Below are 69,433 nucleotides of genomic sequence, written 5' to 3'. Positions count from 1 at the left end.
CATCCGTATTTCTTTCCTGACTCTGGTCTTCTGACCCTTTCCTGCCCTGTGCCAGACCTTGTCCATTCCCTTCAGTCCCAAATGCCACAAAGAGAATTCCACATGGTAAGGTAAACTTCAGAAAGTCTTGGGCTACATCCCAAACTACAGAGCTAACAGCATACAAGTGTTACTTTACATCTTTGTTATGAAAGTTCAGCTGTTCAGTCACCTGGCCACCCGAAATTTCTCTCTGGTATATCTCCAACCTCCTACCCTGCCCTGTGTATCCAACGCCCATCCTGGGGTTGTCACAACAGCTATGGTCCTGTTCTGCTACAAGAAGACAGCATTCTCTCTGAAAACTTCCACATGCAGCTTTTAAACCTATCTTGTCTCCACCCCCGCTCCCACATATAGATATACTCTACTATTAAGCTCTCTCCTGGCTGTGTTTGCTATAAAACAGAGCAAAATAGCTCAGATCCAAACCTGCAACACCCACTTATCTAGGCTTTGAACCCAATGGAGCCTCAGTGCCATCAATCCACCGCACGTCTGTGATTATTCTTGCTAACATCTATTCCTTGGGTACCAATCATCATCACAAGTGACTTCTTTGTTTCACTCAAAAATATATATTTATTAAGTACCTACTGTGTGCTAGGTACAAAACGCTGGGTCAAAATATTACATCCTTAACTCTCCCCAGGGGGAGTCTATTGTCTCCGAATCCTCTCCCTGGCACTCATATGCATGGGGTCACCTGCAGGCCAGTTTTGAAGACAGGAGTCTGGCTATACAGCTTTTATTGCAGTCATCTGGTGCTGGTAACAAACTGCCACAGCTTTTAATAATAGTGTTTTTAATAATAGCGCATTTTACTCACCCCTTTCAGTTTCTCTCACCTCTTAGACAGTAGGGCTGCAAACACCTGGAGGATCACTCATTGACAAACTTCCAAAGTCTCATGGGATGAATGTGGTGGTGGTGGTGGTGGTGGTGGTGTCTGCTAGCTGGGACCTCAGGTGGGCTAGGCTGCAGCTACACCTAGGAGGCATTTTTCCCATAGAAATTGCTTGCTTTCTCACTATGTAGTTGCAGAGAAAGGGTAGAGAGAGGGGAAGACGGAGAGGGAGCAAGAGGGAGAGGAAAGAAAAGGAGAGGGAGAGGGTTAGGGAGGGGGAGAGGAAGGGAAGGGCAGAGGAAGGGGGAGGGGAGAGGAAGTGGAGAGGGAGAGGAAGGAGGAGACAGGCAGGGTTGAGGACCCAGCCATGGACGTTAAGGCACTTGGAGATCACAGGGCACAAAACCTTCACTTTTCTTGGGCCTGATGGGTGTGTGTTACCCAATTAGTTGGTTACCCAATTAGCTGAGCCCGAGGATGATCTACAGCAGTGGAGGAAACCAAATCCACGAGGAGGGGGAAAATTAAAGGTATTGGTTAAAGATACCATTAAGGTATTGTTGGCTTCTCCTTGTCTATCCTCCTCTTACCCCTCTCTGATTCTTCCCATTGTTCATCCTCAAGCAAAATCCAGAGGCTTGGGGGAGCCTGCTTAGTGAGAGGCCCTGGAGAGCTAGCCTGCAACCCAGAGCTCATTGAGAAGGCAGAGAATTCATGGAGGGAGGGCTGTAGGTGGAGAACGAGCGATTCCTGTTACAAACATGAGTAAGAGCATTTTGATGGCAACTCTCAAACTATACGTATATCGGGAGTGTGGGAAGGGGGTACGGGGAACAAGTGTCCAAACAGTTAAGGAAAATAGACAGTGCTGACAATTGGCATGGCAGTCATTTAATTACACAAGCTAACAAAGTAGAATTTCTGGCATGCCTTACCCCAGAGTCATTTAGATTTGGCTTAGAAAGCAGAATGGTTTTTATAACAGATTTTTTTTCTAATTATGTTTTGCTTATGTTAATATGAAGATTTCATTCCTCAAGTAAATACCACCTGATCACAAAGCAGCAAGGCCCAGGAGTACATGGAGCACCCCGTGGAAGCCAGGCTGGGGGTTCACAGTTTGTGCAAAGGTTTGTGTTCCTCCTGTGGGGGCAGCTCTCTCCAGCTCATCTGTAGAGCATGGGGGGGTGCAAACTGTGCACATCTTCTGGGCTTCCTCTGAATTCCTCAGAATAATGGCATTCAGCTGAGTATGGTCATACATGTCAAGAATCCCAGCTGCTGGAAGGCTGAGGCAGGAGGATGCACACTCAAAGTCTGCCCAGGCTATAGAGGCAGTTCAAAGAGAACTGGATAATTCAGCGAGACCCGACCTCAAAAGTAAAAGGTGTTTAAAGGGGGTTAGGGGTGTGGCTAAGTGGTGGAGCTTGTGCCTGTACGTGAGGCTCTGAGTTCAACCCCAGGACCAAGAAAAGACCAGTCTGACTTGACTTTACCGATCATCACCTGAAGAACCTATATAAATGCAGGTTCCTAGGCCCTGCCAGGATGATTGACAGGTAGTTGATTAAAAAAAATCAGAGTCCTAGAGAGTGGCTCTCAACCTGTCCAGAGTTTCTAGTGTTTCTGTGATTCCTGCCTTCGTAGGGTCAGCCCCTGGGAGCACTAGCCTTATTTCCATATGTCCTGTGATTCTGTGTTTCAGAGTTCAGAATGTGTATCAGACTGTGTGTGTGTGTGTTCATGTGCAAAATTGTGCATATGTGTGTGTGTGTGTGTGAGTGTATGTACACAATCACATAGTGTCCACCTGGGGAAGTGAGAGACCAACTTTAAATATCTTCTTTCTCTAATCTCAAGCCACCAACTATGTTGAGACAAGGTCTCTGGCTGCGTCTGAGCCTCACTGTTGCTGTTAGATTCAGCGGTCATCGAGTGCATGCATGGGATCTCCCCCCTCAATCCCAGCACTGGTGTTGCCAGCACACGTGGTCACCCACAGCTCTTATATGAGTTCCACAGATCCTAACTCAGGTTCTCACGCTTGTGTTACAAGGACTTTTTGCACCGAACCATCTCCCTAGCCCAGCGCTCAGACCTGTTAGGCTCCTCAGTCTCCTGTTTGCACTCATACCATTAGCATTCATCCCGCAGCATACGGACAGCAGGTTTTGTGCCTGCTCCCCCTTGCTGTTGGCGCTGTACCATTCAACAATATGGTGTTAACAAAAAATATTAAAACTAGCTGTCTTACATTCTTGGTTCTTGTTCATAATGTTGCATAATGAAATGGAAAATCTTTCCCACAGTCCCAGTGGCGCAGAAACATTTAGAGATGACTCTAAATATAGCCTCCCAGATGACAGAGAGGTTGTTTTATGTCATTCTGTGATTTCTTTTTCACAGCATGTTCTATGTGCCGGAATAAAAAAAATTAGCAAAATCAGAATGCTAAATTTAAAGGCACCTTTGCTCTTTGCTGGTTGCAAAACACATCTTGTTGCCATTTAATTTGCTGTGCATCTTGGCATCAGACTCTAAGCAACAATAAAACAAAAACCCAGAAAGCAGTGCCCCCTGAGTACGCCAGATCCCATCCTATGTCGTGTCTCCGCTAACCTGTTAGCTATTGACTTCCAGCAATAGAAAGCACAGTAGGAAGAGTCACAACCATTCCCTCTATCAGACTTAGGTACGTGGCAAGAGAAGATGGAAGGAATCCAGTATTTTATATAATGTAATTACTAATCCCAGATGACATACAATAAGCTCCCAAATATCGTCAGAATACTGATTCAGTTAAATACTGATTCAGAGTAAATTGTAGCTGCAAGATGTTGCAGATAGGCTACTTAAAATACTTCTAACCTGGGTACAAAATCTGTAGTAACATATTAGTGGCTATAAAACTTCAGCCCTGTGTCAGAGACAGTTATAACACACTCAGAGCTTCTGCGTATGGATCAGGAAGGGACAGAACCCAATCCATAGGAAGTAACTTTGGTTATTTCTCAGGAAAGCAGCTTTGGTGAGATGTAAATAGATAGTTTTCCTTAACTGAAAAGAGAAAGTTCTGTCTGAGAAAAAGAATTCATTTCCAACCTCTTTCTCATTTGTGGTGAAGTAGGTGGTTCATCTGGAATCTGACACGTCCCTTAGCTAGAGAAATTCAGGCGATGCTCTGGCTGCTGAATTGTGTGGTTTCCATAGTGATTCAGGCCCAAATGTATGCTAAGAGTGAATGGCTATGAGTGCTTCCTGTATGGGGTTTCTTGTGGAAGTGTGTTTAAGACACCAAGGCTTCCCTGATGTTTTTAGGACACAGTAGGCAAGTTTGGCCTTGGGGCTGAACGTTTGGTCCTTGAGGTTTCTTTATTAATTAGAATTTTTAATTGTATGTACATTTGTGTTTTGCCTGCATATATGTCTAGGAGGATGTTGTGTCCCCTGGAAATGGAGCTACAGACAGTTGTGAGCTGCCATGCAGGTGCTGGGAATTGAACCTGGGTCTTCTGAAAGAACAGCTGGAGCTCTTAACTGCTGACCCATCTCTCCAGCCCCAGTCCTGAATTGTTAATATTGTCAGCTTGGCAGACTCTAAAACCACCCAAGGGGACAAGCCTCTGGGCAGGCCTGTGAAGAATTATCTAGATAGCTTAGCCTCTGAGCCTCCCTGGGAGGCATTGTTCTGATTCAGTTAACTGAGGTGGGAAGACCCACCCTAAGTGTAGCTGATCCATTCCCTGGGCTGGGATCCTGGATAAGCCCAGAAAGGAGAAAGCTAGCTGAGCACCAGAATTTATAACACCCTTTGTATTGATTATGGATGCAACACAACCAGTCACCACAATGTACTGTCACTACTACTCCACTCCATAATGGACTTGAACTGTGACCCAAAAGATACTTCTTTCCCTGAGTCACTTTGACTGGAATATTTTATCAAAACAATTAATGCAGTCTCCAGTATGAGTTGATGTGAGAGAGATCATCCTGGGGCTGGCTGGGTGTTAGACAGCTCTTCACTCCACAGAATCACACATAGGGCCCAAGAAAGGGTTCATGGAGGTCAAAGTCTTTGTTCTAAAACTCCATTCTCCTCTCCACCTTGTACTAGAACAATAAATGTGGACACCAATTTCTATAGATGTTGGCAAGGAAGATGACCAGGCAAGGCCTTTTGCATGCCAGACAAGTGCTCTGCCACTGAAATATAGTCCAAGCAATCAGTCTGCATTTTCTTTAAACAGAGGTCTTATGTAGCCCCAGGCTGGCCATGAACTCGCTGAGTAGCCAAGAATTACATTGAAGCTGATCCTCCAGCTTCAAGCTTATCAGTGTTAGGATTATAGACTCTGCCACCATGCTTGGTTTAGGGAGTCAAACCCAGGACCTTGTGCATGCTATGCAAGCAGTTTACCAACTGAGCTAGATCCACAGTTCCAGGATTTTCCTTTGGTCTTTAAAATTACATTTATTTTTTTTGTCTATTTGTGTGCACACATACACATTCTTGCATGTGCACACAAGTGCTTCAACATGCATGTGGAGATCAGAGGACAGATGTGGGAGTCCTCCTTCCACATCTCTCCTTCCAATTCCTTCCACTGTGTGGGTCCTAGGGATCACAGTCAGGTCTCAGGCTTAGTGGTGAATGCATTTAGCCACTGAGCAATCCTACCAGTAACTTGAAAGACACAGCATCTTCACCTCAGTCATCTCTCAGAATGAGTAGGTTCATCCCTATGCTGGAAACTCTCTCTCTCTCTCTCTCTCTCTCTCTCTAAAAAAAATTATGGAGTTTTTTTTTTATATAACTAAATGACCATTGCCCTGACCTGTATTCAGACAGTCATACACTGTGGGGATTGGATGAATTCTCCCAAAAGCACACAAAGAACTCAGTTGGAACTCAGTTGGTAGCCCACACAGTGGCTGTCTCCTGCTTCTTCCTATCTCAGAGAACCTCAATTTTGTTTGGCTATCACACAAACCACAGTTTATCCTTCTCACACTTCAGCAGCTGGCTTGGCTCAGGTGGATGCTCTTATCCGGAGGGGCACGTTGGGCTCTCCTTGTGTGAGTGCGGAAGAGAGAGTACCACAGTAGGTTCCCCTTCATCTTTAGAGGACCAGCCTACCTACCAGGTGGACGCTGGGGATGGAACTCAGGTGGTCAAGCTTGGCAGGCACCTTTATCTACTAAGCCTGCTCCACAGTCCAGAAGTATATTCTTATAACTTAAGGCCTGGAAAGCCAAAGAGATGATTGGCTTTCTGGTAATTCCCTAACACCCACTTCTTATCCAGACCATGAAGACCACTTCTCATTTCTAAAACACAATCTCTTAACTGAGGAAGTATCTAGAATGGAGAATGGCGGGCAGCCTTAATCTTCACAGACTGGGATCATGTCAGATTAAGAAGATGAGACCCTGGGAAAATAAGAAATGGGAGGATGGAGAGAAAAAGGAGAGGGAGATGGGATAAGAGAGCGGCTGGGTAGTTGAGAGGGTGTGGTTACTCCACCCAGCAGAGTGGGAGCTAGTGCTTAACCTCCAAGGGCTAGGGCAGAGTAAAGCCTCGATAGAGCTCAAAGGTAGATTAAACGGACCAGAGAAGCCACTCCTTAATTTCTACCTTGAAGTGGACTTTGTGAAGGTGGGGCTGGATCACTAGAGCCTGAAGGAACAGATAGGTAAACATTTTCCATGATCCTTCTGTGCTCCAGTGATATGGCCTGGAAGTGTTCCCAGAGTTTGACTGTTGGGAACTTTATCCCCAGTGTAACAGTGGGAAGAGGAACCTGCCTTCATAAATGGGTTGATGCTGTCATTAAGGGAGTGGGAATATAATAAAAGATGAATCTGCCCTCCCCTCCCTCCGACTGCTCTCTCTCCACATGGTTTGACACTGTCCCTCCATCTTGGATAGCTTAGCCTATTATAAGCACAATAAATTTCTCTTCATTATCTGTTTCCTCACCTAAAATCTTCTGTTATTGAGCTAATATGCTGAAGACAACATACTAGGCCCTTCTACCTTGGGCAGTACTGCCCACATTTTCAAGAGAACAAGGTCTGTACTTCCCTTTAGTTACTGAAGAAGCTACTTGTTCTTGAATATACTTTGATAAAGTTAAGAAAGGCATAAAGAAAGTTCCATGGGCTCTTTAGTGATGGGGAAGCTTGATAAGAGACTAAGGCACACACTGGGATAGAAAACTTCTCTTAGAAGTTTGGGACAAAAGGTTGATAAGATATTGCCATAGAGCAACGCATTACTCAACCTTCATTACAGAAGCTTCTCCTGACTGTGGATGGTACAAAGAGACCTACAACTGCACAATGTACAGAGAGTTACAGAAAATCCTAAAAGGGATGTCTCCATCAAACTCATTACCTCAAGCTCTGGAATCTCTGTAGAAGGAGAAAGATGACAAAAGCCAGAGGTGGTGAGTGACTTACCAGGAAGCAGCAGCATCCAGACAGCAGGGCTGATACACACATGACCTAACGGAGTCTGTGACAACACAACTGCACCTCTGTACAAGACAAACTGGGCAAAAATCCCAGAATGGAGAAGTGGAAGTAGATGCAGAGTCTCCTAACAAGAAGCTGTTTGCGATGGATACTTGCTGGGAAAGGAAAAAGCAGCTTTCTTCTGTGGAGCACCAAAGAATGTCAATCACACCTCAGGCCAGGCCCACGCTCCACAGTAGCTGGGCAGCACAAAACAGACTCCATGCTTCTTTGTGTGTTTTTTATTTTGTTTTGATATTGTTTATCCTATTTGATCTTCTTTATTTGTTGTTTGTTCTGATTTTTTGAGAACATGTTCTTTTGAGAAAGAACATGAAGTGGGTGGATAAAGAGGTGGGGAGGCTCTGGGAAGAGTTGGGGGAGGGAAAGAATATGATCAAAATATATTGTATAAAAAGATTGCTTTAATTAAATTAATTTCTCAACATAATATTTTTGTTGATTCTTTGGGAAATTTTTACATTGTGGTGGTTTGAATATGCTTGGCCCAGAGAATGGCAGTTTTAGGAGGTGTGGCCTTGTTGGAGGAAGTGTGGGGGTGGGCTTTGTAAGACCTTCCTCTTAGCTACCTAGAAGTCAGTCTTCTCCTTCAGATGAAGATGTAGAACTGTCAGTTCCTCCTGCATCATGATTGCCTGGACACTACCATGTTCCTGCCTTGATGATAATGAGCTGAACCTCTGAACCTGTAAGCCAGCCTCAATTAAATGTTGTCCTTATAAGAGTTACCTTGGTGCCGGGTGGTGGTGGCACATGCCTGTAATCCCAGCACTCTGGGAGGCAGAGGCAGGCAGATTTCTGAGTTTGAGGCCAGCCTGATCTACAGAGTGAGTTCCAGGACAGCCAGGGCTATACAGAGAAACCCTGTCTCGAAAAAACCAAAAGCCAAAAAAGAGTTCTCTTAGATGTCTTCCTGTTTAGGCTGCTACTGCTTTGTGGGTGGGTCTAGGGGTTGTCATAGAAGCCTTCTATGTCCTTCTTTATCAACTATGCAGGGAATAATCAATATCACTACAAAAATAGCTTTCTTGCTCTTTATAGCTAGTGAGAGCATGTACTGTGGGCTCCCAAATAGTTTCTGGCAACAGCACAGACTGTATGCCCACTTGCTGCAGCAGGGCTATGAACCATGATCCACAATGGCCTCAGGTGGCAGCACAGGCCACCCACATCACCCTGGTCCTAACTGATGCCAAGTCTCCAATTCCCCCTCTCTCCACAGTGCATGGACTGCTCTGTTTTTCTGTCTTTCCTATCTCTCCATCAAGTATTTTTTTTTTCATTGTAGTGGTGCCCAGGCATTACCCTTAGCACAAGGTGGGGGAGGCATTTAATTGTTTTTTTTTAAAGTTTTTTTGACATCAGGTTTCTCTGTATAGCCCAGGCTGTCCTGGAACTTGCTGTGAGGACTAGGCTGGTCTCAAACTCAGAGATTCACCTGTCTCTGCCTCCCAAGTGCTGGGATTAAACGTGTGTGCCACCATGCCCCAGCTAAACTAATTTTTTTTTAAATGGTCAGGACATAAAGTCTGCCTGATGGAAGAGTAACCATTGTTGCCCTCATCCCTGCAGGAAGCTGTGTACCTGGACTTCTTATAGTTGAGTATCATCAGAGTTCATCCATGTGATGACATCTGAAACCATTTAAGGAGGGCAAGCTTTATTGTTGGGTTGAGATTTCAGCCAGCAATGTCACAGAGGTTGTGACAGACCTGTGACACTCACACCATAGGAACAGGAATCTGAGTGTATATTTGTGTTATCTTGCTTCCTCCTCCTGAAAAATCCTGCTTACTCTATCTAGGCCTCAAACTCATTGGATAGCGCCACCCACATTCCAGGCAGGTCTTTATCCATTAGTTAGTTTTCCCTGGAAAGCCCTCATGGACACATTCAGAATTGTTCTTTGCTAATCTAGGTGTCTCTCAATCCAATCAAGCTGACAATCAAGTCTGGGGACATGGGGTAGAGAGGGGATGCCACTAGTATCTGTGCACATGTGGTACAAGGTGCACATATGTATGTGGGCATAAGAAGACCTTCGTCAACCTTGGGTGTCTTTTATCATCCTGTACCTTATGTTTTGAGGCAGGGGCTCTCAGTGAGCCTGGAGGTCACCTTATGGCAATACTAGTTGGCCAGTGAGCTTTGGGATCCATGTGTCCTTCTGCCCCGCCCCCCTTTAACTCTAGCTCTTGGGTTTTACACATACACAGTATATCCAGCTTTTTTTACATAGTCTAGGGTTCCAAACTCTGATACCTCAGGCTTAAGTGTCAGCACTTTACTGAATTATCTCTGCTGCCCAACAATCAAGAGTGACTGCCACATTGTGCATTCTGATTTGCAAAGCATCTCAACGAATCGCTGTCTTAACTCTGAGTCTTATTAAAGACAAATGTCAACTTGACCGCTAAGCAAAAAACCATCTCTCATAGCATATGATATTTCAATATTCGTTTGTTGAATCTTTTCCTGCTGCTGTACTTTCTGGTTCTGCCACACGAGAGTGCAGTGTTGGTGAGACACCCTGTGGAGCTATAAATATCTCATGACTCATTTGAACAGCCCGTTTTGAAATGGTGTCCCTTCAATTTCTGTTTAGGAAGAAAAGAAAAAAAATAGCTTCAACATATGGCAACAGCAGTATTTTCTAATATTCTAGGTTATTCTAATCTTTCTAATTATAACTTTCAGTTTACAATTTTTAAAAAAAAAAAGCAGTATCTTACCAGCAAATACTATCATTTAAAACAGAATCTGACTTACTCAAAATACATGTGATCTCAGCTCCAGAAACTCCCGAGCTTTAGACAGGCATGACTGCTTAAGCAGAGTCCTAGAGAACAGAGTAGCAAGTCAACCTTGGTCATTACTTGCAAGTGGAAAGAACTGGCTTGGTGATTGCCATGTCATCTACCTAGCCCTGGGCTTGCCTGATGTAATAGTGACAGGTAAGAGGAAAACTCCCAACATAATCCAGACCACCCACGTAGCCAGAAAGGAAGAGGATGCTGCCAAAAGGGTAGCAGAAGCAGCCCCAGCAGAAGGGATGCTCTGCGAGTCCCTCTGGGAAGAACCCCCTCCAAAGGAGCCCTCAAGGAAGACTGGCCCACCTTCTTGCCACACTGGGTTGTTAGGCAGGGTCACCAGGTGCTCCATCAAAGTCCTTTCCTGTGAATTAAGGCTGGAGCCAGAAGATCAGACTCTCTTAAGGGAGACATTGATCCACTGTGTGGGTGAAAGGATGAGTGACAAAACTAGTAGGATACCGGGAAAGGGAAGGGAGGCAGCAAGCTGTTGCAGGAAAAAGGTGCCAAAGGCTAACCATTCTGACGGATCTGCATCCAGGTGGGAGGGAGTCCTGGGATCCCATCTCTTCCCTGGTTCACAGCACCCCAAATCTGGACCATTGTCTCTTGTTAACACTTAAGTAGCCATATTTTACACCTAACACTGGCAATGCAAAGTATTCCAGCACTTTATACTACCTCAACCCAGAGCAAACAACAGCAAAGAACTTGTTACACCGTTAAACTGGTGTGTTTGACATCAGTCTTCCTGGCTCTCTGAGCTCTGACACCTGCCAAGCACCTCTCATGTCTGTCCCCACATCTACAGAAATGACATTAATAGCACAATGTGGACCACAAAGTTGTGGCTAAAGAAACTGAGAGGCCCCCTTCCCTGCCAAGGATTTCTCTTCCAATTTGTTTGAAGTACCATGTGGAGGGGACTAGAAAGACAGTTCACCGGTTAAAAGCATTTGCAGTTCTTGCAAAGGACCTGTCAGTTTCTAGCACCTGCATAGTGACTCATACTATCTAAACTCCAGCTCCAGGGGATCCAGTGCTGTCCTGACCTCCAAAGGCACCAGGCATGCACATAGTGCACATATATCCATGCAGGCAAACCACTCACACACATCAAATGAGTAAATGTAAAAAATTAAAGTAGCAGCCAACATATAGAGGAGATAACAAGACCCCTCTATGAGGGCTGCCTGTCACCAGCTGCTGATGATGTCATCTTGGCTTGTTTTTAGATATGGAATCTGCAAGTCAAAGTCCCAGTATACACTTGTCATCTCAGCACTTTTAGTTGGACACATGAGGAATACAAGTCCTAGGCCAGCCTGAACTACAGATTGTGACTCTGTCTCATCAGCAACAACAAACAAGTATGCAGTCTGTTAACAGAAATTTGGACTTGAGTTCCAGGACATGCATTCTATGTGTAAGTGTTCTTCACGATGAAAATGTCTTGCTTTTTTCAGGCATCTGTGAAATCAGTGGTCCTAGAGACAACAGAGAACAGAGGGAGTGGAAAGCCAAGTGGCGAATGCGTGTAAGGAAGCCCCATAACTGACATGGGGGCGTGTCTTGGTGTGTCTAAAACTCTGTGTAAGTTGGTTTCTTGGCAGATATGAGGTTTCCCTAACAGCTCCTAGGAGTCAGAAGTACACAATTACTACAGTAACACAGTTCCCTTTGTTAGTTTCCATTTAGGGTGATGTATTTTGAAGAGTTGAAAAGAAATGAAAATAAAGATGAAGAACTAAAAATACAGAGACTGCCAGGCACGGAGGTACAGACATTTAATCCTGGCACTCCAGAGGCAGTGGCAAGATTTCCTGGTTCAAGTTTAGACTAGTCCAGATAGTGAGTTCCAGCCCAGCCAAGGCTATGTAGTGAGATCTTGCATCAAAACAAACACAAGAACTGTTTTTTTAAAAGAAAGAATAAAGTTGGGCGGTGGTGTCCCACGCCTTTAATCCCAGCACTTGGGAGGCAGAGGCAGGTGGATTTCTGAGTTCGAGGCCAGCCTGGTCTACAGGGTGAGTTCCAGGACAGCCCGGGCTACACAGAGAAACCCTGTCTCAAAAAAAAAACCCAAAAAAACAAAACAAAACACTAAAAAGAAAGAATAAAAGCAAGAGGAATGAAAGGGAACAGAAGGGAGTGGAAGCTGCGGGAACTTATTGCCGCCATATGCAACCTTCCATGAAGAATACAATCAGGTCTCCTCTAGACAGAGTTCCTGGGGCGCCTGCGGTGTCTTTATCACCTCGCAGCTGCTCATCCCTCAGTTTGAGCCACACTGGGATTGAACTATTTTCATTTGCTGCTGAAAAGACAAAGGGAATTAAGACAACAGAAAGAATGAGGAAAACAGCAGCTAAGACTGAAGGCTGATCTGGACCTCTTCCGGGTCGGAGAGTAGGTGGCAGACTCCACAGATATAATGAGGCATCGGGGCCATCACACTCCTAGCATGCCAGTCATTGCCCTCTTTGTCAGAAGCAGCTATGGTTACTTGTGAGCATCCTTCAAGATGGCATTTTGGCATTCCCTGATAGAATGAGGGGGAGTGTAAAGTCCCCAGACCCTCCACAGAGCTCTCAGGCACTCCCTGTTGTAATTTTCTGCCAGCTACATTCAGTTATACCTCAGATGCACATGGAGTACATACACATAGTACATATACACAGAGTATATTCAGTTTGGAAGGGTAACTGGAGGGGATCTTATCTATGTAGCTCTGGGGAAGTCATCCTTATGGGGACTTCCCAAAAGTCATTGTTTCTGGTAATATAGCTGTTTTAGGGTCATCTATACTCCTATAACTCTTCACCCATGCTCTGTAAGCAAGTCCAGTAAACTCACTGGTTCACCAAGTTAGATTTTGGTGGAATCATTACTATGGACGACCATTGGTACCCTATCTGGGGGAGTAGCCGCTTCTTGGTCTGCCTAGGGAAAGCCATATAACATACACTTAGGATGAGGGTCCTGCACGTTCTCAGCAGTGGAAATGACATCACTGAAAACCCATGATGCAAAATCAGGCAGTGAAGGCAGACTTTCCGCAAAGTGCTTTAGTACATGACGTTCCTTCTACTCCTGTGAGCAACTCTGAGCTGATTATCATGTTGCTACAAGCTTCGGGATATTTCCTTTCCAGCTTATACCCATTATGGGCAGTCAGAATCCATTTTACACATGCTACTTCCCAGAAAAGCGTGCTGAATCCTGTAGACACTCGGTATTTACCAGAACAGAGAGAAATCTCTTTCGATCTGTTATGAGCGACTAGAGGGTTCTGACAACCTCACTTCCTTTTGCTTTCTGTTATTTATCTCTGATCCATTTGTTTCCCTTAAAGTCCGCAAATGGCCAAGGCCTCCCATCTCTGCCTGCTGCCTGACTGTCAGGATGCCCTCTCTACTGGCTACATTTGTAGATGAATTACAAATTACTGAAATTTGGTTTTTAGCCCGTTCCCCCAGTCTCACCACTCAGGAGGCTGAGACAGTCTGGTCTCTGTAAATTCGGGACCAGCTTGGTTAACATAGCATTCTAGGACAGCCAAAGCTACATAGTGTAACCTTGTCTGTAAAAACAAAAAAATAAAATAACATTTATTGGTTCCAGTCAAGCTGAGTTGCAATGCCAGCTGGACAAGAGACCATGTGGGTGAGTGGTTATGGACACAGTGCTGGCATCCAGCTGCATATATTTAAACCCAGATCTAACCAGGGTTCTTCAGTCATGTACTTAACACATAAGATCTTTGGCATATGATGCTTTTTCTATGAGAAACTGACAGTGAATCTATAATAATTTAGCCAATCTCTTCAAGTTGGAAAAAGCATCTCTAACTGTACACTATTATTAGCAATGCTATGACAAACATATTTGCATATGGTTGTGCATCAAATATTATCTGACATAACTTCAAGTGGATGCTGGCTGGGCAAATTAGCAAATGTGCCCATTACATCTTAATTATATTCCTATCAGAAAATTATCATGATTAGTTGTCAAGATTTGCTGCCATGTACTGTATTTTGGAGTTGATGCCACTGTCACAGTTGAAGACATTTCTTGTAACTTTCAGGACCTGCTTCTTCACTTACTTCTGTAGGAGGAAATAATTTACATGTGATTCCCGGGGCCCTTTTAATGCCTCCAGAGCAACTATTGGGGTGTCCCTACTACAGGTCTAGAACCTGACTGTTCTCCTCCTCTGTTCCATATTTTATCTGTGCCAAGGATTTCTTAACTGCCTATGAAGGATCTTCTTTTTTATTATTCTTTAATCCTTTTTTACGGTCCAGTCTTCATCCCCCTCCTGGTCTGCCCTCTGACTATTCCTCACCCTGTTCTTTCTCCCTCCTCCCCCCTCTCCATCCCACCCCCATCTCCAAGAGAATGTCCCCCCCCCCCACCAGACCTCCCCACTCCCTGGGGCCTCAAAGTCTCTCAAGGGTTAGGTGCATATGAAGGATCTCTGACATTCCGTTCCCCTTCTGTAATCTCCTACTTTGTGTGGCTCCATAACAGTTTTTGTTTTGTTTTGTTTTTTGGATTTGGTTTTGTTCGAGACAGGGTTTATCTGTGTAGCCCTGGCTGACCTGGAACTCACTCTTCAGACCAGGCTGGCCTCAAACTCAGAAATCTCCCTGCTTCTGACTCCCAGAGTGCTAGGATTACAGGCCTGCGACACCACAGCACAGGGTAACTTTTTAATCAAATTTTATTGCATGCACTCATATATCTGTGTTATGTATATGTGTGTACATTAGTGCCCCAGTGTGTATGTATGTATGAAGGAAAACTGGCAGGAATCAATTATTGTACGTGGCCTGGGTCTTGAACTCAGGTCATGAGGCTTGGTAACAATTGCCCTTACCTGCTGAGCCCTTGTTACAATCTTACTTAAAAACAGCGTACTCACTAGTGTGTTAAAGGCAATGATGTTCAGACAATTCTAACCCAAATTTTCTGTTTGAGTGAACTTATCAGTCAAAGTCATCTGTCCTAGGGTTTCTATTCCTGCACAAAATATCATAACCAAAAATCAAGTTGGGGAGAAAAGGGTTTATTGAGTATACTTCCACATTGCGTTCATCACCAAAGGAAGTCAGGACAGGAACTCACACAAGGCAGAGACTCAGAGGCAGGAATGGATGCAGAAGCCATGGAGGAATGTGCAGCTTACTGGCTTGCTTAGTCTGCTTTCTTATAAAACCCAAGACTACTAGCCCAGGGATGGCACCACCTACAATGGATTAGGCCCTCCCTCCTTGATCACTAATTGAGAAAATGCTTTACAGCTGGATCTCATGGAGGCATTTCCTCAAGGGAGGCTCCTTTCTCTGTGATAACTCCAGCTTGTGTAAAGTTGACACACAAAAAGAGCCAGTACACCATCTTTCTAAGGGTCTGTGTGTCATCAGTTTCTCCCTTCTAACTTCTGCTAATATTGGATTGCCTTCTGAGGCTCTGAGGAGTCTAATGAAGAACAGAAGCTCCGATTCATTGTTCACAGTTTGTTTTGTTTTTTAACATGGAAAATGTTAGCATTTGATTAGCCTCTGGAGTGGCTTTAAGCCACCAGGACACAGGCACCTCCACCACCCTGTATCTTCTCTTCATCTCTTCTGTTGAAGAATGTCGCCTTCACGATGACAGGTTGCTTAGGGAGCTTTCCTTTGCCCAGAAGTCTGTTGTAGCCCGAACAACATCAATGATGGGAGCAGCTCCAGGCTTGGTTTTTGCTGCATTGACACTGTCTGCTCACTGACCAACATCACAGCTTATCCAGGTTGACAGCTGGGCAGGAGCTCTGGTTCCTCTTCAAGTGGTAATGCCTCATGCCGACTTTCCGGAAGTAACCTGGGTATTTGTCAAAGTTGATCCTGTGGTGATGCACGCCTTCAGGATTCCCACAGCCTCCTGGGTGCTTGCGGTACTTACCAATGCAGCTGTGGCCGTGGCTCATGTGGCCCTGGAGTTTCCGGGCCTTCCTCAGTCTGGATGGCATGGCGGTGGCAGAAAGGAAAAAAGTTGTTCACAGTTATTATTTGCTCTTATTTTCATTGATCTCCTTCTCTGGTGGTGATGGATGTGGGGCATTTCTAAGGTCAGTGGTTCTGGGTACAAAAGCACATGATTATATAGTCTCAGCTACTCCAGAGGGCAGTATTTGATAGAATGCAACCTGTGGAGAGAATCTGAAAGAAGGGAGTTTCTAGAAGACAGTCTCCTCCTAACTTTGTACAGCTTGAGACACTATTGTGAAACCATGGCCCAATGTTCATAGCAAAACTTCAACTTTCTTAACAGAGATACATGAGGTCATTTCTGGGAACTTGAATGGTTACCAAAAAGGAACCAGAGATGAAACAGCTGTCTTAGGTTTTTGTTGTTGTTGTCGGTTGATTGGGGTTTGTTGGTTTCTTTGTTTGTTTGAGACGGGTTCTGGCTATCACAGAACCTACCATGTAGAGCAGGCTTGCCTCAAATCACGAGAGACCCCGCCCTGTCTCTGCTTCCTGAGTGAGCCATCAAACCCAGCTTTTAGTTTGTTAATCAAGAAAACAAAGCACAGGCTCGCAGACAGGACAGTCTTACGGTGACATTTTCTTAGAGGAGGTTCCTTCTTCCCAGACTGTGTCAGGTTAAAAGAACAAACAGAACACAAAACCAGTAGTGTCAAGAAAGCTACAGCAGTGTCTTCTGACGTTTAGAATACACCAAGTGCTCAAATTTCCTTGAGTCTGCAGACATCTCTCCTAGCTAACACACACACACCCACACACACACGCGCGCATGAGCACAAACTCAGTTTGGGTAGGTCTTGAAGGGACACAGTTGTCTCCGTAAAGACAGACTTGCCATGGATGCAGCTAAGAGAAATTACATTTCATAGCTTTTCACATTCAAGTACCATTACTATCCCCATTTTACAGGTTGTTAGGCAACTAATTGCTTAGGGAGGCTGTCAGTCATCGACAACCATTCACTGCACACAGGGGAGCGGCCCCCCACTTCTGAGCTGAAATAAAGAAAAAGCAGGCCGACAAAAAAAGAAAACACACTGCAAAATGTAAAAGAAGAGCTGAAATTAAGAAAAAGCAAGCCGACAAAAAAAGAAAAGAAAACGCACAGGCACACACAATGTAAAAATAGCAAAGAAACAGACAGCAGAGGACAAAAACTGCCTCTTTCTTGGCTCCTTCTGCGAAGCCGGGATGCCTCCCAGCGGCTGCCTCGCGTCACCGACGCTTCCGGCTTCACGATTGCGTCATTTGAGAGCGTCCCGCATCGTCTCCGGCCGAGAGCTTGCGTGCGGCCTACGACGTCCGGCAACGAGGCGGGCCTTCCGGCCTTCTCCAAAATCATTTCCGGCAGAGACCGGAAAATCATCCCGGATAGCCTCAGGGGTGCCCTGTGAGAGGAGGTGAGGGTTCCGGCGGCCGGCATCTGTTCGCTCGCGGCTTGCAGCACGCTGCAGCCTGCAGCCCCCAGTGTCGGCGTGGATCGGCCGCCCTGAGGTGCCGGGGCAGCGTTCGGCATGTCGTCGGGCCTCCGCGCCGCAGACTTTCCCCGCTGGAAGCGTCACATCGCGGAGGAACTGAGGCGCCGGGACCGACTGCAGAGGCAGGCGTTCGAAGAGATCATTCTGCAGTGTGAGACGCACGCGCGGGCCCCGGGCGGGGAGTGGAACGCAGTGTGGCAGCGGGAACCCCAGGCAGAACCCCGGCTCCGCCCGCGCGCATGGCGGCCTCGGCGGGGACCTTGCGCCTCGCACGCCCCAAGCCCTTTCATTGCTTACCTTCCTTCTTTGACTTAAACCTTGGGCGGGATCATGGAGGGTTCCCCTTCCAAGTTCTCTCCACAGGCGGCGTTTGTGGTTGTAAACCTCGACAACCCAGCCGGCGCCTATGCACTTAGGCAGTCAGGCTCCAAAAACATCGTGTTTAAGGGATCCGAGTTCGAGACAGAGATTGAGTTTAAGCTTTATCTTGAGAGATGGACGTTCTCTTTGGAGTGCTGTGGAACTAGTGGTTTTTGACTTCTCAGGCCTCTCCATATTGTTTGTACACATTTGAGTTTTATCATTTGTCCATTTGATCATTTGCTATTATTGAAAGCCTTAGGTGAGAAAGAAGTGGCTTCTTCGCTTCTCTTTGCGATTTTAAGGATCAAAGTATCTTTCTGTATTCTTAAGGCGGGTGGGTTCTCAGGAGCATTTTCATGCCTCGTGTTCCCAGTTTTGCCAGTGTGTTTGACATTTGAACGAAGAACTTGTCACTCCTCGATCCCGAGGTCCCATCTGCTTCCTGAGATAACCTAAGCAAAGTCTTCCTAAGTTTTTGCGGATAATGGGATTCGAAATAGTAATACTGCTGTTTGCATTCTAATTGATCAGTAGTTGTTTACACATTAGAATCATCTGAGGATGTACTTGAAAATCAAAACCACCCCAAACTAATTAAGCCAATATAAATGGCAGACTATTTCATCTTAAATTTTATGAAGCACCAAGGCCAACAGTGATTAAGTTGCAGTATGGATTAATGTTGGGGCTGAAATTTGGCTTTAGCTTTAAGACACTTGTGCATTTGCCCTTGTTGGCGCTCCCAAGCAATGGTCCTTTCACTGCACTTAGCCCTTTAAAAGGAGAGCAGAAAAGGAATGCTATCTCTGGTGTGTTGCCCCCTAGTACTCTGGGAGACCCATGGCCATTGTAGCCCAAGAATCTGCTTTCACATTTTATGGATTCCGCTCTTGTTTCTCTTTAGCAGATAATGTAGTTAAAAGGCAGATTGGATCAGAGACCTCACTAGGTCCTTATAGACCTTTTTACGTTTCTGGTTTTGCGCATCTTTTTTTTTTTTTTTTTTTTTTTTTTTTAAAACACAGAGACAGGGTTTTTTCTCTGTGTAGCCCTGGCTGTCCTGGAACTCACTCTGTAGACCAGGCTGGCCTCGAACTCAGAAATCTGCCTGCCTCTGCCTCCCAGAGTGCTGGGATTGCAGGCGTGCACCGCCACCACCACCCGGCAGGTTTGGTGCATCTTTAAAATGGAAGTAAAGAAAGATATGTCCTGCCTGCTTCATAAAAATAGGGTGTGGCTAAGGGCTGTAAGCACCATCTGTAACAGTCTTGGAGACAAATTGAGTTTTGTTTTTTGTTTTTTGTTTTTTTTTTAAATTTCAAAACTGGGATAGCCTATTGGAAGGAGACTGTCAAACAATTAAAGATGAGAAGTATTTTAAATAATGATTCTTTCCAGGTTCTGGAGGGATGAGCTGAGATGAATTTCAGGTGATCAGGTCCTTAAATAACACTGTCTACTACTTGGAGCAGGGGAATCTGGGACATCTAACAACAACCACAGAAGAAAGAAGTTTCTTGTTTATAGGCTTTGGAGGGTGGGCTCTCTGCACTTGGCGAGGCTAGTGGAGGCCTCAGACTGTCAAGCTGTAATTTAGGAAACTAGGCATATATTGGCCACTTTACTTTAGGTTGCCATAGTATTTGTCAGTTTAGGGAAGGTGCTGATCTTCAGTCAGTCAAGTAATAGCTGTTTGAGGAGCCAGAAGAAGAGAATACAATATGAGAGGCCAGTGGAGCAGCTTGGACAGACAACCTTTGCTTCCTTACATCTTTCTTCATAGGCCAGGGCATTGGTCATATCTTTTCTAGTTTGATTATGACCTCTTTCATTCTAGCCTTCTCAAGCTGGTGTTTCTGACCATCTCCCTCTGTTCCTTGTGTAGTTCCTGTTTGAACCTGAAGAGAAACATGAAAAGAGGCCTTGGGCAGGTGTAGGCTCCCTTATGGATCCTTCTTTGTAGGAGAAATCCTTTATGAAGGAGCCCTCTTAAATGCCTGGTGTCCTTTAAAAGCCCTCCCCGCCCTTCTCTCAGGATGTACATCTGTGGTAAAACTGAATGGGATCCTCTTTCATCATGCTCTTCAAGGAACCACTTCCTCCTAAAGTTCATCAAATGCAGGAAACTTTCCTACACTTCCATTTTAAGGAGAAGTGGGACTATCACCATGCCTGGGTTTGGTTGTATTTCAGATTTGTAACCAACTTCAAAGTTCTACAAGGTACCCATGGCCAGTTTCTTGTTCTGCTTAGTGATGTTGGAACTCAGATGTGGTGCTTTATTTTTTTGAAAGTGGTTTTCTTTGTAAAGCAGACTGGCCTCCAGCTCAGGCTGTCTTTAAGCCTACTGAGATTAAAGGCATTGCCCCGACTCAGCTATCCTTTGGCTCTCATTTCTCCTTCAAGCATAAGAAAGATTCTTTTACCAACTGAAATTGGTTTTTTGGCAATACTTTTGTACCCTCAAGCTCAAAGCATGCTAGACTAGTACTCTCCCACTGAACAACTACACTTGCTCCACATTCTCCCCATAGTAATCTCATCAAATAACCAGAAAAAACTAGATACTGGGAGAGTCTTAAACTTCACTGTCTCATTTCAGTTGTGAATTTTTTATGGCTCCACTGGAATAGACTGTCATGTTTCCTTATTGTTAATTTGTTATAGGACCTTTAGTGAAGGGATCTTCCCCATTTCTACCACTTCAGTCCCCCCTTAATCAGACCTTATTGGACTGTGCCTTTTGAATCAGACTACATCTTTCAAGCCCTGGCTGTTCTTTTGAATTCCTGTACTATTTACCATCTCACATGGGCAGGAAGAACTTCTTCATTGCCAGAGTCTTCCCTATAGAGTTTAGACATAAACTGCCATCCACTTTCCTAAGCAAGAAGCCTCACTGTGGACATCTTTCTAATTCAACTTTTTCATGTAATTGCTTGCTTTTACAGTCTCTTATTTCATCATCACCACTAAGAAATCTAAATATTTCACATTTACACCTTTAATACAAGCACTCGAGAGGCAGAGGCTGGTGGATCTCTGAGGACAGCCTGGTGATGTACAAAGCAAGTTACAGGACAGACTGGACTACATAGGGAAACTGTCTCATCATCATCATCATCATCATAAAGATTAAATATTTAATCCTTTTTCCTTTGTTGGCTCCAACATTTATTTCCCATCCATTAGATTTTCTACTTTTCCCAGTGCCCTGATCTAAAAAGTAGTTAAATTCATCAAAAACATTTTAAAATACTTAGCATTTCATTTTGCTGTGGTGCATGGTATTTTGTTCCTACTCCAAATGTGAGAAAATAATAAGGTAGGAAGCATTTTAGTTTTCTCTAGTGGGTCCTTCTTCCAGGTGTGTGTCCATGGTTTGTGTAATTGGACTTCACAAGCTTAGGCCACAGCATCTGAGCAATTAATTCCTAGATTGCTACATGTGACGAAGCCTACCACAAATGTAGTTTGACACCTAATAATGATGACACATGCTCAAGACATCTTGTGCTTCTCTGGTCTCAAACTTTGTAAGATATATGCATGTTACAATAACTTTTTTTTCATTTTATATGTACAGATACCAAGTTGCTGGAAAAGTCTGATCTTCATTCAGTATTGACCCAGAAACTACAAGCTGAAAAGCATGACATACCAAATAGGCATGAAATAAGGTATTCTGAAACAAATCTATGTTGTACATTTTATTTGAAACTTGTCTTATGTGTTCTCTCTCTCTCTCTCTCTCTCTCTCTCTCTCTCTCTCTCTCTCTCTCTCTCTCTTATTTGTATTTATTTTGGCAGGGCCCCACACGATAGCCTAGGCTAGTCTTGAACTTGTAGTGATCCTTCTTCAGCTTCCCTGATACCGGGATTATAAGTGAGCACCAGCTTGCCTTGCACAGTTACCACCTTTAAATCAAACACATACTATTTTCTGACCCAAATTGTCTCAATTCCCTTCAGATCACAACTCCTAAAATCATGTAACTAAAATGGTTATTCAGAACACACACACACACACACACACACACACACATTCTCTCTCTCTCTCTCTCTCTCTCTCTCTCTCTCTCTCTCTCAGTACAGATAATATTAGATAGTACAGTATTAATCAGATTGAGGAAGTTCTCTAGCCCTGTTCACATGGGGTACCCATGTCAGTATCTTTTTCAATCCACTGGGTTCTACTTTTTGAATGATCAAAAACAAGGAGCTATGTCTGGTGTTGTAGACCTGTAACTCAGCGCTTGGGAGACAGGCAGGCAGATCTCTAAGTCTGAAGCTAGAATGATCTACATAGTACGTTCCAGGCTAGCTGAAGCAACATAGTGTGACCCTGTCTTTAAAGGAGGGAAAAAGTTGAATAATCAGAAATAGTTGGGTTCCTGAGTGGTCTTCCAGAGCCTTGTTAAAACAGGATTAACTGACAAATAAACAGAGATTGCTTATATTATAGTACGGGTCTGTTTGATCCTTTTAGCCTGGTGTTTTCAGCGTTAGCTTGTGAAATCAAATTAGCAGGTTGCAACAGGCTTTTTTCTTTTAAGTGCTGGATTGGGAAAGTAGCAGTATGCATTAATGGGAAAGGTAAGTCCTGACAAATACCCATGACTATTTGATTTGTTCACAGGCTTTCTGTACTCTCTCCATACTGTTGTGATGTTTGCACAGTTGGTGGCTTGTGTAGGAGCAGTGCCCATTCTTAATCAAAAGTCTATACTCTTTGCATGTTGACATCTAGTAATTGTTTAGAACAAGGTAGCTATCTTAAGTTTTTAAAACAAAGCCAGAAATGATACCTGTGCCCTGCCATTTACTTCATCCTATAAGTGTACTGTACACATAGCTTTTTGTCTGTCTGGCAAGGTCTTCTGGGAGGTGACAGGGTAAGAAAAATCATAAAGGAGAGATGGCTCTGCCCGGCTTAATGCTCTGTTTTTCACTTAATCACAGTTGAGGAGATCCTGCCTGTGTGGCCTGGAGTCATGTTTAAGATATTATTTAACAGTGATCTGCTTACTCTTCATTACAGGAAATACAGCTTTACCTGTTCTCTAAATTCAGTTAAAAGATTTTATATCTGTCTGGGTAAGCTCTTCAGGTTCTTTTGTTTGTTTGTTTGTTTGTTTTTTTTGTTTTTTTTTTTTTTTTTTTTTTGAGACAGGGTTTCTCTGTGTAGCCCTGGCTGTCCTGAAACTCACTCTATAGACCAGGCTGGCCTCGAACTCAGAAATCCCGCCTGCCTCTGCCTCCCAGAGTGCTGGGATTACAGGCGTGCGCCACCACTGCTGGGCGTGGTTTGCATTTCTTTTGCCACCACCTTTCTTTTCATTCCTGTACTATAGCTAGTCTCTTTCACTTTAGACTTTTGACTGTGTATGGCCAGACATTGATACAGAAGTGAGAGTTAATAAATCCACTTAGTGGGGACAGAAGCCAAGCTAGAGTCCAGCACAAAGGGATGATTGCTTGGAATTGCGTTAAGAGTGCTTGTAGAAGGTATCAGTCCCTTTGTTTCATTGTGAGTAGAAGGAAGTCACCAGTCCCAAAGCAGGCGTGGCCTGCTTCTTGCCTTGTCCCTAGCAATTATGGATGCTGTTTCTATCTGCAAGTCTCCACAGCCTGTTGTTGTCTGCCTTCCACTGTCCTAGGAAGTCTGACTTGATTTTCTTACAGCTTTCATTTCATGAGACTTTGTGTTGAACGCTAGCCTGTAGGCTAGAATACATTAGATGCTTTGTACATTCTATGCCGTTATGCATTCAGAGAAAGATTTGGTGAGATACTTTCTAATCACTCAGTCATTAAGGATGGCTTTATACGGGGTAGTATACTTTTTTGTCTGCTGGTTTCTACTTCTTGGGCTACAATTGGGGAAGTATCCAGTTGCCTAAAAGGGTGAAATAATTGAATATTTATGCATAGCTATATGATGAAAATCCAAGTGTAAGTAGGCGTATGAGTTACGTGTGGGCCTCTCTATTCAGCCCTGGTGTCCTGGAACTCAGTGTGTAAAAGAGGCTGGCTTCAAACTCACAGAGCTCCTCCTGCCTCAGGTTGGAATTACAGGCGTGCATGGCCATGCCCGCTTTCTTATGCTGGTCTTTGCCATCACCTCTCAGTTTTACTGTATCCTAAATCCCAAGGAGCAGCCCCGTTAATGCAGATGTTCTAATTCCTGTCCAGCCTCCTTCCCTTTTTCTATCTATCCCTTTTTTCAGATTAGAGTCACCATGAATAAGAATCTAGCTCCTGCCAAGAACCTTCTCTTAAGTTGTAGTCAGCCAAAATTTTGCAGAATCTCTGAAATAAATGGAAAATAAGGAGCCAGATTCTGGGACACTGGGAGCAGGTAGCACTTGTCAAAGTTTATAGTGACCGCAGCTAGTTTGCTTTTGTTTTCCCTTGAGCTTTGGGCCTGGCAGGTATTCCTGGAGGAGAGATGGTTACTTCCAGATCTGTTTGGGTTTTGAGTCCATATATTTCTCTGATCAGGGTTAGTGGCCCTGGAGGTCTGTTGTCGTGGGGTTTAAGTCTGGGTTTCCACATCGTTTGTTTTGCCAGCAGCTGTTAACTGATTAACTTTTATCTCTGTCCATCCACCCAACTTTGTATTTTAGAGCCTCTTACTGGTTTTCATTATAGTCTTGTTTCTGAGATAATTTCAAATATCTGACAAAGTTCCCAAAACAGAATCATTGTTCTGGTGTCCTGTATTCCTGCAGCTTCATGTACATCTTTATGCTGGCTTTACCTGTGAGCTCTCAGTGTGGGTGGCCGCGACAGAATCCTTGTGTCCTCGCTAGACATTGTCCTCCCCCATACAGTTAATGACACCTGGCTTGCTGGTTGCTCAGGGCCCAAACCCAAGCCTGAGTCATCCCTGGTTCCTGTCAGTCTTTCATTCCCCACATCCACACTTCAGAATGGGTCTAGACTGTCAACTGTGTCCAGTGGCCCCACTGTGGTGTGAGCTACCTTATATAGTAAGGTTACCTGATGTCCTGCTAATCGGTCTCACTGTTTCTGCCCTATACTCCTTCCCCATCCCAGACTGCTAAAACCCTTCATCAGTGAGGAAATGGCTCCCTACAGTCCTGGGGAGAGGGAGGTTCAGCATAATGTGGCTTTCTAAGTCTTGGTTCTTGTTCCCCTTTACTGTCACTGTGCCCCTCCCAGGACTGTAGTGTGCACCCCCTCTCCTCAAGGACCCCTTGCTAGGTAAGGGTGAGTACATGTCCTGCCCTTTGCTTCTTTCTGGTCACCTTAGTGAAACCCAGACTTTACTACCATCTTCCTCTCCTCACTTGTGCTTTCTTTGTAATGTGTAGCTGCACACACTACTGCTTTTTGTTTGTTTGTTTGTTTGTTTGGTTGGTTGGTTTTGGGGATTTTTTTTTTTGGTATTTTGTTTTGTTTTGTTTTGTTTTTTGGATTTGGTTTTGGTTTTGGTTTTTTCGAGACAGGATTTCTCTATATAGCCCTGGCTGTCCTGGAACTCACTCTGTAGACCAGGCTGGCCTCAACTCAGAAATCCACCTGCCTCTGCCTCCCAAGTGCTGGGATTACAGGCGTGCGCCACCACCACCTGACTGCCCATCTGCTTTTTATTTATTGTCAGATGCCTGAGAAGAGAGCTCTGTGCTCCCTTCTTACTTTCTCAACAGAACCAGCAGTACCTGGCACAGGCTGGGATGCAATACTTGTAAGGAGTGGGTGTGTTGGCTGTTCACCTACTCTATTCAGGCGCCCTGCCTTGGTTCCTGAGCTGACTGGCAGCTGAGGTTGTGTTTTGTTTACCATTTCCAGTCTTCTGCTTTCTTCTCATAATGGCTCTAGATTTGCCACTGCTTCAGATACCAGAATGGTTTGGTAGATTGTGCAGGATTAAATTCTGGAGTTAGTGCTTTCTTGCCTACTTGGAAAGGTCTGGAGTCTGATTCTTTATCTCACTGTCCTCTTTTGCATGTTGTCTTTGTGTGACTGATGGTGATTTAGTCCTGGACATGATGGTGCGTGGAATGACAGTCAGCTACAAGAAATGGCCCAGTTGAGGATCAAACACCAGGAAGAGCTGACTGAACTGCACAAGAAACGTGGGGAGGTAAAGAAAGTCCCTCTTCTCTTTTCAGGACTCTCTAAGAAGAGTCAGGAAATCAGTCACTGGCCTGCAACTTTATAGTAATCTGGTCTAATTTGGCATTACAAATTCTCCATGAGGCAGGGTAGGGTGGGAGATAGGACACAACGGAGGAATCCATCAAGCAACATGAGGCCGGTTAGCAGGTGGGGAGCCAACACCAGACCACTGCTCTTAATAGCAGCATAAGAAAAATGGTAGGAATGTCTTGAAGAGAAAAAAGTTGACTGTGTGATTCCCCTAAAAGTCTCCCTGGTACATTGACTTTTATGTGTGAACCCTCAGATATCGGTTTGAGGGTGAGTGTTGTACTCTAGTTTCTGGTCTTAGATTAGAAAGTGCCTTTACCATGTTGGGCTGAGCCGGCACAAGGTGGAAGCATAGACCGTTTCCTCTGTGCAGACCTCAAAGCCAGCCAAGGCTCTCAGTAAGAGGCAGCAGAGGTGGCCTCAAAGGCCCTCCAGCCTGCTTTGCAACCATAGCCCTTTTCCTTTTTAACTTTACCCAACCCACAGACACTTCTTCTTTCTTAAAAATTAAGGAAATAGTGACCCATTATGTGGTTGAGATTCAGAAGTCTCCTCTTTATTACAACAATGTTACTTATCTCCCAGTTAGCTCAGTTGGTGATTGACCTGAATAACCAAATGCAGCAGAAGGACAAGGAGATACAGATGAATGAAGCCAAGTAAGTAGAGATACACCATGTGTCCTGGGGTCTGGCTGTTGGCTCACACATCTGCTGGGCTGGGCTAGCCAGCAGAGCTGGCGTCAGCTGGCGGCACCCTGTTGAGTGAGAATTGTAGTACTTGCAACCTGGCGCTCTTTTCTAAGAAGGGCAAGGGCGATGCTTTGAGCTCCTGGGTGCTGTACACCCACCTGAGGAAGTAATGATGGCCCCTGCAGGTGAATGCTGCAGAGACATTATCAGTTCTCCATGCCCACTGTGTGCAGTCACCAGTGTCTTCCACTAGTGACAGGGCCACGGTGGCGAAGCACATTCCTGATGGGTGGTGGAACATACAGTTGCGAGCAGAAAGATTGTTCACTAACAAGGACTTTGGCAGACAAAAACAAAAAACAAAAAACAAAACAAAAAAAAAAGCAAAACAGATTCAGACTTAGTGCCTTAGAGCTGTGGAGAGACCCTTGCAAGGCCCTTTGCCACTTGGGAAATGCCTAGAGTGTCCCCTTCCCTCAGGTTCTGTTTTACCAAAAACTACTGTTACTAGGCATTTGTGGTCAGTAGACGCTTCATCCCGGGTGTTTGCTGTTGACCTGTTCTGCATACCAAGGCGCTCGATAGGCCAGTGTGATGGCCTGTGTTCACACTGCTGCTTGCTCAAGCTGGCCTAGGTGGTGCTCGGCCAGGTGCTCTGATGACAGAAAGCTCCTCTCAAATTGTACTTTCAGGATTGCAGAGTGTTTACAGACCATCTCTGACCTGGAGACAAACTGCCTGGACCTGCGCACCAAACTTCAGGACCTCGAGGTAGCCAACCAGACCCTGAAGGATGAGTATGATGCCCTGCAGATTACTTTTACTGCCCTAGAAGAGAAACTGAGGAAAACTACTGAGGAGAACCAGGAACTGGTCACAAGGTGGATGGCTGAGAAGGCCCAAGAAGCCAATCGCCTCAACGCAGAGAATGAGAAGGACTCCAGGTGGGACATCTAGCTGCAGTTAGTGGACTCTGGGGCTAGTGGAGCAGAGCCTGGTTCTGAAAAGAAAAACCTGCCTGGCATCTGTCGGGGTGGTGGTGGTGGTAGAGGAGTCATGAGCCAGAAAACACTAGCCAAAGTAGAAATGTGGGAATCAGAGAAATTTGCATTTGCAAGGACATCTGCAGCTGATCAGAGATACACTGTTAGGACCACACCGTTCTAGTGGCATGGCATGTCTTTGGTATATGTCCCCTACTCCCTCCCAGTTTCATGAAGCTATTCAGACCTAGACAAAAAATCCAATTCTGCTAGTAAGACTATAAATCTCAGGAATTTAAAAGTGAGATTCCTAAATTCATTGTTATTGTTTTTTAATATGGCACAGTCTGGGTAAGATTTATGCAAGGAATTAAAAGATGGGCTACTGGGGTGTCAGTTAAATGCATTACATTAAAAAAGGTATTTTAAAACCATTCAGTTAATACTATTCCACTAAATCCTGATTTAAAGCCTCATAAATTCAGGACAACAGCAAAGCTTTTGAAAGGATCACCTGTCTGACCAGTATCCAACACTTGTTTTAGCGGGGATGCCTCCCACCCTACATGTTAGGAATTTATATCTGTGTGACAGGACATACAGGATTTAGAACTCATGTGTGCACACACAGGTGCTGACTGTATATTATGATCAAGGCTCACTGTTACATATACTTCCATTCAAACAGCAAGGCCACACTTAAATACATGTATCTGGAAAATCTCTGTAGCTCAGTCAGAAAAGAACTTTAATTCTACAGTGGTGTTAGGGATAAGTTCTGAGGACTAATGGTGAGGGCTCACTGTGCCATGTCACATACATTAGTGGTCGAGTTAGAAAGCAAATGAGTGCTGATTATTTTATGAAGGTTTCCTAAATAGGAATAGTAAAGAACTTTCCAGGCATAAAATCAAAGATTGACAGTAAAATTGTTAGATTTCTTAACTTCAGAGAATGGCAAATTAAGAAATGTTCTTTTTATTTCGTGACTTGTGCACACAAGGTAGGGGAGGTAAAGTGTGCACTGCAGTGCACATGTGGAAGTTGGAGAACACTGGAACTAGTTCTCCCCCTTTACGTGGGTGTCAGGAAACCAAGCTCACATAATCAAACTTAAACAGCAGTCAACTCTATCCGCTAGGCTTGAAATGCTCTTTTAAAATGAAGTCTTCTAGTGGGTTGTGGCAGGTATGACAAGCAGCAGTGACTGTGGCCTGTAAAGACAGAAGTTAGGAGGCAAGTGTGTGCCAAGTGCCGGATGGCCGCTTTAGACTAGCCACTTGTTGGACTTCATTCCAAGGAAGTAGGAAAACTCACTCACAAGTAGTTAGTCAAGGTGGCACATGATTGGCAGTGAAGAAAATTAGGTCCTCACGTTTAAGTTGTTACTTAGGCACACACACACATAGTGGAATCTTATAAAGACATTTAGACTATGCATTTTAGAGGTTTTTTGTTTGGTTCAGTTTTTAAAAATATTTAGTTACCTATGAATTTTACATGTATGTACTCTGTCTGGATGTATGCCTGCACACCAGAAATGCCAATTTTCCTTCCCAGATATTTTATTTTTTAAGAGATGGTCTTTTTGTGTAGTTCTCAGTGTCCTGGAAATAGCTTTTATTTGGGGTTGATGAGATGCTGTTTTTTGTTTGCTTGCTTGTTTCTTTTTTTTTAATTTGATATATTTATTTACATTTCAAATGATTTCCCCTTTCCTTGATCCCCTCTCCCCTGCTTGCTTGTTTCTTGTTTTTATGTTTTCTACCTTTCTGAAGTTTTGGTGTGTAACTACGGGCTGAACCTATAGGCCTTACACATGATGGGCAACTGCTACTCTCCGCCCTGAAGCTTCTACTGAGGAAATGAGAGCCATCCTTTGCACTGTTGCTGTTGCATGTGGATTTATATTCATTGGTTTAGCACATGCCTTAGCTTTCTTGGGCAGAGTTAAGATCAGGAGGACCCCAGGGGATCTGGAAGTGGCATCATGTGACTGCAGGTATATACCCTAAAAAGTGAGTTGTGTAGAAGTGCTCTCTTGCTGTGCCCTTTCTGCTAGCCCAGCCTTGTCTTGCTACTCTTTTTCTTGCTTCTAGTAGTGTTGGTTGGCTTGGGTTGTTGCAGTCACACTGACTGGAGATGGTTGTTCCTGTCCTGCCTCCATGGTAGCTTATCGTCCCCATAGTCCAGCACTAGTTGCTGTAGACGATGCATTCAGAGGACATCCAGACTATCAGAAGCACTGAGGCGCCTTGTGCCTCTCCCCTTCGTGTTTTCATTCTTACCATACAGAATAGAATCTAGGCTGGAGAACGGAGAAGGCCAACAGCTTCCTTGTAGGATAGAGTTACACTCCAAATCCAGGTACCTCTCAGCTATGAAAATGTTTTGATAAATTGCTATCTTGTAAGACTTAGTTTTCATTCTTTACAGTTACTAAAAATATAAGACACCCCTTCAGACAATAGCCTTCCTTGTTCCTTTCCAAAATTCTAATAAGCCATTTAGAGGACTTTTCTATGTTAGAGAATTTTCAGTAGGGCTTTAAATTTTTTTCCCAACAGTTCTTTATTATAGCTCAGAAGCAGTGCTGGAGGCTAGCAAGACAGCTTTACCACTCAGAGACACCTGCTGCCAAGAATGACAACCTGCAACCAGGCAGTGGTGGCGCACACCTGTAATCCCAGCACTTTGGAGGCAGAGGCAGGCAGATTTCTGAGTTCAATGCCAGTCTGGTCTACAGAGTGAGTTCCAGGACAGGATAGCCAGGGCTACACAGAGAAACCCTGTCTCGAAAAAGCACACACACAAAAAAAGAATGACAACCTGTGTTTGAGCCCTGGGACCCACATGGTGGGAAGAAAACAGCTCTAGCAAGTCCTCTGTCCTCCATACATGAGCCCTGCACTTCCCGTGCGAAAACAGAAGTAAAAACAAAGCCAGCACTAGAATTTTAGTGTGAGGATGAGTTCCTTCACAGAGAGGTAAAATTGCCAAGGAAGGACACAGAACTCCTTGGCTAAAACGTAGGGAGACCTGATTCTGAGAGGGGTCGAGGTGGGTAAGAGGCTGCCGCTTAGTGGTTTGTCCAACCCACAACACTGCCTGGTGTTAATTACAGTTCTGTATACTTCAGCTGTTCAAGGACTTCAGAGTTCCTTAGGAATAGTAATGCAGTTGCCCCTTAGTGTCAGTAGGCCCCACATCTTTGGACTATTTAGATAATATTTGCATTTCCTTAGGTAGTCACCTAGAGATAACATAAGACTTGAGTGTCTGCAGATTGTGATAGTCACTGGGTTTCTTCTTGTTTTGTGTTGTGGCTGGGTTAATAAGATAGTTTACTACAGGAAGCTAAGTCAGCCATGACTAGCCCTGGTATCAGCCTGAAGCATCTTTTTGTCCTAGGCAGCCATGGTTCTCCGCAGACCAGTTTTCTTTTGTGTGTGAGAGCACTTGCCACAGTCCACAGGTGGCTCCCACAAGGGATCTAACTTTGGTCATTAGGCTTGGTGGCACATTCCTTCTAACTGGCCTTGGAGCCTTTTTATGGTGGGGAATCTCATCATTGTTTAGGGTGGGTATTTGGGTGTCTTTGGCCATACTAGCTGTTATTTGAAAGGGCTTAAACATTCCTTAGTGTGGGGAGGGGCATGTGCCATGCAGATATACTGCGCTGTGACTTGCTCACTGACCACAAGCCGCGGAGATCCTTCTGCCTGCACTCCCACAGGGGTTATAGGCCTGTGGTATGCTGGGCCTTTTATGTAGATGCTGGGATCTGAACTCAGATCCTCATGCTTGTGGCAGTGAGCGCTCTTGGCCTCTGAGCCATCTCTCCAGTTCTGAGCCGAATACTCAAATATACCTTCAGAACTAAAAGTCTGAAAAGTGAGACATGGTGCTTCATAAGCAGGCAGAATTTTACATTTTGCTTGTTTGTTTCATTTTTGTAAGCAGGAGGCGTCAAGCACGACTGCAGAAAGAGCTTGCAGAAGCAGCAAAGGAGCCTCTACCTGTTGAACAGTAAGTATAGAGAAATTAATCAGAACTATGCTCTTAATGATTTTTTTATGGTTTTATTTCTTTAAAAGCTAAAGAAATATTTTATTATAGGGAGGTATTTGGGATTACAGCGCAGCCCACAGTTAAAATATTAAAGGCAGAAAATAAAAATATATTATCGGGCTGCAGAAATGGCTCAGCGATTAAGAGCACTGACTGCTCTTCCAAAGTTCCTGAGTTCAAATCCCAGCAACCACATGGTGGCTCACAACCAACTATCTGTAAAGAGATCTGATGCCCTCTTCTGGTGCATCTGAAGACAGCTACAGTGTACTTAGATATAATAATAAATAAATCTTAAAAAGAATTGTCTTTGTTTTTAAAAAAAATATATATATATATATATATATATATATATATATATATAATCAGCACTGAAAAGGTAGCATGCACATGACCACTTCAGTTAATTTTACCCTGGTGGCTTCTTGTTGTATTAGAAATAATGTACTGAAAATGGTCTTTGACAGTATTCAAAATCAGTTACATGGGATGACATTTTTAAAGTAATATGTGTTGATTTAGGATATATGTTGGATATATCACCAAATCACTTTCCAAGAAGTTTTTCTTGTTGACCGCAATCAGCTGTTCATGACTAACTTCCTGCACACGGAGCCGCCTTTCTGTTTCTGTAGACACTTGGATCATTGGCCTTTCTCTCATCAGACCTTGGTCATGTAATCGGCTGTGGTTTCAGTCTCTTACTCTCTTGGTCTGTCCCCTTAGTGGAAGTTTCTCCAGTTTTTTAAATGTGAGGTCAGCCATCTGCAAAAAGAAGTAAAATTGAATCAGCTCTCTCTAGTCCACCTGCCAGCAGAGATGGAGAGCCTGGTACTGGATGGTCTGCTACAGTGTTTCAGTAATGGTCCTCTCTGCTCTGATCCATGATGGGTTTTCTGCTGGAATATGTTAGCTTCAGACCCACTGTTACTTCAGATGTGTATTGGCTCCTGGGGCTGAGAGGTTTCAGCAGTTTAAAGCAGTTTTTCTTGCTGAGCACCTGGGTCCAGTTCCCAACACATACTTGGTGGCTCACAGCCCTCTCTCTATCTCCAGCTACAAGATCCAGTGCCCTTGTCTGACCTTCCCAGATCCCCAGCATCATACATATATGCAGGCTAAAAATACATAAGTAAACTTACTTTTAAAAAATAGAATTTTTATTGCTTTCTTTTTTTATTGATTATAATCTTCATTTACATTTCAAATGCTAAAACCTTTCCTGGTTTCCCCACTCCCTAAAAAACCCCAACCCCTCCTCCCACCCTCTGCCTCCAAGTATATGCCCCTCCACTCAACTCATTCCTACCCCCCCCCCCCATTTCCCTTTGTTGGGGTATCTATTGAGCCTTCACAGGAACAAGGACCACTCCTCCCACTGATGCCCGACAAGGCATTCCTCTGCCACATTTTTGGCTGGAACCATGTGTACCCCTTGGTTGATGGTTTAGTCCCTGGGAGTCCTGGGGCATCTGGGTGGCTGAGACATCGTTCTTCCCATGGGGCTGTAAACCCCTTCAGCTCCTCTGGACCACCCTCCAACTCCTCCATTGGGGACCCCATGCCCAGTCCAATGGTTGGCTGCTAGCATCTGTCTCTGTGTGTGTAAGACTCTGGCAGGGCCCCTCTGGAGACAACCATGACATGCTCCTTTTGGTATGCATTTCTTATCGTCCATAATAGTGTCAGGGTTTGGTGGCTGTTTATAGGATGAATCCCCAGATAGGACAGTCTCTGGGTGGCCTTTACTTCAGTCTCTGCTCCACACTTTGTCTCCTTTATTGCTCCTGTGAGTATTTTGTTCCCTTTCTAAGAGGAACCAAAGCACCCCCACTTCAGTCCTCCTCCTTGAGTTTCCTGCGCTCTGAATTGTAACTTGTTTATTTTGGGCTTTTGGGCTAACATCTACTTATCAGTGAGTGCATACTGTGCGCGTTCTTTGTGATTGGGTTACCTCACGGAGGATGACACTTTCTAGTTACATCCATTTGCCTAAGAAGTTCATGAATTCATTGTTTTTAATAGCTGAATAGTACTCCATTATGTATATATACCACAGTTTCTGTATCTATTCCTGTGTTTAAGGACAGCTGGGTTCTTTCCAGCTTCTAGCTATTATAAATAAGGCTGCTCTGAACATAGTGGAGCATGTGTCCTTATTACATGTAGGAGCATCTTCTGAGTATATGCCCAGGAGTGGTGGTATAGCTGGGTCCTCAGGTAGTACTATGTCTAATTTTCTGAGGAATCACCAAACTGATTTCCAGAGTGGTTTTACCAACTTGCAATCCCACCAACAATGGAGAAGTGTTTCTCTTTCCCCACATCCTCTCTAGCATCTGCTGTCCCCTGAGTTTTTCATCTTAGCCATTCTGACTGATGTGAGGTGGAATCTCAGGGTTGTTTTGATTTGCATTTCCCTAATAACTAAGGATGCTGAACATATCTTTAGGTGCTTCTCAGCCATTGAGTTTCCTCAGTTGAAAATTCCCTGTTTAGCTCTGTATCCTATTTTTTAATAGGGTTATTAGATTCTCTGGAGTCCAACTCCTTGAGTTCTTTGTATACCTATCAGATGTAAGATTGGTAAAGATCTTTTTCTGTTGGTTGCCGTTTTGTCCTATTGACAGTGTCCTTTGCCTTACAGAAGCTTTGCAGTTTTATGAGGTCCCATTTATCTGTCAATTCTTAATCTTAGAGCATAAGCCATTGGTGTTCTATTTAGGAACTTTTCCCCTGTGCCCATGTGTCCATGGCCCTGTGTCCATGTTTCTCCTCTATAAGCTTCAGTGTGTCTGGTTTTGTGTGTAGGTCCTTGATCCACTAGACTTGAGCTTTGTACAAGGAGATGAGAATGGGTGGATTTGCAATTTTCTGCATGCTGACCTCTAGTTGATCCAAAACCATTTGTTAAAAATGCTATCGTTTTTTTCCCACTGGATGTTTTTAGCTCCTTTGTCAAATATCAAGTGACCATAGGTGTGTGGGTTCTTTTCTGGGTCTTCAGTTCTATTCCATTGATCTTCCTGCCTGTCTCTGTACCAATACCAAACAGTTTTTTATCACTAGTGCTCTGTAGTTGAGCTTGAGGTCAGGGATGGTGATTTCCCCCAGGAGAGCTTTTGTTGTGGAGAATAGTTTTTTGCTATACTGGGTTTTTTGTTATTTCAGATGAATTTGAGAATTGCTCTTTCTAGATCTATGAAGAATTGATTTGGGATTTTGATGGGGATTGCACTGAATCTGTAGATTGCTTTCGGCAAGATGGCCATTTTTACTATATTAATTCTGTCAATCCATGAGCATGGGGGATCTTTCCATCTTCTGAGATCTTCTTCGATTTCTTTCTTCAGAGGCTTGAAGTTCTTGTCATACAGATCTTTCAGTTGCTTCGTTAGAGTCACACCAAGGTATGTAATATTATTTGTGACTATTGTGAAGGGTGTTTCTCTAATTTCTTTCTCAGCCTTTTTATCCTTTGAGTAGAGCAAGGCTACTGATTTGTTTGAGTTGATTTTATATCCAGCCATTTTGCTGAAGTTGCTTATCAGCTTTAGGAATTCTCTGGTGGAAGTTTTGGGGTCACTTAAGGTTATAATCATATCATCAGCAAATAGTGATATTTTGACTTCTTCCTTTCCAATTTGTATACCTTTGACCTCCTTTTGTTGTCTGATTGCTCTGGTTAGGACTTCAAGTACTATATTGAATAGATAGGGAGAGAGTGGGCAGCCTTGTCTGGTCCCCAATTTTAGTGAGATTGCTTCAAGTTTAATTTGATGTTGGCTACCGGTTTGCAGTATATTGCTTTCTTTTAAGTGGAGAGGAGTGGTTTAAACCTGAGCTGTCCACCAATACACCCTCCCCTGCTTTGAAGAAACGAAAGTTTTCCTGCAAAACCTTTGCTCTAGAAGGAGGCAACATGAATGTGTGTGTCTCCTGACCTCAATGGAGAAAACTGGTTGGCGTATTTTTTTTCAAACCTGCAAAGTAAATAAATAGGTCGCTTAAAAATGAGATTTTGTTACTTTAAAAAGAAAAACAACAAAACAACAAAAAAGGTCCTGTCATGTCTCTGCCTCGTTTGCCAGTGTGACCAGGTGAGAGGTGAAAAGGACCCAGCGTACTGCCGGGACCCCATCTGGAGCGCTTGTGCTGAAATGCAAACCCGGGAGGGCTTGCTGGAGAGGTTTTTCTATCTGTGTGCTCTTGGGGATAGAGCAGTATGAGTCGGAGACGTGAATGTTTTGGGCTGGAGGTGATGACTTGGCAGGATCTGGTATTGTCTGAGGTGTGGACCTCTAGAATCCTGAGACCCCATCAGAGCATCACTGGAGACTCGGCTCCTCTCACCATCTTTCTCCTGTGAGTCTCTCAAACTCTAGATCTAGGAAAGCCAGCTAAGTAGAAAACCAGGCACAGCCTTGTTCCTTTACTCTCTTCTATACCCCAGCCAAGAGTGTAAGGCAGGTATGTGTAATCCTAGAGTAAATAAGGGAAAATAAATTTACTTAGCCTTGGTGTAACAGGTTCTTAAGTATATATGCTTATAAGCCAGATAATCATTGAAAAGAAAAACAAATCTAGCCTTCATATTCTTAAGACACCAAACAGTAGGTGGTGAACTCTTAATTTATTAAGCTATTTTTCCCCTGAAGATTGCAACACAACAATTCATTAATATCAAAATAATTACTTGCCTTCCCCACAATCAGGAAAGAATTGACCTACAAGAATGTGTAGGAAGAGGAATTCCAGAGGTACCTGGCTGGGATAAACACCCAAAAAGGTGAATGTTGAAACCAGATGATATCATAGGAAGTGTGCAGAGCCTCCAGCATCAAAGCACATACATTTGGGGTTTGCTTTTGGAACGTTATTCTCGTTTGGCACTGTTGGTTTTGAGTAGGTATAACAGTTTATCTTTCTCGCATAGTGGATTTCCCTTTTCTTTTTCACCATCACTTTGCAACGAAGTCTCCAGAGAGAGTCTATCACTAGAATGTGGTACTGGTCTTTGCAGACCTCCTGTTTGGGACAATGACAGATTCTCTTTCATTTCTTTCCAGGGACGATGACATTGAAGTCATTGTGGATGAGACCTCAGATCACACAGAAGAGACCTCTCCCGTGCGAGCCATCAGCAGAGCAGCTACGTGAGTGGACTGGCTGGGTTGGGGAAAGGCGAGCTCCAGCATCATTGTGACTGTCCATTTGTGGACATGACACAAGAACCTAGTCAGATGTACCCAGAGTCCCCAAGCCCCTTCCACCCCACAGAAAGGAGAGTGGGAGGGAGGCAGAGTATGGGTGGCCTAGCATTTCTATCACAAACAGGTTCCACGGCCTTCTGAGAGATGGGTGAACTGTAAACTTTATTATACATGGTGACCAAAGCCTAGGACACAAGAATAGATACTGTAGGGTTTGTTAAAGCAGAGGTGAAAGAATGAGTTGGATTTACCATGGACACCCAGAAGGTTAGACAGATTCCTTGTTATTTGCAGGGAGACCACGTTAATCCTGGGAGCCTTTGTTTCTTTAAGACCATAGGCTGGATTTTCCTTCTCCCTCCTTACTATTTCCTGGTGGTTCAAATGCTGTGTTGAGTTTGTCTTGGCTGGGATTTGGGAATGGAAATTGTATTCCCAGGTACTTATTTTTAGGGGCTGTTTTGATTTGGGAGCAAAATGTTTCTAAGGTTTAAACCTATCCTCCCCTCCTCTTTAGTAAGCGACTCTCGCAGCCTGCTGGAGGCCTTCTGGATTCTATCACTAATATCTTTGGGTAGGTTAGAAGACCTTCACCTTTCCTTTTGAAAATGTGTAAATATACCTAAGCATTTGTATGTGATGTATTATTTTTAATGTACACCAGAATTTCAGTGGTGCCAAGAACATGGATGCCGTAATCCAGCTTGTCATTTAGCTTCTTCCTCTTTTCTGCAACTTCCTTTCTTTTTATCTTGCGAGCTGATCTATGGCCTTTCCCTTTAGTCTGTCCGAATCTCCCCTTTTGGGACATCATTCTTCTGATGCTGCCAGGTGAAAATATTACCCTCTCTCAGCTCAGCATGTGAGTGTGGGTTATTGATAATCGTGCTGATCACGCTGTGCTACCCGCAATCATCGATGCCCACATGCTAACCAGGACGCTTTGCATGCTCCTAGGAGTGAGTCTGGAGCCCGTGAGCTGGGTGGCCAGGTCGGGCTCCATGCAGCCATCTTGCTCTTCCTCTCAGCATGCGTTTGACTGTGCCTTGACCACAAGTGTAAAAGCCGAGGGTGGTTGCAAATAGGCATGGAAATCAGCGTAAAGCAGTGTTTCAAAGTGCTGGAGTTCACCTCTCTAAGCCAGCTAGTATGTTAGATCGAGAAGGTTTTCTCACAGTTGACTAAGGGGGCAAACAGCTGTCATTTAAGACTGCTTCAGTGCTGGGTTTTGGAGCCCATGAATTAGCAAACAAGAAGTAAGTCTAACTCCTTGTCAATTGAGTGAGATGGTATGAATCCTGAATTTTGGAGGGTCTAGAAAGACAACAGCTATTAGCACAGGCACACTGCTTAAACGAGGTCATTGTTGAGGCCTTTCTGGCAGTCTGGTGGATACTGATCCTGTACAGTTTTGTATAATGTCTGCCTTTGTGTTATTCCTTAGGAGACGCTCTGTCTCTTCCATCCCAGTCCCCCAGGATATCGTGGACACTCATCCTGCTTCTGGTAAAGATGTGAGAGTCCCAACTACTGCCTCATATGTCTTTGTAAGTATGCTTTGTACCCAGTCTCCTCTGAGCCTGGAACTAACTGGTCCTTTGAGAGCTACATCTCGGTTTCCATTTCTGACTTATTTAGACCTGATGGCTTTATGACCTGTAAGGAATTAAGGTATGTTGTGCTAAGTTTCAGCACACAGAATTTGTTAGGGACATCTCTGTAGCAGGCAACTGGCTAAGAGGATTGGTGATTTGAGCAGCGGGGCAAGAGACAACTAGGGATGAAAAAGAAACAGTATGATTTGTGCAGTTTTTACCAGTTAGCTGCAGTTTAAGATGAAGTTCCTGATAGAGGCTTATGTCTTTCAGAAGCACTAGAGAAATAATTCATGTTAAAGTGGGGAGCTAGAGAGAAGACTCCGTGGTTAAAACACATAGCTGTTCTTCCAGAAGACCTGAGTTTGATTTTCAGCACAACATGACAGCTTACGACTGTCTGTAAGTTCTGGTTCAGGGGATCCAACACACTCTTTTGGCCTCACAAGGACCAGGCATACACATGGTGGACAAAACACTCTTACATACACGCATAAAATTTAAAAAATAATGACATCTACCAGAGCAGGTGTTGGTTTCATAAATCAAACTGTATCTGAAAGACTTCCGAAACTCCAAGAGCCCATGATTGGAGCCAGGATACAACATTGGGCAGAAAACGTTATATGTAGTGCTGGGGAATCTAAGCTGGCTTCTGGCAGTAACAGTTAACCTTAATCCCAGTTCAGTTTTAGAACAGAAATCCGTCTAGCCTGAGAAAATGGTCTGCCTTGCTCAAAGCCTTAAACCGTGGAGAAACAGAAGCACCATGACTTGCAGTACCTGGAGTTGGTTAAGGCAGGTTTAGGGGATTAAGGGGGACATATAGCTCAGGCCTGCTTTCAGTTAGTGGAATGGCTCCCGGGTGGTGGAACTTTCAATTCAGGGCGTTGGAAGAGCTTCATTGGTTGTTGAAGTGAGCTGACTGAGGCTCGGTGTTGAATGAGTCCTGCTTTGGAGGAGGAGTTGGGTAGGGCAGGGCCATACCTCGCGGAGGTCAGTGATGATTGGTAAAAGGTCTGATTGCACTGAACGTCACAGCCCCTTCCTGCCCTCCACTCCCAGCAGCCCTTTTTTACTTTTCCTAGCACATTGAAGTTATGTGCATGGGATAAAGGGGCAGCTGATAATTTAGGATTCTGCCAATGTGTGCTCCGAGAGTGACCGGTTCACAGCTGACAGCTATCCAACAGAACCCATGATGCAGGAGTCTTGATGAGTGGCGGATGGGTGTGACAGTGCATGATCTCAAGTTTTCAATCTGAGACCTCAGGACGGAATGTTCTTACAGAGGAGAGCTGCATAAGGAGAAAAGTCAGGTCAACTACCAGATTGCCAGCAGTTGGACATGAGTGGGAAAGTGTTACTATGTCTCAGTCAGTTAGGGAGATGCTGCCTCCCTGGGCTTTCCTGGACTTGGATCAAAACCTAGACATCAGCTTTGCAAGTAGGTCTGTATCCACCGTTGAGGAGGTATAGCGACACCATCCCCTTCTCTTGGGATGCTTTTACCTGGTCTCATTCTGAAGGTGGGTGTTTATCCATGCTAACTTTAGAAACTCTTCTGTGAAAGGGCTGGGCACAGTGGCACATGCTTATAATCCCAGCACTCAGGAATCAGAGACAAGAGAATATGAGTTAAGGGTCAGCCTGATCCAGAAATCCATGAGAAATCAATTTCCAACCTATCTCATATGAAGAATATATAATTCTCCTAAAATAGCACTTTTATTGATCTTTTTTTTTTTCAAGCACAATGTGGGTTATAAATTTTTTTTCTGGTAAATAAAATGAAGCTATGGAAAGTTAAACACTTGTTGAACACCACACCTTTAGTACATTCTAGGGCCATGTTTCCAGAATGAGTTACACAGACTCATAGCATTAGCACTGGCCAAAGAACACTTTAGCTAGGGGCTGCAGAGGTGGTTTAGTGGATAAGATTGCTTGCTGCGGTCTATGAAGACCTGTGTTCATATCCTTAGAATTCATCTAGAGAGCTGAAAGGCTTTGTGCCTATAAATAACCCCAGCATAGAGCAGTGGAGACCAGAAAAGGACAGCATAGTTTCAAGTTCAGTGAGGGTTTTGTCTCAGGGTGCTAGGCTGAGTGAGAAACCTACAAAACACACACAGACACACAGGAAAGCTTTCTTCAGGGTGCTGTATGTTACCAGGTATGTGGATATTAGCGATACATAATGGGAGTAAGTGTTTGGCACAGAGAAGGCGATTCTGAGGCTAAAGAGATGTCTCAGTAGTTAAGTGTGCTTTGCTGCTCCTTTAAGAGGACCTGAATTTTGTTCCCTACTCTCACAAGAGATAGCTCATAACCATCTTTCATTCCACCTTCAGGGGATCTGATACCTTCTTCTGGCCCACACATGCAAAGGCAAACTTTAGGCAATACACATTAATTTTAAGTGCTTTTTTTGGGTGGGTATATTGTGTTTCCTGTCTGGCCTTAAACTTGGTAGTCTGTCTGCTTTCTGAGGGCTTGGGCTAGAGGGAAAAGTGTATGTCGCCACACCTGGCTAACTTTGAATGGATTTAGCTTAAGTAAATACAAACTAAGCAGTGGCAGAGACCTGTAACCCAAGTGCTTAGGAGACCAAGGTCAGAGGATTACCATTGAATTTAGGGTTAGCCTGGGCTACACAGTAAGATAGTGCTGTATTCAAATGGATGAATTCATGGTACTGCAATTGTGGAAGAATAAAATGAAAGTAGAATCTTCGGAGACTTTGGGATCGTAGTTGGATCCCTAAGTCCACTTAGGGATCATAGTTGGATTCACCTCTATTTCAGGTTGAGTGTTCAGCAGAAGATGAAGCATTTGGAGCGTATGTATGTCTTAGGCTCCTGGTGATGATAATTCAGCTTGAAACAAGGTACTGTCTTGCAGGATGCACATGACGGAGAGGTCAATGCAGTGCAGTTCAGTCCAGGCTCCCGGTTACTGGCCACTGGAGGCATGGACCGCAGGGTTAAACTTTGGGAAGCATTTGGAGGTAAGAGCCTTGGTGTCCTTAGAAAGAAGTTCTGGTAACAGCTGAGTGACTTTTTGTTTTATTTTGAATTACATTTTAATTTGTTTAATATATGAGTAGTGTAGTTGGGACTAGTTGAGATCACATGACTTGAAGTGCAGCTTAGCCTGGAACGTGTGGTTCTCCAGCTGTGTCTTCTCCAGGGCTAAGGTCAAAATCCTGTGCTCTTAACACTGAAGCCTTCTCTAGCTAGGCTCTAGAGCAAAGAGAAAGTCACGGTTACTGCTTTTGATGTTTGAGCACAAGCAGTTTGTTGAATCTTTTGATCTGCATATATTGATTGTTGGTGAAGCATTGTACCTGTCTGCTCTTATTTGATTTGCAGGAAAGTGACTCAGTTAAACCTCTTGGTCTGCTGAAGCCTGCGAGAATGCCATGCTCTGCTCAGGGACTTACGTTAGGACAGATGGAGTGACTCAAGTGGTGGGGGATAAAGCTCAAGCGTGAGGAAACGAGGCTTGGCAGACACTCTTTGTAAAAGTTAATCAGCGGCCCATGTAGCTCCACGGCAGAACGCTTGCCCAGCTACTAACTAAATAGCACAGTTTTGGGTCTTAGGTCAGTAAACACCTCTGAGAGAGGTGAAGGGTGAGTGGAGGGCAGAAGAGAAGTATTTACTGTTGTTGAGGGGCCTGCACACAGGAGGGAGGTATTGACAGTTAGCTGTCTTGATTGATAGGATTTAGAGTCCAACAGTTTTTCAGGCCATAATGAAATGAACAATCACCAAAACAGGAATTAGGAAAAGTTGGGGGTTGTTTTCAGAATTTTTAGTTTCCATCACTAGTGGAAGCCCAAACACTGATGTAGCAAAATTCACTGAGAACAAATGTGAAGTCCGGCGTGTGTCCTAAAGGGCAACTTGGAAGCATGCATGTGGCATGCCTGAGTCTGCGCTGTTTCAGGACCCAAATTGCAGCAGAATGCCCCTGTTCTCTTGTCTCTCGTCCGATTGCAGCACTGCGGGAAAGCCCTGGTCGGGGTTACAATTGGCGTGCACTGTGTCTTACTGCCCATTTAACTGTAATTTTGTTTCATGCAGATAAATGTGAATTCAAGGGCTCCCTGTCTGGCAGTAATGCTGGAATTACAAGCATTGAATTTGATAGTGCTGTAAGTACCTAATACCATGATTTCAGGTTGTTGGATTTGATTGTCTTTTGAGATGGGCTCTATATGTCCCTGGCTGCCCTAGAACCAGGCTGGCCTGCCTCTGCATCCCAAGTGTGCTCCACTGTGTCTGACTGATTTTAGAGATTTAAAATAATAATAATAATAATAATTATTGTTGTTGTTATTATTATTATTAAAGATAGCTGATTCTTGAAATTAAAAACAATAACAACAACAACAGAATTACAAGACTTCATGTTCTCTGCAGGTTGAATCCAGTTCCTAGTAGTCAGGGTAGTGTCTTCTCTTGAGGAATTTCCCTTTAAAAGAGTCAGACCAGCAAAAGGTGGCTCAGCAGGGATAGGCAGTGGCTGCCACGTGGTGGAGAGAGAACTGACTCATGAAAGTCGTAAACACACACTACATTTTAAAGAGAATGCCAAAATAATATTGAACTGTAGGTCGTGGTATTAAGGTAATACACCTCTCTCTCTCAGTTAGCTTGGGGAACAGAGTGAACCATTTGAGGCAGACATCAAAGTCGTGTACCAAGGGTGGGCACTTCAGGCAGCGTTGCAGAGGAGAGCTGGAGCAGGCTAAGTCCAGAAGGTGCTCAAGAGCACTGCTGATTTGATGGAAGCTTTTGTTCTGATAGCCCCTGTGTCCAGCAGTTTTGTTGCCCTCCTTGGGAGAGGCACAAAGCAGATCCACATCTGCTTCTCATGAAGCTGCGAGCCTTATCTGAAGGGATGGCCCTGGCTCAGTGATAGTCATCTTTATGTCTCAGGCAATGGTGCCTGGATATCAGGGGGGGAAACACAAGGAAGTGGCACTGGTTAGTTGGAAGTATGTGGTGTCAAAAGGCTTAGATACTCATAACGCCATCCCATAAGTCTTCAGAGGGTACTAGGACATGTGCCACTAGGGCCTTATCATTGAGCTGTCTCAGTCCCTGAAGTTTTGAAAAACAGGTTCAGAATAAAGCAGTCTGAGATGGCCCCTGAAAGCCCAGTTGCACTAAGTAGGGGGGCTCCAGAGGAAGGGGCAGAGGAAGATGAGCAGTCTCAGTGATGGGTGGGAGATGAGTTAGAAGGGCGGGGGTCTCCGGGCTCTCTGGTTTGCCCGTCAGTATTATCAGGAAGTCGTGCCTGTTGTTAAGGGGACAATGGTGAAGGGAAAGGTGAGTGGTGATGTGGGGTTGAGGTGTCTACTGCACTCTTGTAAGGTCAGGTGAATCCAGGAGGAAGGACTCAGCTTCAAACACTGGGTAATGGTACTTGTCAGCACACTGGCAATGTGCTATAATGTTGTGTCTAGCTTAGAGGGATAGTTAAAGGCATCTGAATGCCTTCTTAGACCTGATAACTAGAAATTTGTTCTTTGTGAACTGAATTTTGCTAAACAGTTTTCTTTTTATTCTTGTAGGGAGCTTACCTATTAGCAGCTTCAAATGATTTTGCAAGTCGGATCTGGACTGTGGATGATTATCGATTACGGGTAAGACACAATTGAAAAAGCTAGCATGGTACTCTAATTGCATGTGATGATCAGTGTACAGTTGTTTAATTAAGAGATTTGTGTACTTCTCTATGGAAATCATATTAATTCATATTTTTCTGAGAAAATCTGATTTTTCCTTTTTTGCACTCTTAATTTGCCAAAAATATGTTGTTTCAACATATTTTCCATGATTGTCTCAGGGCTCTTTGAGTTCTTAAGAACCAGTTATGTTTAATAATCTGTTTTAGCTTAACTTGTCAATTTTGACAACAGCCTATGAATTATGGCTCCTAAAAGTCTTAAGTCCTAAGAGTTTCCTCATGGTTGGGAATTAGGGTTATAGAAATACATGGCTGTCCTTAGTGTGTGAGCTTAGGTAGGAAAGCTGGAAACAAAAGACAGGCGCAAAAGGGGAGAAGAGAGCCTCAACTGTGGAGGGTCTGCGTTTGAGCCCAGGCTGGTGTCCAGCACAAAAATCAGAACTCAGTCCTAAGAGTTATGTATCTGAGTTTTCACAGAATCCTGAAAGGTAAACCTTGGTGTGACATTTGAAGTTGGACACGAGGTGCTTTTGTGTCTGCCCAGCAAAGATGGCATGGTGTTAAAGTGAGCATGCAAGCTACGCAGAGGGAGCCAGTTGCATTAGCGGGGTCCTTACAGTTAGCTTTGACGGTCTGACTGAACGGTACAGGGATGAAGCAGAAGGCTTCTGCACATCTTCTCAATTTCCTGGAGGAACTGTGAGGTACTAACCCATGGCTCTCACTTGAAAGAAAATCCAATTCTAAACATACAAAACATGAGCCCAGAAAATACGTGCCATGTCATCTTGGCTGGCACAGAACTCATCATATAAGCCAGGTTGGCCTCTACTTTGCAGCAATCCTGCCTCTTCCTCCTTGGTGCTATGGTATGGCACCATGCCCAGCTCTGTTCAGCTGTTATTGGCCATTGAAGATTGAATGATTACTTCAAGGAGTTAGTTTGCTTAAAGAGAATGCATTTTCTTCTGTTGGACACGGTGTTGAGCCGTAACTGTTTTATGTATTTCTTTTCATTCTCTTGGAACTCAGATGAGGGAGGGAGATAGGACAGGCTCAGATGGGGGTGAGAAGTACTAAGGTCACACAGTTAAATAATGTGCTTAAAATTGAATTGAGGCTGTGCTTCTAGACTGAGGTGGGACAGTGCTTACCAACTCTGGAAGAGGGACCTGCAGGTTTCTTTATATTGGGCCCTGGAGGAAGAGAGGAAGCATTGAGGTGATGTGTGTGGGAGTAGGTGGGTGGGTGGGTGCTTTATTCATTGGTAAAGAAACTTATAGCTAGATGAGGATCACCCTGAAGGTGAGGCAGCTGGAGAAGTAGACCTAGAAGATGGAGGTCAGAGCTGGAGCCCTGACACCTAGGACCGAGGACATCAGGCTGGTGGAGCTGTTGCATCCTTTGATAAGAAAGCTTTGAAGGCTGTGGTCTGCTTGCGGCATGGAAGAGAAGATGTGGAGGCTTTGGAGGCTTTTATCAACGACTTTTCTGTACCTGAAGAACTCAGGCAACTCCTACTAGGTTCAGGGACTAAAGTAGGTTCTCCTGTTGGAAGAAACTGGCTTCTCCATGCTCTCTGGTTCACAGATATTTGAGAACACAATGGACTCTCCATTCATGGTCTATCTGGAAACTTGTTATCCAAATCCTAGTTAGTGTCTTCTTGGATTTGATAAGGGAATGCTTTAGAGACTAGAGTTTGAGAGGCTGCTGGTTGAGTGCCTTCTTGTAAATGCATCCTAGAAATGTGTTAGCATTGGCTGCTTCCCTCCTAAGTCTTGTCACTACAACTTCCTAGTGCTCAGAATGGTTTCCACCAGGCAGCTAACCAGCATCCTACCTGCTCACCTCTTCAGGGCTGTGAAGTAGCTGGTATGAGGATTAGTTGGTGTCTAGACTGTGATTTCGTGTCAGAAGATTTCATGTTCTTTTCTGTCCTCAGTGCATGGTGCATCTACATAGTCATATATACAAAAATACAGTTTTCGAAAGGAATAGTGAAGGACGGAAGAGATGGCTCAGTAGTTAAGACTGTTGGTCCTGAGTTAATTCCTAGCAACCACATGATGGCTCACAACCATCTATTAATGGGATCCAATGCCCTCGTCTGGTGGGTCTGAGCTACAGTGTACTCAGATACAAAAAATAAATCATTAAAAAAACTAAATGAATAGTGATCTGCACGTTTTGCCTTGAAGCCCACTCACACAAAGCCCCTTGGAGAAAAGGTCTCTTCAAGCCCCATGTTGAAGCTTTAGCTGTGGTGGTGTCTAAATATACTCCTATCTCTGGCTGGCACTTGTTTAAAAAAGCTGAGATTTGAAGGTAGTGTTCAAGTTAAATATTAAAATTAAACATCAAAAGTATCTACTGGGTTGGGCTGTGGGGGCTTATCCTTGTACTCTCACTGCTCGGAAGGCTTGCACTTGAAGATGTCAGAACAACATGCAGGAGTCATGTTTTCTCCTCCACTACATCACTTCCAGGGATCAAACTCAGTTTGTCAGGCTTGGTGGGGAGGACCCTCTGAGCCATCTTTCTCCCTGGCCCAGGTCTGTTTCTCATGTAAAGCCATTCTTATCTCTTAAAGGGGAAAATGGCACACACCTGTAATCCTAGCACTTGGGACATGGAAGCAGGAATATCTTAGCATTCTTTTCTTAAATGGAAACAAAACATTAATAAACCTTCAAACTCTAGGAGGTATATATACTTACAAAAATGATTCTATATACTTAGAAAAATAATTCTAGTCAGGTGTGGTTGTGCATACCTTTAGCCCAGTCTGATCATAATGAGATCTAAGACAGCCAAGCTTATATGGTGAGACCCTCCCTGTTTTTAATTTAAAAGAAAAAGGAAAAAACATGACTCCTAGGAAGTCAAAGTTGATCAGCAAGCTAGATGGTTTAAGTTTGATCCCTAGACACCATGTAAATGAGGAGAGAACTGTCTCCACTGGGCAGACACAGAATAATTAATAATAGTAGTAGTTGTTGTTGTATATAAAAATCAAGGAGCTGAAGAGAGAGTTAAATGCCAAAGTGGAATGCCAAACTGCTCTTGTGAAGGTCTGGAGTTTTGTTACAACTACTGTAGCATCAGCTCTGGGAGACCGAGGGTCTCTCAGCCCCCTGGCAACTGCAGTGGTGTGCACAAGCGAGTCTTTAAAAATACATAAAAATAAAAACCCAGGCATGTTAGCACATGCCTTTAATCCTAGCCCTCAGAAGGTGGCTGCCTCCTTCCACATAGTGAGATCTTTCCTCAAAAGAAAAAGAAAATCAGCCTACATTGTAAAGAGGTCAATGATGAATAGTAAAAGGTCTGACTTCTGAGGTCGCCTCTCAGCAGCCTACATCCCCAGCTACTTGCATCTCTCCCATCATACTCTAGTAGTGCTATCATGGGAAAAACAGTAGCTGACACGCAGTGATGTCTCCACTCTGTCTTCCTTGACAAGCCGAGAGAAGACACTGGTTGGCGTCCGACAGCTCAGTCACAAGGGATTTGATTGTTGGGAGTGCTGGCGTCCTTGGCTATGATCTGAAATTTTAAGCTGAGACCTCTTATTTTAAACACCCCATAGGCTCTAAATGTGTGTATGGAATTCTGATGTTTCCTTCTATAATTATACCTGCAGTGGCCCTGTCTATCCTCACTTTAAGTACAGATTGACTTTCAGTGGCGTGAATAAAATAAAATCCTGTCTTTGTTACTTGGAATAAGATTTAGTGTGGTGTACCTGTTAATCCCAACTGGAGAGGTGGAAGTAGGAGCTTTTAAAAGCATCCTCTTCTTCCTTTCTGTGTTTTGGATTTCAAGGAGTTTATGGAATTTAGTGCTGTTTGAAGGTTGAGTTTGTATTTCTCTTTAGTAGAAGATTCTCCTGCCGGGCAGTGGTGGCACATGCCTGTAATCCCAGCACACTGGGAGGCAGAGGCAGGTGGATTTCTGAGTTCAAGGCCAGCCTGGTCTACAGAGTGAGTTCCAGGACAGCCAGGGCTACACAGAGAAACCCTGTCTCGAAAAAACCAAATCAGTATATTTAAAAAATGCCTACATTTCTTTTTCAATTATATTTCTAAATGCATTTGTATGCCTAGAATTGTATCTGAGTGTTTTTCTGAATAAATCTTCAATTATATCCCCCCCCCCAAAAAAAGAAGAAGAAGATTCTCCTGACTCCCTCCAGTGCTGCGGCCTAGAGCCTTATATGAGTTAGACAGTGTTCCACCACTGAGCTATAGCCCGAAGTCTTACTATGGTGCCCAGGCTGATTTTGAGTTTACAGATTCCAAGAATCCAAGTACTGGGATTGTGTATGCAGTACCTGCCTTTATCTTTGTGGTCGTGATCTCTGTATCAGCCAGCTTTCTGTCACTGTCGTGAGAACCCTAAGTAAGACAGAGCAAAGTAGCTGACAGCAGCTCACCGCAGGTTTCAGAGCTTAGCGTGCTTGGCCTGTGTTGGCACAGTACGTCGTGTATCTAGGGAACCTGTTTGTTTCATGATGAGAGTCAAAGAGCAAAACAGGAAGAGTCCAGGGCCCCAATCTTGGGGTGAGGGGGATATATATTCAGTGTGTTATCTTCCCACTGGTCCACAAGCTGTAGAGGCCAGGCCTCAACACATTAGTACTTGGGCGCCATTCATGATCAAATTAAAGTGATACCTCATCTCTTGGCAGCACCCAGAAATAGCTTCTAGAAGATTCTGAAGCTCACCTTCAGATCAGAAATGTGGCTTCTTTGATTGAGGCTGAGTCAGTGAAGGTGTGCTCCATGTGCCACACTTCTTTTCTCTCGCCTTCTGTGAAGATTTCAGAGCCTCTGAGACTGGCTCTGGAGCTCCTCCTGGAAAGCAGTGTGTTATCCCAAGTCTCACCCTGGCTGTGTCCTCTCTTGTAGCACACACTCACAGGCCACAGCGGGAAAGTCCTCTCTGCCAAGTTCCTGCTGGACAATGCACGGATTGTCTCAGGAAGTCACGACCGGACCCTCAAACTCTGGGATCTCCGCAGCAAAGTCTGTGAGGAAATGCAGTCTCTCTGTGTGTTTATATAGATATTAGGGGTGAGGTGATGTTCCCACATCAGTCAGAACCCCAGTTCATTTCAGTCTGAGGGTCATTGGGGTAGTGACGGTTGTTTTCTGCTTGAGGTCTCATTTCATTTTGTGATTTTGGGGGCTCAGTGTCAGCGTAGTAGCTATATTATATATGTACCAGCCAGCCATGTGGTTGCCTTTGATTGATGGTATTTGGTTTTTTTGCAGGTATAAAAACAGTGTTTGCAGGGTCCAGCTGCAATGACATTGTTTGCACTGAGCAATGCGTGATGAGTGGGCATTTTGACAAGAAAATTCGTTTCTGGGATATCCGGTATGATGCCTTAAGAGCTTGCTGGGAGGCCGGTGGGAGAACATATAAAGAGCTGTGAGCATGCTTTGTGTGGGGTGTGTTCTCAAACTCGGGGACGTCAGAGCTCCAGGACAGCTGGGTCTGGGCTGTGCTGTTCTTTATACGATGTAGTCTTCTTGGTCCAGCCATCGTTCACTGTGTACCAGATGTCTGCCTGCTGTAAGATGAGCAAAGATGAGAAGATGCTCATTCCTGCCTTTAGGCAAATTAAGATGAAACAGGGAAGACAGTACAGCAGTAAGCGCCGTGGGGTGTTCCTGTAGTGGAGACAGGCCTTTTCCCTTGCTGATGGAAATAGGAATTAGTCTAGAGAAGCTAATGGACTTTATGTGACAGAAAGTCATTGAAAGACAGACCCACCCAGAACAGCTTGGTGCACCTGACAGTAAGTGGGGTGCATGTGCCAGTGAGATGGGGTGAGTGGGGATCAGATGTCCACTTGCTTTACAAGCCACTTGGGATGCTTTGAGGTTTGAGCTGTGTGTAGTAAGAGATGAAAGCGATGGCTTCGTGTAGTCTGCTCAGTGACTTTTGTCCTGTTTTTAGAAAGCAGGTTAAGGCTCACTGGAAGCAAAGTATTGATGAGGACCTGAGTTGATGACAGAAGGGCACAGATAGGGACATGCCTATTGCTGGCAAGGTTGGAAGCTGTCAGGACTAAAAGAAGTCCAGTGAAACGAAGCCCTGAGCTGCTAGCTGAGGAGGAGCTCAGAGGTGCTGGTCATTGGATTGGCGCCCGAGGCCATAGTCCATGTAGCAGCTCATGAAGTGGGGGGAGGGGATAAGAATGCATGGCTCTGGATGCACTTGTGAAGATTGCTTCTATATTTTTAATCTTTTTTCCCCTTAACTTGAAGTTTGAACTTAAAACATGGAAGTTTAGAAATTCACTGGATGTTACAAGTCTCCTAGCCAATCCCTTAACTTGATAGTCAGATGGACACATACCAAAGATTTGGAGTAGAAGTCTGGGGCTGTCTATATAAAGATGAGATAAACTCCTGTTCAGTTAAGACAGCAAATAAGTTTATCAAAAACCTTCAGCTAAACCATTGTTGAGTGTCAGTATTAGGTCCCATCTACTAGGGACCGATTAGCTGACCTCTGTGGGTCTGAGCATGTAAGAGTTGGAGAGGCAGCAGCAGAGGGTACACAGTGACAACTGTGCCTTGGTATCATCTAGTCCCATGTCTGAAGCAGCCTCAGCCAAGCTCCCTGATCATGACGGGGCCTCTGGGCTCCCTAAACACACTACAGCAGCTTCTAGCCTTGTGTAAAAAGCTAAAGGTAACGCCATTGAAATTGTACTGATCCAGGGCTGGAGGACACACGCTTACCATGCACATGAGGCCTCAGAGTCAGTCCACAGAGCCCAAAAAGGAAGGAAAGGAAGGAGGGAGGGAGGGAGGGAGGGAGGGAGGGAGGGAGGGAGGGAGGGAGGGAGGGAGGGAGGGAGGGAGGAAGGAAGGAAGGAAGGAAGGAAGGAAGGAAGGAAGGAAGGAAGGAAGGAAGGAAGGAAGGAAGGAAAGAAGAAAGAGCCATACCAGCTGTGTAATTAGCTGCCCTAGTTCATTCTTGCTTATCAAGAGTTCTGGTTAGTAATTGTCCTATGATTCCAAACACAGGCAAGGATATCCCTAACCAGTTCTTGTCCTCAATGTTCCGTAGGCTCTTTTGTTGGGAACATTTTTAGTGGTGAGGCTAGGGACATACTTACTGCCCCCTGAAGACTTGGATCTGACTGGCTAACAGCATTTTCTGCTCAGTGACGTGACATCCTAGTCAGGATGGAGGTGGCCCACTTGGATTAGGTCTCAGGCTGCTGTCTCCCGTAGATCAGAAAGTGTGGTCCGAGAGATGGAACTGTTAGGGAAGATCACTGCTCTGGACTTAAACCCTGAGAGAACTGAGCTCCTGAGCTGCTCCCGTGATGACCTGCTGAAAGTCATTGACCTCCGGACAAATACTATCAAACAGACGTTCAGGTACTGGGCCCTGGGCCTGGCCTCGCCTACTTCTGCCCTGCTGGGTGAGTGTGCTGTAGGTGGCAGCTGATCTGTCTGCTGTCTATTTCAGTGCCCCTGGATTCAAATGTGGCTCTGACTGGACCCGGGTTGTCTTCAGGTTAGTAGCCGTGTCCTACCCAATGCCTGGTTTATCTCAGGGGTTAAAGCCGGACATTTTCCTTTAAAGGAGGTAAAACATAATCTTTCTGGTACCTCAGGAGCTTGCAGGAGTGAGTCTGAGGGTCGTGGTGGTCCTGCTGGAATCTTCTTGCTTCTTTTTTTATTGTGAGCATGGCTGGCTGCTGCTTGGTTCTGAGTTACCACGTTTCCCTTTTTACCCACTCACTTGCCAAGACTTGGCACTTACACTGAAAAGGCTCAGCGTTCCTGGGTGGAGCGATACAGTCTGTTTGGAGGTGGCACTGGAAGGTGAAACAGTGCCTTCTGGGTACTGTACTTTTCTCAGGTGTATTCTGGGATTGGCTGTCATAGAAGGGACAAGGGTCCCTTTGATGTGTGTGCGCATGTGGTGTCCCGAGCTTATGTACACATGCAGTGACAAGAGAAGGACATCAAATGTTCTGCTCCACCACTCCCCATTTCCTTGAGACAGTCTTTGACTGAACCTGGAGCTGTGCTGCCAGCTGCCGGCTGTCTCTTCCCCAGCGGGCCTGGGTTACAGATTCTTAAAAACTGCACCTGCAGTTTTTAACATTGGTTTCTGAGATTGGGGCTTGGAACCTCATGCAGCAGGAAACACCCCTGACACATCAGGCCGCCTTTCCAGCCTGTGTCTCAGCATTTTATGGTTTCCCATGCCTATAGTTGCTGAACCATACAACAGCCTGTTCATGGGCAGAAACTCTGGGCATTTTCGAAATTGACTTTGGACTCCCCTGTGTATGCTTGAGTCTGATAAGTAGGGCCACGGGGCTTCTAGCAGCAGCATGGCACTGCTATTTGGTGGCCGGGTGGCTGAAAGATCAAGGCTGCCCACAACTAGCATGTGACCTGCATCTGCGAGCACAGAAGTGGTCATGTGAGGTCAGAGTGCTGTAACTTTTGCCCTCTCCCTGTCTCCTCCAGCCCTGATGGCAGTTACGTGGCAGCAGGCTCAGCCGAGGGGTCTCTTTATGTCTGGAGCGTGCTCACAGGGAAAGTGGAGAAGGTGCTTTCAAAACAGCACAGGTAAGATGAGCCCCACCAGTGCACATACTCAGGCCTGCGTCTAAAGCAGAACCGTGATTTCATCCCAGGGCTTCTGCCATCTTGGGTTGGGTGTGAACCTCAGTGGGCTCCCTATTTCCAGGGCTATTGACAAAGGTTAGTGGGGCCAGGCCTCACCACTCAACAGTATATATTGCAGACCACAGTGACTGAAGTGCCTCAGGTAGAGCCATCAATTGGTGGCCACTGGGGAAAGCCGCAGGACAGCTCCTTCCTCATCCTTCTCCCTTTCTTCCTTGTTTGTCAGTAACTCCCAGGTTCATACCTTCCTTACTGTCCTCCAGATAGGATAGGTAGCTCTTGAGCTTCTTGTTACCAGTTCTATGTCCAAAACACAGGCCCTAGCTTCCTATAGATGTGTGCATTCTGCTCATGACCTGGCAGCTGTGCTGCTTTACGGAACGGAGTGTTCTCTCTTCCTGCTTCCCTAAGGGCTACTCTGGGGTGAGCCAGATAAGGCCTGGTTGCTAAAGAGACGTCTCCTGTCTAGTCCAGTGCTGTTACAAAAACAGTGCAGCTTTCTTAGCATAAGCCCCTGCTGTGGATGGTGTGCCTGTATTTTGCACATGCCTGGGCCTGGTGTCTTGCTGACTGAAGTCTCTTCTGATTGGTCCTTAAGCTCTTCTATCAATGCGGTGGCATGGGCCCCTTCGGGCTTGCATGTTGTCAGTGTGGACAAAGGAAGCCGAGCTGTGCTGTGGGCACAGCCTTGATGCCGCACCCTGAGGAGCAGTGTGGGCCCCACCGCCCATCTGGGAGAGTGATGTGTCCTCCCAGAGAAGAGCTGAAGCCATGCCGTGCCATAGCTTTCCTGACAACTTTGACTTAAGGTCTTGAATGGCTGAGAAGAACCCACACTGAACCGAACTGACTCTGCCAGTCCTCAGCGAGGCTCAGACTCTTGTGTGCAGTGGGTGGGAAACACTACTAACTCTGACCTTCCATACCTCATGGGGAACACAGGGTCCCTGCTGGCTCTCCCCACTGGACACAGTGCCAAGGACAACGCACACACCAGGTATTGGGTCCCCTGTGCTTTTTCCCGTCTTTCCAAAGTCTCTTTCCAAAGTCTGATGCACGTCCCCTCTCTGTGGCGTCACTTACCCAGGGGCTCACTGTAGGCATTGGGTCAGTGGAAACCAAATCAGGGCCTGTCCTCCTGTGACAAAAGGATGGGTGGCGCTGTTTTCAGGATGGTGTGTCTGGTCTCACTGCTGAAACCTGCATCTTCAGCTGCCTTCAGATTCTGAGCTCCCTTCCTGCCAACACTTCCACATAGCTTTGTGTATGTGAGGAAAGGACCGTGCCAACCTGTCCCTGTGTGGTAGAATTTGCAGCAGTGGTGAAAAACACCTCTTTACCCTGCATTTACCATTGCAAATGCACAGCATCAGCAGGTGACTGAGTGCTCGCCTGGAGCAGAGTGGCGAGTCCATCCCGGCCTTGCATCAGTGTGGTGGCTGTGAGAGAAGCCTGGCTAGGAGCTGGTTATGATGAAGGCCCGGAGAGCAGTCTGTCCTGCTTGCCGTGCACGTGGTCGGAGGCAGACGTTTGTCTGTCACGTGTACTTTGCACTTTATTTTTTGCTTCCACGCTGTTCTCTGGACAGTAGGGACAACATGAGTGCTAGAGCCAGGGGAGAGGGACGAGTCCTTCCCTGCCTGCAACTCATCTGTTGGTTTGCTGCCTGCCGGAGAGCTGCTGTGGGGGAAGTGGAGGCTCGCTGGCCAGGGCTCATCTTTTATTTATTTAATTATGTGTCCTAACAGAGCTTGATTGTAAATAAAGAAGAAATTCTGTTATATACTTTTCAAACTCCTTGCATCTTGATTGTCTTTTCCGTCACATCCTTAAGTAAGGGAGAAGAACTGGTTTTTCTGATGCTCCTTTTTGGAGATAAGGTCTTGCTTTGTGTGTAGCTTGGCCCAGCTTACCCTCAATCCTGTTACTACCCAATGGATGGGTTACCAAGGGTACACAACCTTGCCCAGAAGGTATTTAGTCTTCCTAAATAATAGAGAGTACCTTCTTGGTGTTTTGGGCCATTTTCAACATGTCACCTGACCCCATAAATTATTACTCCCTATAAACATTGTTCCTGTTTTATGTCTTATACAAGTCTGAACACTAGGAAAAGTGTCTGCAGATTCCTTCCACACCCTCATCCCTACCTGGGTGTTGCTACAGACTGATACCCTGCCTTTGAGGAAGAGGTGTAAGTTGCTAAAGGTTTAAGTTGAAGCACAGAAACTGCTTGGCTGTACACCAGTCTTGGGAAACTCTCAGCCGGACATCAGCTGTCCTGGTAGTAGGGGGGCATCAGGTGAGATCACCATCCCTTCAGGTCACTGGTTCCGAAGCAGGGATACTCTTGACTTAGTTCATCCCCTGACTGCTGGCCCTGAGCACTAGGGCATGTGTGGGGTTCACCCCATCCTGTACCTCCCTGCCTGCAGGTAGAACACTCAGAGTACTGGGTTTCTAGTCTACTCTGCTGTGGTTTCATTCTTGGGAATCATATGCAGCCACCAGGGAGAGCAGACTGACTACCTCCTAGTAATTAACTGCTCGGTATACATAATGTTACTTGGATGTAATGAAGGCTATTTTTAATTAACAGCTTTCTATTTATCAGGTCATTTCCCATTACAGGATTATAATTCAGGTTAGAGGTTTGATTTCTGAGGTATGTTCTGTGGGTACACTGCCCACCCTCCTACACAAATAACTCCTAAGAAAGGGTCTCATCATGAAGCCTTAACTGGCCTGTAACTCAAAGATCCTCCTGCCTCTGGAGTGCTGGGATTAAAGGGACGCATCATCATGCCTGACTGCTTTTTATCATATATCCTAGACACTGGGGCACAGTCATTGCAGTAAATGTATGGGTGGAGGAGAGGGCTGAGGCGGCCCAATTCCCAAGGATACTTTGTCTGGGAAACAAGATTGCCATGATTCAAGGCATATAGGGCACACCACTGTGTCTGTTTCTCTAACTGGAGTTTTGTGGCTCTCATGTTCTGAAACATGGAGTTTACACTCTGCCTGTGTGGAATACACTAAGGTGAGTAGCAATGGCAAAATACACTGTACTCCTTAGCCTTGTTTTTATGGAAACCACCATTTTAGCTTCTGCAAGATAACCCAAGAAGTAATACTTAGGTTTTAGTTCTCAAACTAGGTCATCTGAATTATATTTTATTTTAAAAATGGGAGGAAGTTTCACAGCTGGATTCTGGCCAGCTTCCTGACCTCAGATGGGCACATTTATGCTAACCCTGTCCCTTGACACTCTCCCACTCCATATGAGGGGCACGCAAGGTGAGTCAGCCATGACGTTATCTGTATCCTATTTCAGTGAGTGTCAAACAGTACATCTCAGTTTTCATTCATCAACTTAAATCTCAAACAAAATGAAGGATCCCTAAACTTGGATGGGTTGCTGTAGACGTGCCTGGATGTGTGTGCCTGTGAGATCACACTCATCCATTCTTGGCTCCCTCTCCTGAGCAGACCGCTGCTCTGATCTCAGCTCTGGCGCTCATCGCATTCTTTGCTGGTGTCTGTCTCTCCCTCTGAGCCACTACTGTGCTGAGCCACGAAGCAATGTTACAGATTCTTCCCAGGTTTACTACTTGGTACGCCCATGCCCCGCATCTCCTCTACCCGCATCCTTGGCTGTTTAATGATCAGTTTGCTTGAATCAGGATCTGCTTAGCTTTTGCTACATAAGAAACTACCTTAAAATACAGTGACTTAGTGCAGCCACTATGAAAATCAGTATAGAAGTGTCTCCTAAATCTTAAGATTAGAACTATCATATGACCCAGCCAGAGGAATCAGCCTAGATGTCCATCAAGACAAGAACGGATGATGATATGTGCTGGGCACTGGTGGCGCACGCCTTTAATCCCAGCACTTGGGAGGCAGAGGCAGGAGGATTTCTGAGTTCGAGGCCAGCCTGATGTACAAAGTGAGTTCCAAGACAGCCAGAACTACACAGAGAAACCCTGTCTCAAAAAAAAAAAAATTAATGATAATAATAAAATGTGGTACACACACATACATACATACACACGGTAGAATCGTTTTGAACCATAAACAAGAAATTTGTAGGGGAAATGGGTGGAGTTGGAAAGCAAGGTAACCCAGGAGAGGAAGTGGACCTGAGTTTCTAATTGTTATGTGTATGTCAGTGGAAGGATGGGTGAAAAGTAGGGAAACTAGAAAGGAAACTAGAAAACTAGAATGGGCTGGGGTGTTTAAAGGAATGGGTGGGGAAAATGACAGAACACAAGGGGGCTAAAGTAGAAGGTCGACTCTTAGGAGGGGGAGGGAGGAAGCAACCAAAATAGAATACCTAAGATGAAGGAAGAAACCCCCTGACTATTGTCTGTAGGACATCTGTACAGTGGTGTAGCAGTCAGAAAATCTTGTAGGAATTGGTTCTACCATGAGTCCTGGGATCAGAGGTCATCGGGAATGGTAGGAAGCAGCTTACCCACTAAGCCATCTTGTTTACCTCAAATTTTAAAACACTGTTACTGAGTCATTTGGGGATAAATGATCAGAGGGCAGCCTCCAAGTCCTTGATTAGTCCTTTGATAGGAGGCCAACTAGGGGATTAGGGATGGGGTAGCAAGAAAGCATCAGCGTGTGAGCGTGAGCATTTGTCACCATTTGAGCTGCCTGTCAACATGCTGACTGTAGCAGGTGACATGGGCAGAGTTGGTGCTCTGAACCCAGCCCTGGAGAACTGAGTTCTGGGGAAGAAGGGAATCACGCCGCCAACTTAGAGAACCCAGTAAGACGTGCTCTCACATCACTTCTGGAACAGGATCGCTTGCTGATGGCTCGATGCCCCATAGGATTTGATTTGTTTTCCTTTGCAAACCCAAGTATCTCCAGGACAGACAGCAGCCTTGCACGTTGCAGTGTGCTGGGCTTCCGCAGGTTTGCTCTTACCCCAGGGCACAGCTAGGCGGGCAAAGCAGGAGAATTTGTATCTGGATTTCCTTTTTGCTTCAAAGATAACAAGATAAACAGGCCAGGAGGGATGCTTGTGATTCTCACATGCTGGGTTTTTAGGTGGGGAGCCAGAAGGCCTGATACTTGTAGGAAAATACCAAATGGTTCTGAGAGACTGAATCAGAAGCCACACTTAGTACTTTGTGTACTACACAGTGGATGGCGCACAGCGGAGACCTACTAACGGTTTGGTTTTTGAGACTGTGTGTAATTTATTCCTGATTAGCCTCAAACTTGCTGAGCATGAGCTTGGACTTCTGATCCTCCTTCCTCTTCAACCTGAGTGCTGGGCTTATAGGGATGTGCCACTGAACCCTACTTCCGCAGTGCTGGGGCTTGACTTCAGAGTTTTGTAGGTAGTTCACAGGCCGTGATTCCCATACCATGCATTGTCTGCTCGCTCATTCATTTATGGGGGGCAGTGTTTGCTATGGTACATGGGTAGAGCTCGGGGGACCATTTGTGAGGGTTCTCTCCCACTGTGAGGGCTCCATGAATCAACCCTGAGTTGTCAGTCTTGATGGCGAGCACATTTGTCTCCCCAGTCATCTCTCTGGCCCTCACGTGCTATTTTAAAGGGAAGGATCTTGTTATATTTTATAGGTTTACTATGTATAGTCACCAGCTTTTAACGCTAACCAGCAGACATTGGTTGTCTCTCAAGTTAAAATCTGTAGCCAAAGGAAGGTGGACACTTCTTAAGGGAAGACCCCTACAGAAAACCACAACCAGTCAAAATGCAGAGCTGTGGACCTTAAAGCTTGGGGAACATTTCTGAAAAGAGGCAGAAAGACTGTAAGAACCAGGAGTTTGCTGTGAGACTGTTGCCTAGTAACATCAGAAGCTACCCCTGCAGAGTCTCAGCCATTTGACCACACAAATGTGAGCTGAGCAGGGAGGACAGCAGCAGACACACCAAGTGACAGGGCCCCACGAGGCCTCAACCCTACACAGCTATAGGCAACTGAGGAAAGCTGGGAATGTGAGAGGGGGTCCTCCCCAGGCAAGAGCACATCCATTGGTTGTCTAGTGCCAAATGGTCAGCCCCCAAAACATGTCAGCCTAACAGCCTCAGTTCTGTCCCCAGAACCCTCATGGTAAAAGACATCCAGCTCCTGCAGCTTCTCCTTGCACCTCCACATACCTGCACATGCGCACACACTAAAGCACAATTTGCCAAATAATTTAAAGCATATTCACATAAGTTTGCACAGATATCAGGGTCACAGATGCTAGAATCCACCCAGGAATAGGGGAAGGACACTGAGTTCTTTAGAAGTGTATTCACTGTCACGGAGACCGCATTAGCATTGGGGTGCAGTGGGCATTACAGAGCCTAAAGAAGCACCCAGGCATATAGCAGCCATCAATGGAAGAGGAAAAGAGGAAGTCCGTCTCTTTCCTGTTTTTTCTCTATCTCTAACCCTGCACTGAACGTTTTTTCAAGGAACTTGTCTACACATTCCATGGGTTTCTTCTGTTGCCTTGTACAAATGAAAAGATCTTTCTCAGCCAGGGCTCCTATCTGGGTGTACCGAGATCCCAGTACACAAACCTGGAGCATCAGCAGCACTGGGTGTCAGGGTGGTGAAAAACTCCAGTGCCCTTGGGGAATAAGTATCCTTCTGCTCATCACAGATACATTTGCATGCAGGAGAAAGATTAACTTGGAGCAATGGGGAAAAGGAGAAGAAAAGCCAATTTCATACCAGTAACCTTCCCATGACCAAACTGTCAGGGCACATGACTGTAAGCCCAGCATTTGGGGGCCTGAGGCAGGAGAATCCAGAGTTCAAGACCAGTCAAGACTACATGCTGAGACCAAACATGACTGTGCTATGAGTTACTGATTTCCCAATCTTGGAAGCATTCAATAACGTGCTGAGAATGTTGCACAAGAGATCCAAAGAGAAGCTGGAACGTGGACTTGGTTTTGTTTGCAAGGTCTTACTACTATGAAACTTTGTGATTTATGTTTCCATAGTATTAGCCAGCCCCATCCCAGATTGTATATGAGCATTTTGGCCGCCTGCATGACTGTACACTGCTTGCATGCCTGATGCCTTGGGAGGCCGCATCCTTGGATGTGCATGGAACTGGTGTTACATGCAGCTGCAAGCCTCTGTGTAGCCAGTGTGCCCTGGGCATCTAACCCAGGTCCTCTGGAAGAGCAACCATTGCTCTTACTGCTGAATCATCTCTCTAGCCTCAGATGATGGCTTTTGAAAGCTTCTGTTCCCTGACACTCTCCAGAAATGGCAGCTACTTCAGACTTCCCCGTGTCTGCTGCATAAAGCTCTGCCAGAGGACACACCATCTTTATTTGCAGTTGATGTTTAGTGTAGTACCTGCTTTTCTCCACCGTGTGTCCCTGAGATGACAAGGCCATAGCAGCACCCCTCCCCCAGGAGCCCTGACCTTAGTGTTTAGGGTTGAAACACGGGGCTTGGAGCTGCTGCTCCCTGTGGGTGACTCCAGAGAAAAGTACAATGTGATCAGGGTGCCTGGGATGGGGATTCAAGCCATTCAACTTCTAGAAGAAATCTAAAAGACAATAGGCTGTGTGGGTGTGTCTGTGTGTCTATATGTGTCTGTCTGTCTGTTTCTGAAGTTACAGGTGGTTGTGAGCTACCCAGTGTGGATACTGGAAATGAATTCAGGTTCTCTGATAGAGCAGCAAGTGTTCAACTTTGGACCATCTCTCCAGTACCCCTTACTTTTCTTTTTCTCATATGTAGCCCACAGTGTCCTTGAGTTTAAGGTCCTTCTGCTTCAACCTCCAGAATGTTGGGATTAATAATACGAGTCATCGTGCCCAACTTTGGAGCCACCTATTTTGCAAAATGAAGTCTTTTCCCAGAGCACTGCTTCTCTGTGCTTATTTTGCAGAGTGGATGTTTCTGTCCTTGTGCTCAGGAGCCGTCTTCTGAAATGTTGAAGGGTTAAGTGTTGCACACACACAGAGCAAACATTGCTGTTCTTGCCAACTAGGTGCCAGTTTATTGTGTGTCTTCCAACTGTTCCTGGGCTCTGCAGTTTCACAGTGCAGTTCTGTAAAGCACAGCTATAGACTGGCATATCTGCCCTTGCCCAGGGCTGGCAGGTCTGTGGAAGGCTTGATAGAAGTGAGTGTTAGATCTCACTAGACCTTATACTGAGGGTGGGCAAGTCACCTTGGTTCTAAAGGCTGTGTTGTAAAGGTGGGAAGAATCACCGGGAATAATCTCTGAAATGCTGAGAACCTTGCAGTCATGTCTGGTATCTGGAAGACATTTAGCTTTTAGGAACAAGAATGCCCCTGTTGTCCCCCATTTCTCCATCAAGAAGAGAAAAATAAATCATCGAAGACCAGAGGCTAAAAATGATGTTCTACATAGAAGCAGTTGGGTCCTTGGTTCCCACACATGCATGCACACACCGTTATGGCCGTTCAGTGACTACGCTGTGTTTATCTGCACCCTTCTTGTGGCCTGGCACCCCTGAATCAATGAGTGGATACAGCATTCCCGGAGCATACAGCCAGAGCCAAGGCCCGTTGCCACAGGAGCCCTTTCAATAGGAGTACTAGAGAACTCTGGCTTTTTTTCCCTTCTCTTTTGAGTGTGTGAATCTTTTGGCGTTTTATATTTCTGGCTTTTAGTTGTTATCCTGTGTGTATGTGATGTGTCTGTATGGGCGTACACATGTGACAGCTTGTGTGGAGGTCAGAGGACAACCTTATGGAGTTAGGTCACTCTCCTCACATTGCAATGTGGGCTCCAGGGGCTGAACCCATGTCATTAAAATGTTGTGGTAGGTATCTCTCACTGAACTGTCTTGCTGGCCCTAGCTTTTGGAGTGCAGGGTGCGGGGGAGGAAGGGCTGTCAGGGGAGGTTAGTGTAGGCCAAACTGGCTTTGAACTTACAGAAATCCTCTGATTACAGGCATGCCTGTAATAATTATTTTTGTATTTGAAAAAATATTTTAGACGTTTTTCTTTTAATTTTGTGTGTATAAATGTTTTGCCTGAAAGTATATATGTGTGTAACTGGTGCCTGTAGAGGTCAGAAGAAGGGAAGCAGATCTCTTAGAACTGAAGTTATAGATGGTTGTCAGCAACCTTGTGAGTATTGGGATCCAAACCTGGCCTTCTGCAAGTCCCTCCAGTCCCTATTTTTATAGTTCAAAGGGAGAAGTTAGTTTCCTGGATTTATACCACAGTTTTTGTTTTTGTTTTTTTTTGTTTGTTTGTTTTTGTTTTTGAGACAGAGACTCACTGTATGGCTCTGGCTGGCCTGGAACTCACTATGTAGACCAGGCTGCCTCAGATCTACCTGCCTCTGCCTTCCAAGCACTGAAATTAAAAGTGTGTCCCACCATGCCCAGCCTATAACCTATTTTAATGTTTATCTTTATTTTAGCTTTTAATTTTCTTTTTAAATTTTATTTTATATGTGTGAATGCTTTGTGTGCAGGTGTGTATATATGCGTGCATTCATGGTGCTCATGGGGGTCAGATGAAAGTCTCAGGACCCCTGAAATGAGTTCCAGGAGGGCTGTGAACCACCATGTGGAGGCTGGGAATTAAACCCAGGTCCTCTTCAAGAGCAGCTAATGCTCTTAACTTCTGAGCCATCTCTCCAACGCCTTATTTTGGTTTTGGTGGAGGTCCTCCTGCATGTACCAAAGTACTCATGTAGAGATTGGAGCACAGCTTCTAGGAGTAGGTTCTCCTTGTCCAGCATGGGATGCAGGGATTGAACTCAGGTCATCGTCAGGTTTGCACAACAAGCTCCTCTACCCACTGAGGTGTCTGCCGGCCTCTCTCCGGTAAATCTCATCTCAACCATATTCACATTTTATCCAAAATGTTTTGTGCTTATCCAGTGTCCCACTTATCCAACTGAGTATCTATTTGGGTGCCACACACTACACAAGGAGGTTGAATCTTTAACATATCCCCTTTCCTGGCCAGAGGCAGGATCTAAAGATTCAAGGCAGTTCTAGGCAATACCTCACATGCATTTGGGACAATGATGCATATGTGTCACTTTGTACTAGAGGGACCTCGTCCCTACATCACCTTGTCCTGGGTGGCTTAAGGACCAAATAAATAGCCCTAGAGTTTGAAGTTGTAAGTTTTACTATTTATTCAGGATTCAGGTATGATGAAGCTAAAAGATTGGGAGGTAACTCTACCAGAATGAGATTCGTCACTCACAGTCCCTCAGAAGAGGGGGCTTGCCGTGCCACACAGAAACATACTGGGAACCTAGGGTTGACCAGGAAGTAAGGGAAAACCATGACAATAGGTTTTTTTTTTTTTTTTTTTTTTGCTGTTTCCATGGAAATGACAGACAAGACAGGGTGTGTATAATCTAGAGAGACTTGGGGGCAGAGTCTTTAGCTGTGATTATGGCAGAGCAGGGCCTGGAGTATAACAGCCTTGATGAGAAGGGTTGGGGTCTCAGGGAAGCATGAAGATGTGAGCCTCTACTTCACTTCAGACGGGAGGCAGGAGGATCATGGGTTCCAGGCCAGCCTGAGTTAGATGAGAGACCCCAAAGGAGGAGGGCAATTGGGAATGTGGGCTCTGGTCCAGAACACTAGGAAGCCAGGGTATTTAATGTCTCTCTCTAGGAGAAGAGCAATCCCTAAAGAGGCCACAGTGTCCCAGCTACAGAAACTAGCCAGGTTTGGTGGCACACACCTATAATCCCAGTAGAGTCCAGTGGAGGAGTGAGGCAGGAGAGTTGCCATGAGTTCCAGGTACAGGGTGGGGGTAGGGGACACACTAAACAAACAAATCTAAAAGGGATAACTATAACTGCAGTTTGTTGGATAGCATTTTCCTTTATCATTCTTTTTACACTGAACTGGGATTTCTCTGTTTAAAAAAAAATGTTGGGGCTGGAGAGATGTCTCAGTGATCAGGAACACTGGCTGCTTTTGTAGAGGATCTGGGTTTGATTTCCAGCATCCACATGGAGGTTCACAACTAACTCTGGTTCTAGGAGGTTCTGTGCCTCTATAGGTACTACATATATGTGGTACACAGACATGTTCTATGGCATACACATAAAATAAATATTTTAAAAACGCAATGTTGTGGCTGGAGACATGACTCAGTGATTAGGAGCACTCACTGTTCTTGGAAAGGACCTGGGTTAGTGCTTAGCACCCACACGGAGGTTCACAACCATCTATAACTCCAGTTCCAGAGAACTGGGCGCCTTCCTCAGGCCCAGGCAAACACCAGGCAAGGACAGGACGCACATACACCCAGACAAAATCATACTCATATACTTAACAAAATTTAAGGTAAATCTTTTTTAAAAAATGTTTTGCCAAGCGTGGTGATGTACTTCTTTAGTTCCAGCACCCAGGAGTCAAAAGCAAATGGACTCTGTGAGTTCGAGGCCAGCCTGGTCTATATAGGAAGTTTCAGGCTAGCCAGAGTGACATAGTGAGGCCTGAAGAAAGAAAGAAAGAAAGAAAGAAAGAAAGAAAGAAAGAAAGAAAGAAAGAAAGAAAGAAAGAAAGAAAGAAAGAAAGAAAGAAAGAAAGAAAGAATCTGCTGGCTTTCCATCCAGTCTGGATAGTGCCTGCTATGTCCTGACCTTATTCCTCACTACTCTGCCCATCAACCCACTGTTCGGTCTAGTGTGTGGAGTCCCAAGTACTCTTGGTTTTATGTGTTGGGGACTGAGGAAGAGGAGGAGTGGTGGTGTCAAAAAGTGGGAAAGAAAACCGCAGGTTTACTAAGAACAAAGGAGGCCAGCAGATTTTGGGACAGATGCAGACAGATGCCCCCACCCCAGGTATCACAATAAGCATCTTGTTCCTTCTGTTTTATTTCTAGAGTGATGCCCACTGTCAGTTAGTAGCTATAGCTTCCCAGACAATCATTCCGAGTATGTTTGGGAGTGTGGATAACTCCTCACAAAGAGGGCAATGCAGAGCAGTGGGTACTCTGCCTCACAGGCCCAGAGTCTAATAAGGAAACATAGCCACCAGTAAGGATGAATAGTGACTGTGACTCTGGCCTGGGCCTGGTGGCTCGGGGGTGGGGGGACTTCTCTGAGGCAATGACACTTGGTCAAACTTGAACGGACCTGGGTAGAAGGCTCACGTATGTTCCAAGATGTCTGTCTCCATGCAAGAGTGACAGGAGAGTTGACAGGTCAGGGTTAAGAAGGTCTGTGCTGGGTACAGAGAAGGGCCTAGGATGCAGAGATAGATGCCCATCAGGTGGTGGAGTTATTACTGCCCGGGGAAGCCCAGCTGGCAGTAGGTAGACTCCATACTGATATGTAAAGACAAGGGAAGATACAGACGGCCCAATAGGACTCTTGGTGTGTAGGGTGACCATGAGGGACACGTGCAGCCCAGTCCCAGATTGACCTTTCTCCTTGACCTTTTTCTTTATGTAACACCCTAATGCTACTGAGCTTAATCGGGCCTGTCAGTCGGACATCCCCCTTCCTGATGATGGTGAAGAGCAAAGGGATAAGCCATCTATTTCCAGAACCTAAAGAGGTTTAGGATTTAAAAAGAAACAAACAAAAAACCAAAAGCTTTCAGTCCCCTCATTGCACCTTGCCCAGACCGGCGGACGGCTCCTGCATCTTTGGGACCCTCTGAGAAGATTGGCGCTCCCAGCTAATACCCAGAACTGCTGAAATGGCGAATCTGCCACCTCACTAATCCAATCAGCTCCCTGCTCCTCAAATCTGATTTGGGTTTTCAGACACTGAGACCTCAGAGTGGGACATCTCCACAGATCCCTACAAATCCGCCCACGTGGCAGCCAGGGGCCTCACCCTTGCCCTGTGGGGTTATCTGATAGGATCTTACCAGTTCCCTCAGAGTGTGGCCTGGCTGCTCGCCATCTGGAAGCACAGGTACCCTCTCCTGACTTCCCTGGCCGTCTCGACTGGTTGGTGACAAATTACAAGGTAAGTGAACACAAACGCAAGCATTCTCAGAAATCAGGGTGGGTATGGAGTGGGGTGGGTGGGTGGACAACAAGGACAGACACTGCAGGGCAGTGTGCCAGGGTTCAATACCTCTGACTTCCACAGGATTTTGCTTGGAAAGGAAACTTGGTAGATATTTAATCCCAAACCATGAAATGGCCTTGACTGTGCCAGACTGAGGAGAGGAAACAGATACACTGAGTAGAAAGAAAGGGCTGCCTGGTGGAACTGGGGTTCTCTGTGCCCCTGAGAGCTACATCTGGGGAGCAGCCATGTGGCATATTTCAGGGATAGTTTCTGTGTGCTTACCATAAGGCACAGAAAAGCCAGGTGTGATGGTATACACCTGTAATCCCAACACTAGGCAGGAGGATTGCCAGTTTGAGGCCAACCTGGGCTACATAATGAGACAAGAGGCAGAAGAGGAGAAGAAGAGGAGGAGGGAAGGAAAAAAAATCTAGTTATGATAGAATTGTTTGATTTTGTTTGAGACAGAGTCTTACTGAATACCCCTAGCTGCCCTGGAACTCACTTTGTAGCCCAGGCTGGCCTCATTTTTTTTTCAATCCTAACTCTGCCTCTTGAGTGCTGAGATTATAAGTAGGAGTCACCACACCTGGCATGACAGAATTCTAGATGCAGCCTTATAAGTACATGATACCAATGATTAATTTAAAAAAAAAGATAAACCTTTGTTAGAATCTAGCTGGTGAAGTTTACTGAAGTTTACCAAGAAAAATAGAACACACCAAATTATACAATGGGCCAGACGTGGTGACACACACCTTTGATCCCAGCACTTGGGAGGCAAACTTAGGTAGATCTCTATGAACCTGAGGCTAGTCTGGTCTACATAGTGGGTTTCAGGCCAGCCAGTGAGACCCCATTTGGGTGGAGCGGGTCACTGGGGCTGGAGAAACGGCGCAGCAGTTATAAGTACTTGCTGTTCTTCCAGAAGACATGAGTTTGGTTCCCAGCACCCAGGTCAGGGGATAACTCCAGCTTTAAGAGATCCCCCATCCTGGGGCTGGAGAGATGGCTCAGCGGTTAAGAGCACTGATTGCTCTTCCAAAGGTCCTGAGTTCAAATCCCAGCAACCACATGGTGGCTCACAACCATCTGTAATGGGATGTAATGCCCTCTTCTGGGGTGTCTAAAGACAGCTACAGTGTACTTACATATAATAAATAAATAAGTCTTTAAAAGAAAAAAAGAAATCCAACATCCTCTTCTGGCCTCTATAGGTGTCTGTATACATGTGGTACACGTACACCTAAAAAAAACTAAAATATTTTTTAGATGCACACTACACTAAAGTACAACCAATTAGAGAGCCGGTTTGATCAAGCATGGGTACTGGAGCACGTGGGAGGAAATGTCCAAAGGAGGAAGTCCCAGGAGCAGGCTTTATGTCCAGAGCATCCTTAACTTCATGATTGGGACCATTGTACTTTCCTAGCCTTCCAACCTCTGACTTACATCCCAAGGGACAGACGACATGGCAGCCTGTGTGAAGACCAATAAATCCCACGTCATCTTCAAGAAGGTCTCTCGGGACAAGTCGGTAAGTGGCACAGAAGAGAGGCTTCTTGGGAGTTATTGTGAGATTAATAGGAAGCAGATATTTGCTGAATAGAACCGTGAGCAACATCCGTCTACCATGAGGCCTAGGGAAGCCCCGTATCCATGGAGATGGACAGTCAGTGCGAGGGGACCGAGGAACAGCAGTGGACCCTGCAACCTGCCACCTCTCAGTATTCCTTATCCTTCTTTGCTAAGTTGTGGAAATGTGTGTTACAGCGCTGGCCACACTAGCATACGTAACTAGCACACGAAGCCTGGTGTATCTGGTGGTATATCTAGCTGGTAAGCCTAATGGATGGTGCAGCTCTGCCTCGTTCTTCATGCTGGCTTCCTTATGATCCCTCACAGAGGAATCAGGCTTTTCACACGTACCCTCCTCCCGCCCGCTCCCCTGTCGGCAGAAGTATTGTCATTTCCACCAAGCCCTTGGGTTCTCTGAGGCAATAGCTTTGGGTCCCTACATCTTCTTACTCTCCAGTTCTTCCTCCCACCGTGTCCGTCCAGCCCTTCTTATCTCCCCTTCCTGCTTTGTGTTGACTTCTCCGATCACTTACCACCCCCCTTCATCTCTCTGCCCCCCCACGCCCACCCCTTCCCCCTCCCCCAACACCTAACAGACATCCATTGTCTATGGCCATGCCTCCTTGAAATGTGCCTGGTCTTTAAACAGACATTATATGAAACAAGAACTGTATTTCCTTCTTTCCTCCCTCCTTACCTCCTTCCCTTCATCTATGATACTGGGAGTTAAACTTGGAGCCTCATATATGCTAGGCTAGCACCCCACCACTGATGTGTGTGTGTGTGTGTGAGTGTGTGTGTGTGTGTGTGTGTGTGTGAGTGTGTGTGTTGTGTATTTATATATAATTTGACTTCTATTTTGAGTCAGAATCTCATGAAGTTTCCCAGGCTGGCCTTGAACTTGGACCCCTGCAACCTTAGCCTCCTGAGAAACTAGGATTCCAGGCATGTGCTGCCAGGCCCCACTTAGGTTTTTTTCCCCTGGTGCAAGGGTCCCAGTGGTGGAGAATGCATCCATTCATGTTTTTGTCTACTGGGAGTTTTCAATGGCAACCCTTGTGTGCCCTAGCCATAGGTGCCTGGCCTCTGCAGCCATTTCTCTGCAGTTCTCTGTTCTGTGAGATCCTCGGGCTGGTGGTGAGCAGCCCAGCTCATTTCGGTCCATGGTTTGAGGATTCGGTCCAGTATCATGGGGCCTGGTGGAAGGAACATAGGCATTTGATCTTTAGGCAGGAAGCACACAAGATGAGCACCCCTTATGGTCTCTTAAATGTCAGGAGACCTTTCCCAGGAGCTCTCCAGGAGACTTGCCTCTTATATTCACTGGTTGGGCCTGAGTTACCTGCCTACGCTATGCCGAGAACAAGCCAAAGGAGTTAGATGCTCAGAATTAGATCAGACCAATCAATGTTTATTCCTTGAGCTGGAAGTGACAGCACAGATCTCCAATTCCAGTACTCGTGGGGATCCCAAGTTCAAGGCCAGCCAGAGCTACACAGAAAGCACTTGTCAAAGGAAGGCATGCAGGCTGACTGGCTGGCTGACTTGCTAGAAGAATGGCTCAATAATTTAAGAACATATGTATGTTGCTTTTTCAGATGTCCTGGGTTCAGCTCCCAACATCTACATGGTAA

General features: G+C 45.2%; 2 protein-coding genes, 2 non-coding genes and 1 pseudogene across 7 annotated transcripts in view; 4 read left to right on the top strand and 1 right to left on the bottom strand.

Moving 5' to 3' along the window:
- Positions 1-15,294: 15,294 nt before the first annotated feature.
- LOC127692199 (60S ribosomal protein L27a-like) lies at positions 15,295-17,625 on the bottom strand (annotated as a pseudogene).
- Positions 17,626-17,645: 20 nt separating this feature from the next.
- On the top strand, positions 17,646-55,022 carry Atg16l1 (autophagy related 16 like 1). Of its 4 annotated transcripts, XM_052192320.1 has the most exons (19): positions 17,646-17,903; positions 21,702-21,795; positions 26,123-26,228; positions 26,879-26,952; positions 27,678-27,929; positions 31,932-31,997; positions 35,393-35,449; positions 37,109-37,195; positions 37,770-37,826; positions 38,697-38,799; positions 41,752-41,857; positions 42,939-43,009; positions 44,435-44,506; positions 49,464-49,584; positions 49,830-49,935; positions 51,810-51,959; positions 52,051-52,098; positions 53,067-53,168; positions 53,827-55,022. In XM_052192320.1, the coding sequence occupies exons 1-19, from the start codon at positions 17,789-17,791 to the stop codon at positions 53,918-53,920; spliced, it is 1,881 nt and encodes a 626-aa protein (XP_052048280.1). In that variant the 5' UTR covers positions 17,646-17,788; the 3' UTR covers positions 53,921-55,022. The 4 variants fall into 4 exon arrangements, with proteins under 4 accessions (XP_052048280.1, XP_052048282.1, XP_052048281.1 ...); XM_052192322.1 differs by lacking the exon at positions 37,770-37,826; XM_052192321.1 differs by lacking the exon at positions 35,393-35,449 and having other exon boundaries at positions 17,647-17,903.
- LOC127693129 (small Cajal body-specific RNA 6) lies at positions 39,843-40,116 on the top strand. The gene has a single exon (XR_007979604.1). It is a non-coding gene; the product is annotated as a small Cajal body-specific RNA 6 (non-coding RNA).
- On the top strand, positions 47,857-48,120 carry LOC127693128 (small Cajal body-specific RNA 6). Its single transcript, XR_007979603.1, has one exon. It is a non-coding gene; the product is annotated as a small Cajal body-specific RNA 6 (non-coding RNA).
- A 12,670-nt stretch (positions 55,023-67,692) lies between the features above and the next one.
- Sag (S-antigen visual arrestin) overlaps positions 67,693-69,433 on the top strand; it is a 36,846-nt gene continuing 35,105 nt past the window's right edge. Inside the window, exon 1 of the mRNA XM_052192642.1 lies at positions 67,693-67,758. Coding sequence (XP_052048602.1) covers positions 67,693-67,758 — 66 coding nt within the window. The remainder of the gene's footprint in view (positions 67,759-69,433) is intronic.

This window comes from Apodemus sylvaticus, chromosome 9 (assembly GCF_947179515.1).
Source record: "Apodemus sylvaticus chromosome 9, mApoSyl1.1, whole genome shotgun sequence".
In the NCBI taxonomy this organism is placed as follows: domain Eukaryota; kingdom Metazoa; phylum Chordata; class Mammalia; order Rodentia; family Muridae; genus Apodemus; species Apodemus sylvaticus.
Note: the sequence above shows the minus strand (reverse complement) of the source record. Positions and strands in the feature narration are given on the sequence as shown.

Bases quoted from the DNA above. Each gene is read 5' to 3' on its own strand.
- Atg16l1 (XM_052192320.1), top strand. From the start codon at position 17,789: ATGTCGTCGGGCCTCCGCGCCGCAGACTTTCCCCGCTGGAAGCGTCAC. The intron at 27,930-31,931 runs GTGGGACATCTA...TTTTGTAAGCAG, and splicing joins GAGAATGAGAAGGACTCCAG to GAGGCGTCAAGCACGACTGC. The intron at 52,099-53,066 runs GTTAGTAGCCGT...TGTCTCCTCCAG, and splicing joins TGGACCCGGGTTGTCTTCAG to CCCTGATGGCAGTTACGTGG.